The sequence below is a fragment of the Carassius gibelio genome, chromosome B21, assembly GCF_023724105.1.
Source record: "Carassius gibelio isolate Cgi1373 ecotype wild population from Czech Republic chromosome B21, carGib1.2-hapl.c, whole genome shotgun sequence".
Classification (NCBI taxonomy): domain Eukaryota; kingdom Metazoa; phylum Chordata; class Actinopteri; order Cypriniformes; family Cyprinidae; genus Carassius; species Carassius gibelio.
The window spans coordinates 9925400-9997488 of NC_068416.1; the positions used below are offsets into that span (position 1 = coordinate 9925400).

General features: G+C 37.0%; 4 protein-coding genes and 1 long non-coding RNA gene across 6 annotated transcripts in view; 2 read left to right on the plus strand and 3 right to left on the minus strand.

Annotated features, from left to right (window-relative positions):
- Window positions 1-7410: 7410 nt before the first annotated feature.
- On the plus strand, window positions 7411-11224 carry LOC127985435 (uncharacterized). Its single transcript, XR_008160650.1, has 4 exons — window positions 7411-7980; window positions 8712-8759; window positions 10914-11003; window positions 11093-11224. It is a non-coding gene; the product is annotated as an uncharacterized LOC127985435 (long non-coding RNA).
- Window positions 11225-24595: 13371 nt separating this feature from the next.
- LOC127985377 (TNF receptor-associated factor 4) lies at window positions 24596-35024 on the minus strand. Its single transcript, XM_052587376.1, has 7 exons — window positions 34670-35024; window positions 29926-29977; window positions 29046-29150; window positions 27537-27698; window positions 27257-27418; window positions 27012-27167; window positions 24596-25493 (listed from the first exon to the last, which is right to left on the minus strand). Exons 1-7 carry the CDS (start codon window positions 34810-34812, stop codon window positions 24834-24836), a joined length of 1440 nt encoding a protein of 479 aa, XP_052443336.1. The 5' UTR covers window positions 34813-35024; the 3' UTR covers window positions 24596-24833.
- A 1325-nt stretch (window positions 35025-36349) lies between these two features.
- LOC127985641 (aldehyde dehydrogenase family 3 member A2-like) lies at window positions 36350-44111 on the minus strand. Its single transcript, XM_052587672.1, has 11 exons — window positions 43962-44111; window positions 42516-42678; window positions 42197-42428; window positions 41219-41304; window positions 39423-39631; window positions 39227-39344; window positions 38990-39131; window positions 38694-38860; window positions 38509-38608; window positions 38133-38371; window positions 36350-37336 (listed from the first exon to the last, which is right to left on the minus strand). The coding sequence occupies exons 2-11, from the start codon at window positions 42675-42677 to the stop codon at window positions 37319-37321; spliced, it is 1473 nt and encodes a 490-aa protein (XP_052443632.1). The 5' UTR covers window position 42678; window positions 43962-44111; the 3' UTR covers window positions 36350-37318.
- A 3582-nt stretch (window positions 44112-47693) lies between these two features.
- LOC127985642 (vitronectin) lies at window positions 47694-55490 on the minus strand. The gene is made up of 9 exons (XM_052587673.1): window positions 55324-55490; window positions 55110-55229; window positions 52767-52991; window positions 52542-52681; window positions 52017-52173; window positions 51060-51209; window positions 50756-50987; window positions 50491-50648; window positions 47694-48350 (listed from the first exon to the last, which is right to left on the minus strand). The coding sequence occupies exons 1-9, from the start codon at window positions 55376-55378 to the stop codon at window positions 48229-48231; spliced, it is 1359 nt and encodes a 452-aa protein (XP_052443633.1). The 5' UTR covers window positions 55379-55490; the 3' UTR covers window positions 47694-48228.
- Window positions 55491-65233: 9743 nt separating this feature from the next.
- The window catches only part of LOC127985640 (solute carrier family 13 member 2-like), an 8288-nt gene continuing 1432 nt past the window's right edge, over window positions 65234-72089 (plus strand). For both annotated transcript variants that reach the window (XM_052587671.1, XM_052587670.1), the window contains exons 1-12: window positions 65234-65414; window positions 67049-67177; window positions 67910-68046; window positions 68133-68365; window positions 69235-69418; window positions 69512-69634; window positions 69716-69925; window positions 70014-70144; window positions 70244-70383; window positions 71514-71675; window positions 71789-71926; window positions 72053-72089. The exon at window positions 72053-72089 is cut by the window's right edge. In XM_052587671.1, coding sequence (XP_052443631.1) covers window positions 65313-65414; window positions 67049-67177; window positions 67910-68046; window positions 68133-68365; window positions 69235-69418; window positions 69512-69634; window positions 69716-69925; window positions 70014-70144; window positions 70244-70383; window positions 71514-71675; window positions 71789-71926; window positions 72053-72089 — 1726 coding nt within the window. In that variant the 5' untranslated portion in view covers window positions 65234-65312. The remainder of the gene's footprint in view (window positions 65415-67048; window positions 67178-67909; window positions 68047-68132; window positions 68366-69234; window positions 69419-69511; window positions 69635-69715; window positions 69926-70013; window positions 70145-70243; window positions 70384-71513; window positions 71676-71788; window positions 71927-72052) is intronic.

Here is a 72089-nt window from a genome sequence, read left to right on the forward strand (position 1 = left end):
GTGTGTCCCAGCCACAGTGTCCCAGCCACAGCCTGAGCTTGAATCCAATCAAATTTTTCTGGAGAAACCTGAAAATGTGTTTGCCCCATCCAACCTGACAGAGCTTGTGAGTTGAACAGGAGAGGTAAAGAATGGTAGATAATTGCCAAATGGGTCATTCCTTGTATGCTGTAACATTTTGGCTTCATAAGTGTTGGGAAAAAAGTTACATGATTTTTGTTTTTTGCATTCTACCAAAATAGTGACATGTTTAACTATTAGAAATGGATATTGGTCAGTTGCCTCGGGGACCCAAAAAAATAATAATTATGAAAAATAATTATGTTTTTAATAATTATGTTTTTATTATTATGATGATATTTATGAAGGAAAAAATGGACACTGTGTTTATTGTATCAAATATTTTAATATATCCACACTTAGCATAGTGGGTTTTAATGTTTGTTTGTTTTTTACCTCCAAGATCGAGTTCTGTACAAGTGACCTGGGAGCTAAAGGGGTTCTTGCACAGTATCTAATATATCTATATATATCTATCTATATCTATCTATCTATATATATATATATATATATATATATATATATATATATATATATATATATATCTATATCTATCTATCTATCTATCTATCTATATATACTGTGTGTGTGTGTATATACATATATATATATATATATATATATATATATATATATATATATATATATATATATATATATATATAAATGGATTTGCCATATACACTAAATACTATTTATTCTATTAGATTTACACCCTGTTAGTTGCACATTCCAATCTAACGGTGGAAAATTTTGATCTAAATTAGCAATAGCTCTTTGAGTGATCAACATTTAGCTTGCTAACCTTCAACAGATTAACTATTTGAGATTTGTTTTTACATTTTTTTGATAGGACAAACATTCTCCATGATATAGCCTAACTGGGTGGAACTTTAAGGGTGGGACAAGCAGTATAACATTTCAAAAACTACAAAAAAAAGTTAGGCTTGAGAGTTGAAGCTTACCTCAATTTTGACAGATGAATTCCAGTGGGAAAAATAAATGGTCACTTCTATAAAATGGTCTCAATGACATTGCAGTCGTTTTTTGGAAGACGAGAAAGTATGTACTAACAGAATGACTTCAGGGACACGGTAACTGAAGAAAATTGTAAAAAAAAAAAATAACAACTATATTTTCACATGATTTATATGTATGATTAGAGGAAGTTTAGCTTAGTCTATAACATAATATAAACATATTTTGAGTTTTCTGTCATTCATTGGTTTAGATTTCTTGTGGAAGTTGATTACTTTGCACTGAGGACACCATAAAATTGAATGCATATATCAATGGTGTGTAAAATACAAAATAGTATTTATCATGTCTATTATCTTTGTTTAAGTGATAAAGAAGACCTAAATATCTCATAAATATGTGACTCATTTTAGAAAAAAATATGATTAAATAAATCATTGAGACATAAAAGTCACTGTATAACAGGAATGATACCCAAAAATACTTGAGGCTGTAAAGGTGCTTCAGCTAAGTACTGAGTTAAGGGTTTGAATGTTCTCATTTCAGTTTAAATATATATATATATATATATATATATATATTTAGAAATTTGTGACAGTTCTGTTTTTGCTTTGCCATTATGGAGTATAGAATATATATTGATGTAAAAATAAAAATAAAAAGTCATTTAAAGCATGCTTAACAATGCTGCAACATAACAAAACGTGAAAAAGATGAAGAGGTTTGAATACTTCCGCAAGGCACTGTATATACAATACATTTATAGAGTTCTGGCATGAAACTCTAGATGGCGCAGTCCAATAGGTCTAACTCAATCTTATATAACCACAAACATCATTGTAACATGGCACAACCGATTGTTTCTCTCTTGTATCGGTAGGCAATGAGCTCACTTCTCAACATTTAAATATATGAGTAGTGCTTGCTGTAGCAGTGTGCAGCATGCTTAAAAAAACGGCAAAGTCAACATATAAGATATGTGAATGCTCTTTTCATCCATATTTCTTATGTATAGAGTTTAGAGCATATATAATCATTCTAAGGACACGCAGATAGCATTGAACATAAAACAAGTTAAATAAATTAAGCATTCTTGTGTATGTATTTTAACGGGGTTTGCCATATAAATAGCTGAAGAAACCTGCATAATGTATGGACGACAAGTCAATCTCCTAAATATCATGACATCAGAGATGATCTAAGTGTGTTCTAATGAAACAACAAAGACAGTGAAAACATGGTGAGACAGTATGAAATGTCCAAAATTCAGAAATAAGCAAACTAAGGAGCCAATGATAATACCAGACCTACCAGCATCACCCTGATAGAAGGTTGGAATGGATCTCGTCCATCTGAAAGCCAATAAATATCTAGTGGTTACTGATTATTGTCCTTACTCTCAAATGTGTCTACAAAGTGTTAAATAACACATACAAGATACATTTTTACAAGACATGGTATACCACAGAGTGTCATCAGTGACAATGGCCCATGTTTCAACAGTAAAGAGTGGCAAGAGTTTTCAGTGCAAAATGACATCAAGCATATAACTTCGAGACCAGAATATGCTCAGTCAAATGGCAAGGCTGAGAAAGGAGTTCACATTCTCAAGCAACTTCTGCAAAAGGCTGCAGACAGTAAGTCTGATCCCTATCTTGCTCTTCTCAGTAGGCGCCTTCACACCATATAGTTCTAGGAACTCTGTTCTAAGAACTAGCCAGCATGGTAGTGTCTAGGGAAACGTGCTATGGAGTTAAAATAATTCCATATAAGTAAAATAATGCCATATATATATATATATATATATATATATATATTAGTGGTGGGCCGTTATCGGCATTAACGTGCTGCTCTTTTTAGGCGATAAAAAAAATATCGCCGTTAATCTATTCCCATCTATTGGGAGCTGGGTCTATACTAATCAAGCTATGATGACTTTCACCTTGATGTATATAACCGACTGGCTGAGGCCAGCCTAAAAAGATGCTCAGGACAGTTGACGGGCCACTGCTGCGCATTGTCAATAAAGCTTATCTTTTTCACATGTTTTTAAGCCTTACCGCTTGTCGATTTAAACATTAAAGCATCCAAACACAAGACGTGGAAAAACTGAACAGAGTAAACTGAAACTGGTGTTAGGTGCGCACGAGAGAGAGAGAGAGCCGCGTATCACGGACAGCGACACTGAACCGAGCTCTCTTCTGCGAAGTTCACCTCGAAGTTCCTGCTGCACCTGAACTAACAAATAAAATCGCAGTTTGAACAAACAAAACTCGCGGTGTTCAGGTGTTCAGGGCTCAGGTAGAGAAAGGCATCTCAAAACACTTGAACATCGAATTTGCTTATTTTTGCTCTTGTGCTTGGAAATTCTGTACCTTGGAAATTATGCTCGAAAAAACTGTCAGTTATTTCTTAAGTGAAAGTAAACAAAAGGCAAAAGAGCTGTGTGTGTGCGCACATTTGAATAATGTCGGGCTGTAAACAGGTTCGGGCTTTTAAAAAACTGTCAGCCAAAATGTACTTTTCGGGATCTGGCCGAAACCTGTCGGGCTTGGGGCCTGTCGGGCCTAACTTTTATGGCTCGATTACACCTCTACCATACCGTGCTACATACGAACGTCAATAACCTGTGAATGAAGGATGCCATCGCCATTGTTTTTGTTCTGCAGGGCCGGAATGGGACTCATTTTCATCCATGGAGTTCCTGTTACGAACGTACACACAAATAGAGAGATCCAAATAATCGTAATCCAGTCAGGTAAGAGGTCAATATCCACAAAAGCAGTCCACAACAAGAAACATGACACAAACTAACGAACATGAAAAGCAGGACATAAACCAAGGACTCCATGAAACTGATAGAAACAAACAGGGTATATATGGACAGGTGAAAACGATGAAAGTGGGAACAGCTGAGTGCAATTAAAAGGGCTGCAATTAACAGTGATGAATCGGACAAAGGCTTGTTGGAAAAGTAGTACCTGCAGTGGGGTGTCTATTTGGTGAATTTAGACCACTAGTGGACACCAAGGGATACACATACCAGACACTGTGACATTACCCCCCCTCTAAGAAGCAGCTACCAGATGCTCCACAGAACACAAAACAAACCAAAGTACAAAGAGACCAGGAGGGAGGTAGACTAGTGGAGGATCAGGGGGAGGGATGGAGGGCCAGGTCCATAGAGGAGAACAGGGACAGGAAGTGGAAAAAACAACAAAACAAAACAAAGAGACCAGGGCAGGGTGGATCGGAAAGTTCAGGGGCCCAGGGCAGTGCCGACAGAGCAGGAATCCAGGGTGAAGCATGTGGAACTGGAGCCCACCGGGACGGCCCAGGCGGAACTGGATCCCACCTAGGCCAAGCAGATGGGAGGTTCCACAGCTGTAACAGTCTCCTTGACAGCAATAAAACTGGCTGAGAGAGCATTGCTGGGTACAACAGACAGGATGCGACGAGGCTCTGGAAGTTCAGATGCGACGTGACCAGGCTCTGGAAGAACAGTAGTGATTTGACTGGGCTCATAAAGACTAACCCGTGACCCTGTTCACAGAGATCAACGGTGCCTTGACCTTGTTCATGGAGATCAAGAGTGACTTGACTTGACTCATGAGGTCTAACTGTGGTTTTGCTTGACTCATGGGTGTTAATGGTGACTTGACCTGACTCAGGACGATCAATGGTGATCTGACTAGACTCTGGGAAATCAACGGTGACCTGATCAATGGGGACCTGACTCAACTCTGGAGCATCCACAGGGACCTGACTCGACTCTGGAGTGTCCACGGGAACCTGACTCGACTCTGGAGAGTCCACGGGGACCTGACTCGGCTCTGGAGTGTCCACGGGGACCTGACTCGGCTCTGGAAAGTCGACAAAACCTGACTTGACTCTGGAGCATCCACGGTGACCTGACTCAACGGGAACCTGACACGAGTCTGGAAAGTCAACGGCAATCTGACTCGACTCTGGAAAGTCAGTGCAGTGGCGCTGTGCTGGCGGCCCTCTTGTGCCGTGGCGCTGGGCTGGTGGCCATCTTTTCTGGAGACACCGGCATAGAATCGGCCATCGAGAGACAGGTGTGTCGACTGGAGAGACGGGTGCGGTCAGTGTATCCCATTGAGCATGATGGTGTAGGTAACTGGTGAACCCCCAAAAGTCCAGGACCTCCAGCCCCTTCATCTCCCACCGAGGCAAAGGGTAATCCAGACAAGCGTTAAACAGGTCCTTAAGTGCATCATCCTTATACCCCAGCCCTACTCCAATAGTCCAAAACTTCTGAGCCAAATCACCCACCTCACTCCCCTCGTGACGGAGGGTGGTTAGGTTCAGAAGTCTCCCCCTCTGCTCCTCCATGGTGGCTGGGGAATGGATTCTAAATCCCACACTGCCGGATCTGGGCATGATGGAGTCCTTCTGTCATGAATGTACACACATATAGAGAGATCCAATTGCAGTGTTTTATTAGGAGAATCCAAATTATCATAATCCAGTCAGATCAAATCAGACAAAGGCTTGTGGGAAATGTAGTACCTGCAGTGGGGTGACTATATGGGGAAGTGAGACCACAGTGGACACCCAGGGATACACAGACCAGACACTGTCACAGCTCCATTTTAGTTCACAATTGACTATATTAAAATAATGTCAGCAAAATCCCGGTATATAAGTCTAAAGTAGTGTACTGTTCTCTATAGTCTAGTAATTGATTTTACTTTTCTAGAGCTTTATTTATTTATTTTATTTTTAAACTGTCCTTTTCAGTGATGCCTTTGCACTTTCTACTATCCATTTTATGCTCGGATATCTCCAACAAATTGAGTTTTTTTTATGTGTTGCTGTTGGAAGAGTGAAAAGATAATTATGTCATTAACCTGCAGACTGGTAAGAGCTTTTGGGCTGTGGAAATAGAATTAAAAAAATGAGGACTACTGTCAAATAATAATAAAAAAAGAGTGAGGCTTCTTGCAGTGCAGGCAGGAGAACATCCATATTTCAAACCAGTGTCATGACAACACCGGCCCTTGGTTTTGCAAAGATTCATAAAATAACCTTATACTTCTGAAGGTGAGACTGGATCACAAATTATTGTCTTGAACATACATGCATTTAGGTAGCTTGGGGGTGCATTCAGCTCACGCAGGGTGGGTCTAAGGTAAAATGCAAGTGAATGAAGAATGGCTTGATTTGAGAAAAAGGAGAAATTATTTAATGAGATTAAAAAATAAATAAATAAAAAACTGGGTGGAACTTTATCATTATAGGGTGGTTGTGTACACACACTGCCAACACACATTTCAGTTCAAACAACTTGTAAAAGTGCATATCGCTTCCGATGACCCCTTTAATGACATTTAAATCTGGAAACCAAACAGGCCACTCAAGAAAATTCTATGATCGATCCCTGAATTAAGATTCAGTAGATTTTAATGTAGGCTTTGCTAAGACTGTCCTATTGGAAGGTCCAATAACTGAAATTAGCTTTAGTCTATTCATCAAAAACTTCACAATCTTTGTGAAAATAGACTGATACTTTAAAGAATCCATGATATATTTCATATAGTTAAGATTTCCACTTCCTGCAACAGCAAAGCATTCTCATAAAAAAAAAACTGACCTATGTGTTTGTCCATGAAGAAGGTGTTCTTCTGCTCAGGTCCCTGCTGTGTGTAGCAAGACAATATGCCAGTTCTGTGACATAATGCTGTTTCTAGTCTTAAAACCACATACTTTCTTGTTGCTTACTAGCCTTTACATTCAAATGTTACTGCTAAATGTATTATGTTAAAATTTAACATCACATTTAAACAAGTCTTGATTGTTTTTGATTGTTTAAATTATTGTTTTTTAACATGGTCAACCTCAAATAGTATAGTTTGGTTCAGCAAATCTGGAGTCTTGAGGTAGAACTAGGCCTTTGAAGTTTCAGTTCTCTGTTAAACTTCCAAACAGGCACAAAGTTTCAGGAAAGAAACACTCAAGCAATGCTTTACAAATATATTTAAAATACAAAATATGTATATTTTGCCCCTGAAGTCTTCTTAAAGTTACAAAAGCATTTTGACATGTTTAGATTACATGTTTCTCATGTAAGACAATACAGGAATGAAATATCATATTCATGAAAATTATAAAAAAATTAAATCATTTCTGTTTTAGCTTTGAAATTAACTTTTTATTAACACTATAGTTAATAATGCATTTGTTGTTATAAGGATCAAATTGAATGTTACTTTATGGGAACTAATCAGAAGTAACTGTTCATGTATAAATGCTTATTCATAGTGGGTTGTTTTTTGGGGTTTTGGTTTTGATCATCAGAACTGCATCCTGTGCATGACAGTTTCATTTGTAGCTAGAAAACCACCACATCACACATTATTATTTAGAACAATCAGACAAGTTCTTTTAACTATGTTCACATTTGTCATGTTCATTAAAAGACCAAAGCTCATGGAAGAACCATCAGAAGACCCTTGACGAACAACTAAAGAGCAACTACAGGATGTAAAGTCTACCCTTAATAAGTTAACATGAAGACATGAAGCAGAAAAATGTGGTTGTGACTGAAGGCGACACAGGGAAGTGACAAATAAGATTGTTTTAATTAAACAAATTGCTTGATCTGCTTTTATGGCTATTTATTTATTTATTTGTTCTTAAAGCCTGTAATAAGCATGTAATACATTTGCTGTTACAATATTAGACAATATTTATGTTAAAATAAAAGTTTGTGACTCCTACTGATTAGATCCAAAAATAATTATCATATATACATTTAATATATAGTTAAACAATATATGCTTCATTTGTAATTTTTTTTTTTTTGTTAGCCGTCTTTTTTTATTTATTCATATACATTTTTTACTTCTAGTCTTTGGAGGACCTCCGTTAGATGGCGCACCCTTTTGTAATCAGTTGTGGAAAAGCAGATGCGCAATGGTATGCTAAGTATAAATGTTGCTCATGTTAAGAATTTCTATCTAAACCTATATTAGTCTATCATTTTTAAAGTGATAATAAATTTAAATATGATAATACTGCGAAAACTAATAAAGCTATGTTACAATGTCAGCAGTGCTATGTTTCGGTTGCCACAAAAAAAGAAGAAAAGAAGCTGTTAGCTTATTAGCCTTGTGGCTTAGGTAAACCGCTCCAGCTTACATCGGTGTTTGGTCTACAGAGTCTATAAACTGCTAAAATCTTACATTTTCTACTATTATTATTAACTATTATTTATTTTTAGTTGCCATTTTTGTTGACTTCTTGTTTTGGGCACTTTTTCATTCATTAAGATGCTTAACCATTTAAATTGAAGCCTATAATGAAGCCTTTTGAATATTGTAGTAGTGAATATTACTCTGTAGCACAAACAGTTTTAAAAATGCTTTATGCACAACTTGTGGTGTAGGGGTTAAAGTTCTGGTTTAGAAAGCTACAAGACCCGATCCATGAGCTACCGACATGATTAACTGAATAAGTAATTTTTAGTTCACTTGAATTAGGTTTTAATTAACTTCAGGACAGTGTCATGATAAAACATGCAGTTTAAACATACAGTATAAGACTCCTTTGAGGAGTTAAAGTCTTCATTACGATGGTCAAACGTCCTTATGATTCACACTCTGGATTTAGGTTCTGCTAACTACTGTTTTATTTGCTTTTGTTTTCAGGGTACATTGCACTGTCTCCCTCGTCAACCCTCAGTGGGTCAAATTAAGGTATTTGTGTTTGTGGGATGGTCTGTACTTACGTTTGATGTCAAAAAAATATTTGACTCATTGTTTTTAATAATTATAACCATAAACAGCTTACAATAATGCTTATATCTGACAGTTCTAGCACTGTGTTAACACTTATCGAATGTACTTTTCAAAAGTAGCATTAAAGTGGATTTTGTAAAAGAAACTACAATCTTTATGTCAAAGTTTATATCATACTCTGATTAGTTTATCAAAATTTTCAATAGATTAATTACTGATTACCAATAGAATCAATAATGACATTAATATATATTTTTGTAAATTCTTAAAAGTACTCTGAACAAAATTATAAACGCAACACCTTTGTTTTTGCCCCCATTTATCATGAGCTGAACTCAAAGATCAAAGACTTTTTCTATGTACACAAAAGGCTTATTTCTCTCAAATATTGTTCACAAGTCTGTCTAAATCTGTGTAAGTGAGCACTTCCTTTTCCAAGATAATCCATCTTACTCGAAGGTTTGGCATATCAAGATGCTGATTTAGACAGCATGATTATTGCACTGGTGTGTCGTAGGCTGGCCAGCATAAAATGTGCAGTTTTACTGTATGGGGGTCCGGGGTTGGGTTGGGGGGGGGCATGGGGTTGGTTTGGATGGGGTCCAAATTACTTTTACAAATTACAAATTACATCATTCAGCTTAGTTCAGTTTAAATAGTATCTATGCAATCATTTGCAATCAAGTCAACTATAGCGCTGTAAATGAAGTGTCCCCAACTAAGCAAGACAGAGGCGACAGCAGCAAGGAATCCAAACTCCATCGGTGTCAGAATGGAGAAAACACCTTGGGAGAAACCAGGGTTTAGTCGGGGGGCCAGTTCTCCTCTGACCAGACGAAACCAGCAGTTCAAATCCAGGCTGCAGCAAAGTCAGATTGTGCAGAAGAATCATCTGTTTCCTGTGGTCTGTCCCAGTGGTCATTTGAAACGAGGTCTTTACAGTGGATCTGTATCCGGGGCTCATCTAATTGTCCTGGTTCGGTGAGTATTCTGACTATGCAAGAACTGGGATGTTTTTAGCTTCCAGGAATTGTGTACAGATACTTGCAACATGTGGCCGTGCATAATCATGCTGCAACATGAGGTGATGGTCGTGGATGAATGGCACAACAATGGGCCTCAGGATCTCGTCACAGTATCTCTGTGCATTCAAAATGCCATCAATACAATGCACTTGTGCTCGTTGTCCATAACATATGCCTACCCATACCATAACCCCACCACCACCATGGGCCACTCGATCCACAAATCAGATAACTGCTCACCCACACAATGCCATACATAGTGTCTGCCATCTGCCCTGTACCGTGAAAACCAGGATACATACGTGAAGAGAACACCTGTCCAAAGTGCCAGACACCATAGAATGTGAGCATTTGCCCACTCAAGTCGATTACAACGAAGAACTGCAGTCGAGACATGGATGAGGACGAAGAGTATGCAGAGCTTCCCCGAGATGGTTTCTGACAGTTTGGGCAGAAATTATTTAGTTATGCAAACTGATTGTTGCAGCAGCAGTCCAGGTGGCTGGTCTCAGACGATCTTGGAGGTGAAGATGCTGGATGTGGAGATCTTGGGCTGGTGTGGTTACACGTGGTCTACGGTTGTGAGGACAGTTGGATGTACTGCCAAATTCTCTGAAATTCCTTTGGAGATGGCTTATGGTAGAGAAATTAACATTCAAATCACGGGCAACAGCTCTGGTGGACATTCCTGCAGTCAGCATGCCAATTGCACACTACCTCAAAACTTGCGACATCTGTGTCACTGTGATGTGTGATAAAACTGGACATTTTAGAGTGGCCTTTTATTGTGGCCAGCCTAAGGCACACCTGTACAATAATCATGCTGTCTAATCAGCATCTTGATATGTCACACCTGTGAGGAAGATAGATTATCTCGGCAAAGGAGAAGTGCTCACTAACACAGATTTAGACAGATTTGTGAACAATATTTGCCAGAAATAGACCTTTTGTGTACATAGAAAAAGTCTTCGATCTTTGAGTTCAGCTCATGAAAAATGGGGGCAAAAACAAAACTGTTGCATTTATAATTTAGTTCAGTGTAATTCAGTGTAATTCATGACATTAACAAATGCAATGATATATTTAGACCCCTGTCCAGTGTGTGGAAAACCCTAAAGGTTCAGGTGGAGTTATAATATATGACCAGATGATGTTCGCCATGAACAAACAACACTTGGTAGGTTTACATACTTTACTACTTCCACACCAAAACTAAAAAATGACAAGAGTCTTAGTTTATTAAAAGTCTGGTTTTGTTTTCTGCAGGTGGCAGTTCTTCTCCCTAGAGGTGAAAAACTCTGTCAGACCAATTCTGTTGTAATAGAAAGTGAATACGAGGAAGATGAATACCTCCCAAGACCTTAACAACATCTCACCCTTTATACTTCAAATAAAGGCATTTTACCATAATCTGTGTCTTTGTGCCTTTCAAGAGATCTAGAGCGACTTAGAATATGTCAATGTAAATATGTCCTATCCTGAATAAAGGAGCAGAAAATCTGTAAAAATTAAACATCCAACACAAAACTAGACCTTCAAATCACAATAGTGGCCAATTCACGCATATAGTGAGTGCACTAAAAAATACACAACTAGAAGCAGAGAAATATTCACTTTCTAGATGCTAAAGCCATACAGACAGGCTAGTTCACTCATTTTTTAAAAAGTGACCCATAGAAAACCCATAATAAATAGGCCTACGAACTTTACATTTAGAGATTAGCAGTCCTCCCTATCATAAAAGAAGTAAACTTTAGGATAGTCCTAGAGTACTTAAAAAAAAAAAAAAAAAAAAAAAAGTAGAGATTACAGAAATAATATACATTTTTTCAAACATATAATGACATGTTAATTCTGATTAAAGGAAAATGCTTTGTAGTTTACATTTATATTAAATTGCAGTTAGTTGAACTTTAGGTCAAAGTAGAAAATAAGTGCAGCATCAAGCAGTTGGTTAATAAATAGTCAAGAATATGGACTTCTTCAGTACACTTAAGTGGCTTTTTATTTCAGTAATATCATGATATTTGCAATAATTTTATATACAAAATTTGAAGTAAACTATAAGTCCACATTCACAACAGTTAAGTACAGTTCCCTTTCAGTCGGTCACATTCTACGTTACGTCAGAAAGAGAATGTCAGGCCAAGCGGAATTCCTGAGATGGGCAACCAGGAGTTGGAGACGTCAGGAGATGGTAGCAGGACCACTCCTTCCCCCGGAGGAGTGGTACAAATGAATGCGCCCAGTGGTACACAAAAGAACCTTCACTAAAAGAGCGGTTTCCTCAGCTCTTTTAGTGACCGCCGGTCCCCAAGAGGGCACGAACGACAGTTGGCGATGTGCTTCCTTGCATCTCTTGCTACCCTCTCCCCTTGCCAGTTTCCATGAAAAGCTGGCTTGAGGACGCTTTGCCTTCTCATGCCCTCTTTGCTACTTGGACTCAGACGAGTGCCCACACACTCCACCTCCACTAAGGGACACTATACCTCTCATGCCGGGGCTGTCTGCTCCACCTGTAGTTCCCTTGACCCCGCTGGATCAGTTTCTGGGAGCCTGGCTAGAGCTTCCCAGGCCATCCTGCTGGCTCATCCGGATGATCAGGCTCGGCTACGCGATTCAGTTCACCCAGCATCCCCCCCAGGTTTCGGGGTGTTCGTGCGGCGATGGTGGGCAAAGATGCTCCTGTCATGCGCGTGGGGGTCGTGGCCCTGCTGGCAAAGGGCATGATAGAGCCAGTCCCTCAAGTCGACATGAAGACCGGCTTTTACAGACCCTACTTCATAGTACCCAAGAAAACAGGTGGGTTACAGGCAAACCTGGACTTGCATACCTTGAACCAAGCCCTTCACAGACTCCCGTTCAAGATGCTAACACCCAAGCGCATTTCTGAATGCATTCTTCTGTTGGATTGTTTTGCAGCAATCAACCTGAAGAACGCATACTTTCATGTCTCCATTCTTCCTTGACACAGACTGTTTCTTTGGTTTGCTTTCGTGTGGCAGGCATTTCAGTACAAGGTTCTCCCATTCGGGTTGGCCCTGTCTCCCCGCATCTTTACGAAGGTCGTGGAGGGAGCCCTGGCTCCTCTCAGGGAACGAGGTGTCCGTATCTTTAACTACCTCAACGACTGGCTAAATTTTAGCTCTCTCTCGAGCAAGGTTGTGTGAGCACAGGGATCTGGTGCTCAGACACCTCACCCGGCTGTGTCTTCAGGTCAACTGGGAAAAGAGAAAACTCTCCCCTGTGCAGAGGATCTCTTTTCTCGGTATGGAAATAGTCGCCATGTCTGTGCGGCTTACTCACTGCTGAATTGCCTGAGACAATTCGAGGTCAAGAGAGCGGTTCCACTGAAACTTTTTCAGAGGCTCCTGGGGCGTGGCAACTGGGCACACTCCGAGTGACCATCACTCCGGCCTGCTTCCGAACCTTCACCCCATGGTTGGACCCACAGGGCTCAATCGTGCAGCCAACGAGCTCTCAAAGCAGAAGTCTCTCCCCGGGGAATGGAGACTTCACCCCCAGTTGGTTCAGCTGATTTGGGAATGTTTCGGAGACGCTCAGGTAGACCTGTTTGGATTTTCGATTGATGAAGTGTGCCTGGAATTTGGGCCGGCCAACACTCACATTGTCTTGAGACCCCGGCCTGGGTACGTGCCCAAAGTTCCCACCACTCCTATTAGGGATCAGGTGGTGAACCTGCAAGCGCTGCCCCTGGAGGAGGCAGACCCAGCCTGGCAGTGCTCTAACCGGTATGTGCGCTCCACACTCACATAGACAGAACTCAGTGCCTTAGGACCTCAGACCAGCACTTTGTCTGTTACAGAGGCCAGCGGAAGGCAAAGGCTGTCTTCAAGCAGAGGTTATCCCACTGGCTAGTGGATGCTATTGTCCTGGCTTATCAGGCTCAAGACCTGCCATGCCCCATAGGGGTAAGAACTCACTCAACTAGGAAGTAACACAGTAAGTCTCTTTGTAGCATGTGTCATTCCCTTAACAAGCCCCTTACCAGCTCTGTCACTGAAACTTCCACCCTGCGGGCTGGGTACCTCAGATTTCATGTGTATAACCACCTTTGGTTGATACCTGCCTTTGTAAGCCCTCCTACGAGCAAGCAGCCTGCTAGCATACGTCCAGCTGGAATATGCTACCCAGTGTATTCCGTGTTAGCTATAGGCCCTCACTCGTGCTGGCCTCACTACAGGGTGCTATCACTCATACGGGTCACATTCTACGTAACGGAGACATTACGCCCCCTTGCCACATCGCTGTTATGCTGAACGGCCAGGTCACTGGCTCAGCTCCTCAGTGAAGACTTGAATGTGAGTTGCTCGCGCTGCTCCTTATATACCCGCTCTGCGGGGTGGAGCTCGCAATGCAAATTCCGCAGACCAAGGTACTCGGCGTACCATTGGCTCGTTTTGTAATCACACAAAGGTGACTTGGCTCTCGGGCGAGATCCCATTTGTCAGTCTTTCTGACATAGCGTCTCCGTTCCCTCCTTTAGGGAACGAGGATTACATACATAACCGAGACGTTCTTCTTCACAATAGTTAGACCTGTTCACTATATTTGCATACTTTTATATTGTTGTGTTTAGTTAGCATTTTGGTCTTTTGCAGGTTTGCCACATTCTTGTAAAACAGAGACTACTGGATTTTTGAGATTTTCATTCAACCAAGCGGGAAGAAAATTTAATCCAGATTAACTATTAAAGTAAAAACATTTCCCAAATATTCCATTGCCATAATAGAGTACTAATAAAATGGAAATGTAACTTTTAGTTTGTTTTTTGCTTAGGAAGTTGCGTTGTCTTGGAAATTGTGTAAGGAGGGAATTTGACAACAAAAATCTGTCTTAATGAAACTAGGACATTTGAACTGATGCTGTCCAATTTCTTGTTATAGCTTTCTAAAAGAAATGGTTGGCTTGTTGAAGCATGTACAGTATAAAGTTCATATTAATGAATTACTGAACATTTGGGAGGAGTCCTGTGCACTTCCAGATCATTGAGATATATCTGAAGCCTGTAAGTCATTTCCAGGCAGTGTCTGAGTAATTATCTTCACAAAATATTGTTCTGTTTTACTTTGTGTTTTTCTACCATAAAATATAATTGTATTGGATTTCTACATATATTTGGCAGTGGCATCACTTCAAATATTGCTGAGCATCGCAAATGAAGGTTCAGGTTGAGAATGTGCTTTAAACATGAAGCCGAGGTCTACAAGGTTAACCAGTCTACGAGTACATGAAAGGAAACACACGGATTTAAACTGGTATCATTGATAGTATTGTAGATAAAAATGATCCATGTTGCTATAACATTGAGAAGAAATTCTCCTCTGCATGTACAAAGATAAACATGAATGCTTCAGGCTCTCTGTTGACATCTGTAGTTTAAATGTAAAATTGCAAGTTAAATGTAACATGTTTGGACATTTTTCAGACAATAAATCAATTGGAATTGATTAGCTATACCAAGCAAGCCAAGACTTATATCATAATATCACCTGAAAAAGCAAGCAAGCAGAAGATGACGTAGAAGACATGACGTAAACACGCAAAGTCGTCGCATATAAAATTGCTGCCATCTCACACATGCAGTGACTAGACTTGTGCCGGTATTCGGTAATGCGATATATTGTGGAGATTAATATGCACGATATTGTTAGCATGCATTTCTAAATTCCGTGAATAAATATACATTACAAATAATTCAGAATTTGGAATGTATTTTAAGAATAGTATTCCCATCAGCTAAATGCAGCCCTTACCCTGTAAACACAGTAAACTACTGAAATATTTAGACTTAAAGGGGGGGTGAAATGCTATTTCATGCATACTGAGTTTTTTACACTGTTAAAGAGTTGTATTACCATGCTAAACATGGACAAAGTTTCAAAAATTAAGTAGTACGTTTGAAGGAGTATTTTTGTTCCAAAAAAACCTCTTCCGGTTTGTCACAAGTTTCGGAAAGTTTTTTTCGAGTATGGCTCTGTGTGACGTCAGATGGAGCGGAATTTCCTTATATGGGTCCTGAGGCACTTCTGCCGGAAGAGCGCGCGCTCCCGTATAGCAGAGCACTGAGAGGCTGAGCACAGCCTGATCAGAGCGAGAGCGTCGCGAAAAGTCACAAAAGAAGTGTGTTTTTTGTTGCCAGGGCGAGACAACCCTGCACAGATTACCAAAAGAGAAACAGCATTAAGGGACCAGTGGATGGAGTTTATTTTTACAGAGCATCAACGGAGTTGTGCAAGTGTTTTTGTTTGTTCCCTGCATTTCGGATTGCACATCGTTTATTTCTTAAGGATAATTCAGTCCCAACGGAAAAGGGTCACGATCGTGTGTTGGAACCACATGCGGTGAGTAAAACTGCTTCAAATATCTCTGTGTTGTTAACTTAGCTATCAGCGCGTAAGCACATCAAGTAAACAACATGCGATGTTGTCATCAAACTGCACTTTCCACATGTACAGCTTAAAAAAAAAAAAAAAGACGACATAAAGTGGAACTTAGTCATTTCCCAAAACCGCTAAGCAAATATATACAGTTTCAGTACATACCACATAGCATACCGCCTTTGCTGATGCTGCTCTTGTTAAATTTCAGCCTCTGGATCTGTGTCACAGCTTCCACATGCTCTCAACTCAAAAGCCTACTGGCGCTCGTGATTCTTTAGCTCCGCCCACACGTCACGCCTCTAGGCGCTCATGTTTTTACGGGAAAAATCGGTACAGACTATCTTTCTCTTATAAATATAATAAAAATAAAGACTTTTTGGAGTTATGAGGGATGCAGTACTACTCTATAGGTACTCAAGATTAACAGGATATTGAGTGAAAACAAGCATTTCACCCCCCCTTTAATAGGCTATTTATCTTTAAACAATATTTTTTTCTTCTTAATCTGGACTACACATGCCCTAGATATTGTTTGAAAAGTGTTTTGATCTTTTATTGTTCATTCACACTTTACATTATGGCTTCATTAGTTAACATAAACTGCCAATGAAAAAATTACTCTGAACATTCATTAATCTTAGGTATTCCAATATTTAATAACACATTGTTAAAATGTAAAGTTGCAACTGTTTTATTTAATGATCTAACATGAAATAAGACTTGTATTTTTTAACAAAGATTAATAACTTCTATAGTAAATGTAGCTATTGCTCATGTTTTTTTTTTTACTTTTTTTTTTAATTACCATTGTGTACGAAATGTGCTATAAATAAACTTGCTTTGACTTGAATGTTAATGCATTAACTAAGGTTAACTTATGAGGTCTTATTGTAAGACCTAAGTGATACCTAAGTGATACCTATTGGTTTTTATAGTTCTTTTGCACTTTAATGTGTAAGACATTTAACTTTTCTATATTTTTCTGTATTGATTTGTTTTGAATGTTTTGTTATTTTTGTTATAAGAAAAAAAGTTATTTAACCTGTTATACTGTATTATGACCACTTTTTTAAAACAAAATTTCAATACCGTGATAATACCGCATACCTTGATAAAAGCATTATCAATTAACCACAACAGGAAAATTTGATACCGGCATATCCCTAGCAGTGACACGGGCCAAGAGAGGCTTTTACAATTTCTAACGATTACAAACAGATATATATTGGTAAATGTCAAATAGATTTCCAAGGATAAGAGTCAGATACATTCTCTTTTGAGATCCAAACACACCATTAACTGATCAACAGATTTTTTAGTTGCTCTTCGAGGTATCCATGACTAAAGCCATGGTGTGTGAAGTAAGTGTTATTACAACACTTAGCATATGTACAGCGAGTTTTCACAGAGGATTTAGATTTAAAAGCATAGCATGCATGAACTTGCAAAGTTATCTTATGCATTTTATAATGTGTTTTAATCAATGTAGTTTCTTATCTTAGTAAAAGAAACCCTTTTAAAGTCATTGTTGTATGTGTTACAAAGTGTGACAGAAGCAGAAAACACTGCAGAAATTCGCACTGAAGCTAGTTTTAATAATACAAACAGATTTAGAGTAAGTAAATAATAACTGTGCTATTATATTATTAGTTTACCATGTTATTATTTGCTTTTTTATTCCTAGTTTTCAATTTCAGACTACTGATAGCTAGCTCAAATGTTAAATGAAAATTTGTATTTGGCCAGATTTTGTGAAATTTTGTAGAAGTGACAAAAACGTGCCAGGGTTCACGTATTGAACCCGTGTTTTAGCTCCACTCAGTGGACATTTTTCATTGAAACTGTGATGAAATGTGCAGTAAGGTACGTAAAAATTATGTTGCAGAAAAGTACCCAGAAATACATATTTTTATGAGACCAGGTTGGCTAATTGTCAGTCACCTTTGACAATAGTGGTCCTGATAGAAATCGATGTTCATTAGTTAGGGTTAGGGTTAGTTTTTAATAGAAAAAATATAATATAAAATATTTAACAAGCACTTTTCTCTGAAGTAAAAAAATTGAAATTAATGAATAAAAGGACATTATTAATGTCCACTAAATTACAAGTTATAAATGAAGTTTACTTAATTGAATGCTTTGCACAGTTAAACATGAAATATATCATTTTTGCACCACTAAATTCCCCAAACGGAATTGTAGAAATTATTAGGGTACAGGTTTCCCTCAAGGTATTATGCTGTTATAATGCTGGCTTTGTCTGATGCAGTAAATGTGAGTGTACTGCTAAAAAGTGGCTGAATAAATTATAACTGAATGGACGATGTACTCTTTTTAGAGCTGCATTCCAGCACAGTTGAATTTTCTTTGCATTTTTGACACACTATTTGTCTTATTAACACTGTAAAGGTGCTTTGACACAATCTATATTGTATAAAGAGCTATATAAATAAAAATGACTTAACATTGTTCTGCCCAATTCTCTTGAATGTCAATGTAATGCTATAGCATTAATATTTGTCTTCAAAAGAATTACCAAAACAACCAAATCCATACATTTGAGTATATATCCAGCCATATTCCACAGCAGCACCATCAACAATAACTTTTTTTAAACTTCAAAAAGCAATATAAAAGTACTGTAAAGTGGCATGCTTGACTCATTCAAAGTCTTGTGAAGTCATAAAATATCTAGATTTAATTCATTGTTCACTGTAAATCTTAACTTTCACTCCAGCCTTCCATGAGAGTATGATAAAATATGAGACCTAGATTAGATTGTTTGTAATAAAAGTAATGTAATAAATCATTTTATTAACCTTGATCATGGAAGAACTGAAAATTGATGAATGCCTAGTTTCTATTGGCAAGAGCACATTTTTTAAATTTCCAGTAACTTTGGTATTTTTCTATGAGTTTTGTCATGTATTTACATGATAACTGTCATATCTGCAGTTTTCTCTGCTTCTCTGCTCTCATGTTTTGAGAGTCTTTAATCTTTTAATGAATCAGCACCTGATAAGAAAGCACAGAGGACTCTGTTTTTGTATGTGTGGTTAACCAGTGCGCTGCATAACAGAAGCAATGCAGCACTGTTGTGTTTCCTCCTACAGTACTTTCAAATCACATCATCAAAATTCATTATCGTTCAGAGATTACTAGAATGAAGGAGGACTATAAAATAAGACTTGATGATTTGAAAATGAGAAGCTAAAAACTTTTGGATTTTTGGAGATGATTTGGACATGATTGAAAATAAATAAATTGACTACTATTTTGAATCAAGAAAAGACAACCAGAACACACAACCTAGGAATTTTGGAGGTAAGTTCAAGTAGACATAATGCATTTTCACTCCTGCTGTTTAAGAGCAAAATTAACAAAATACAAATGACTGAAAATTAAATATCAGATTTAATTAATCAGTTTTAGGCCTGTAGAAGGATATGGAAAAAATCGTTAAACTAATAGAATTAGAATTAGCATTAAATAGTGTATTAAATATATGTGATCTTACAGCAATTTAATGCGGTGAAAAAAAAACTTTTCTTTCGAGATTCTTTAGAAAAAACAAATATATATATATATATATATATAATTGTACATTATTTTTTAAATGTTCCATCAATTTATTTTATTTCTTTTTTATCTGAACAATGACTAATAATGTCTGGACAATTATATAGTACAGTACTCATAAGGATTATAAAAATTATAGCATATCTTATTAGCTAAGAGCAACAAGTAAAACCACTTGATGCTCTTAACTAATAAGATATACTATAATTTACCATTTATGCCATTTTATCATACATGTAGTTTGAAATAAACGTGCTGTGTGTAATACGGTCTGAATCTGATGGAACAGTAAGCCAAGCTTGGGACTTTTTATTATGTTTTCGTTTTTTTTTTTTTTAAGCATTTTGTTTGCATTGCTCTATAAGTAGAATCTGCTTGACAAGTTTTGCTGCTGTTGCTTTTAAGTGATTAGCTATACAGTAGCTGATGAAAAATATTGTTTTAGCATGTATATACTATGGTGTCAACTCGATGGACGAATCCATCATATAGTTCACAAAATAGATCACATGTGCCATTCAACCCGGAAGGTTAATATTTGTTTCCGGATTTGTTGGTGGCGACAACAGTTCATCCTTATATTTACTAATTAATTGTTCTTATACAACATTATTAAACAGCTTGGAACAGATTGTCAACACATGGTAAGGTAAAACTATCGTTGCGTGATGACCTCGAAGTGTTTAAAAGAAAATTTGCGTTACAACATTAAATATTATGCAAACTCTAATTTCTAAAGTTCTGTTAAGATAATAATAAAATAAAGTTTTCTCATTAAATAAGGGTCAAACTTGCTGCAAATTTTCTAAAGATGCAATGCAAGACGCTGCAGCTGATGAGCTGTCATCTAGTCAAGCTCAGGTATATCCCATACACAGAATTATTTTAGGAATATGAATAATGCAAAATCTCTATAAATGCCTGTATGAATATTTCAGATTTCCATCCAATGTGAGGAGAACTCTGAGGGTCAAGATGGAATAGTTCTCTTTGACACGGAAGACTTTCCTTTAGTCAACATCCACTGTCCGACCAGTGCAGGAGATCTTCCTGAAGATTAATATAAACAGCAGTAGAGCTATGCAGATCTCGTCATCAGTTATTCGTGGGTTTTAGCTTCAGAATGCTATTGTAACTTAAGACTTTATGCATATTGGTGTAGATTAACCATTCGAGAAACATAAAATGATCTAATAAATTTGTTGTGTCCCTAATGTCTTGTGTCTCTAATAAGATCGGTCACAAACATGATCCCTGAACAATCTAATCTGTTACGTCTAATTACATCACTGTCATACATTGTCTGTAACACATTTCTTCTCCATCTTCATCTTTCAGTCATTTTCTCCTAAAGAAACTTTTAAGCCTCTTGAACATGTCCAGAATTCTCTGCACAGCCATATGTAATCCAGCACTGAGAATGCACTAATTCATGCAACCCCAGTTGAAGCAACCATACAAATAGTTTCAATTATGTTTGATGTTTAACAAGTTGTCTATATGACGCAAGGAGTGACTCATTAAACATGTAAACAAAGTTGTTGTTATTGAATAAGTCACCTATTCTGTGTCCTAAACTCCTGAAACTTTGGTGTATCGTATTTTAAAGCAGTCAATGCAATTTGGGAAAGAAATCAATAAAATCTGTATGTGTGCGAAAATATTCAGATGTAACCCCATATGTAATCAGTAGCTTTTTTAAAAATAAGCAACTGTAATTTAATTACACACTTTTTCTCAGTAACTGTAACTGATTACATTTAAATTTATTTTGTAATTAAATCACATAATTCCATTAAATGTAACTAGTTACTCCCCAACACTGTGTTTTTAGGAGTCTGACGTACAAGCCCCAGACCACTGATTTGTCTAACCTGCTTTGTTGCTGTCTGTGTTCTTACAACTTTATTTTGTAGTGACTAACAAATATGCTTCTGGAAAATGTAAATGAGTAAAAGTATACATTTTAATTAGAAAATGTAGTGGAGTAAATGTGAAAGTTGACAGATATATAAAAACTCAAGTACAGATACTCCCCAAAAATAGGCCTATTTAAGTAGGCTACTGTAACGAAGTACAGGGTCATTGCAAGGGGGTGCATGGCCCTGTGCAAAGTTGACGTGCAAAACCCTCTACAATTTTGAATGGGTGTGGGTCTGGGGGGTGGTTGCTATAGTAACTATAGTTGTTGTGCCATGCTCACTGACATGCTTGCACACAAATCACATCACGCACTGGCTCATAAGGATCCACTGCTTAATAATAATATTATTATTTCCTTTCTGTACACATATCCTTAAATACAATTTTGCCTGTTTTATTGGTGTCCCCTTCAAAACTTGCTCATGAGAAATGTTATGTTTATTGTCCACCTCAACATTTAGATGAGATTTTCACCCCTGCCATAGTGATACCAATGGCTGGGATATTTTGAAGAAAGTCTGTAACCAAATGACTGATGGACCCCATTGACTTCCATAATAGGAAAAAAAAAATACTATGGAAGTCAATGGGGACCAGCAACTGTTTAATTGCCAACCTTCTTTAAAATATCTTGTTTTGTGTTTAGCAGATGAAAGGAAATCATACAGGTTTGAACCAACTTGAGGGAGAGTAAATGAGAGAATTTTCATTTTTGGGTGAACTACCCCTTTAAAGTTTAAATGTGTACAATAACAATGTACCCATTTTGCTTATTTCCTCTTAACACTTAATTACTAATTACTAAGTGTTAAAACAGGCAATTCCGCTGAAAGCTCACCTTGTCTCACTGTCACAGCTTTCACCTGGCCATGATGAGGGGCCTGATGCTGCAGGGTCTGAAACTGAAATATATGGCTTCAAATGGTTGCTAAAATATCCTTTATCGTCATAATACCTTTTTTTAAAGTGTAGGCTAAGTACAAGTTAATTGCAGATTATTTGTCTGTTTAAAATAAATGCAGACTATAGAATCACAGGGTACACTAACCGCCAAACTAGACATTCAGTCTTTGAATTAAGTTTTAAGTCATTTTCAATCATTAAAATGTGCATTAAACTGAGAACAATCCTGTACTTAATGTAAGAGCCTGCGCGAGCTAATTTACATAACAAAGCGGTAAAAAAAAAAAAAGGCGCTAACGATCTGAGTTTTCGCCGGTGTTAGATTTTGACAATGGAGGGAAATATACAGTGTTTTCATGTAAACTTCTGACTCTGGGGAGAACTCCTCCAAGAGTAGATATTTATGTTAAAACAATGTAAGTGATCGATGATGCATTTGGAGCTCACCTTTCTTTTCAAAAAACTGAGTGAGCAACTGTTTGCCCTCATTTGCCTTTCTCTCTTTAATCTTCGTTTCTCTTAGTTTTTGAGCCCCTGATTTTCCTTTCTTCTTAAGGAAAGACATGACTCTTGCCCTGTCTTCCTAGTTCATATCACGGCTAACTCCAGCTCTTGTCTCATTATCTGATTCACCGGCACCGCAAGTCCGCAGCAGAAGCACCCAAGCACCTGAACTGCGGGTCCGTACCATTTACATTGATTCGAGAGGGGTGGTGGGGCCCTGCACAGAATGAAAATGACTTTTTTTAACACCAAACCAGTGCCTAACTACAAGTTTAGTTTTGCACAGGAACTTCTTTATTTGTACATAAATGCTATACAAATGTTAGTGCATGTATATATGTATATATAGAAAACGGAAAACCGCTGAAATTATAGGCCATCTGTCTGCTTTGGCATTTAGGGTAGAAATACTTTGAATTCTGTTTTGTTTTGTCATTTTAATAAAATAACAATGTTACAATAAAATATACACACATTTAGGAAAGGTCAGGGTATTATAGTTCTATGGGTTTTATTTCAACAAAGTTATTACATTTTGAAATTCAGAAACAGTCAAAATTACTGCCTTGGTAGTTCTAGTTTTTAAACAGAGTGTTGATACTAGGGATCTGTTGAGAGAGTTCCTTCAGCTAGCTGATGCGAGAGCAAGCGGTAGTGACCGGCCAAGACTTAGTATGGTGCTAGGCTGTTTCGTCATGTCCCTTTAAAGTAATCTATTCTTGGTTCCAAGCCTTGAGTTCTACCCCAGACCCAGGAGTCTGGCCCAAACAATTAAGTTAGGGTATGTAGCCTAGGCCTTTGATCATAAGGGATAATGTCACGGACTGCCATCTAACATCCCAGGGACAACTCCCATGGAATTGGTAGAGTTGGTACTTAGTGCTCACCATGGTTCTGGCCTGCACTTCCCTCAGCATGGTGGCATGGGAATACTGTTCCCCATAGTGACCCCTAAAGAACACCGTTCGAAGTTCCCTTGAAAGGTAACGTCTCAGGTTACTTATTAAACCATGGTTCCCTGAGTAGGGAATGAGACACTGCGTCCTCTACCTTCCTGCCATGCTTCAGATTGCCATGTGGATTTCCTTCACCGATATTACAACCAACAGCAGAGATGCATCATATACAACTTCCCTACAGGTACTGTTTACTAACAAAGTGACAGCGCCAACTACTGGCCTGGCACATGTAATACAATGTTGCAAGGGAAAAACTTGTTGTGTAAACGTAGCCTCAGTGTGTTTCACTGCTAAAGATTAAATAATAGAAAAATAAGAATTTAAATACATTTACACAGCAAGATTAAAAAAAAGAGTTAAGAATTCAATAAATCATATAAATTAATTCTTCTAATAATTATAAATCTAATGTTAAAGCTAGTGTAGCTTTATATTTATGTGGGCAAGCACTATTCATCATGACAATTCACATAGTTTCATAAAAATGGAGCCATTAGTCGTTTTTTAATGTCATTTTTATTTGAAAAAAAACAAAACAACATATTGCAGAAAAGTACATGCAAATGACAATGAATTTGCATTTTTTTTTATCCTTCTCAGTATCTAAATATCCTTCATTTGTGTTAAAGCATTGATTATTTTATTTTTTTTAAATTTATAAATCTTTACTTTGAATGTAAGCAAAACGGCCCACAATTGATCATTTTTCACATTATTTAACATTTATTTCAGAACTCAAGAGTTCAGTATTTTCTGGACAACATCTATGGAGGCTTTAATGAAAATAGCGTTGTCTCTTATATAGTTCCTTTTCCTCATCTCCTCATGGGAGAGGAACTTTGGGTAGCCGAAGCCCAGCATGGTCTCATCCAGACAACCCCCACGGACACTTCCCAGAGCTCCAGGCCGTGGTCTCTGGAAGTTCTTCCAGGTGGGATCTGGGCTGAAGGTCTCTGTGATGTGCTGAGGTTTAGTGAGCGCCGGGTCGCTCTGATCCAAGAGCGAGAAGGAAACGCAGTAAGGGAAAGGCCACTCCAGCAGCCCATCGTACTCTCCTGGCAGAACGCGAATGTAGATTGACAAGTAAGAGCCCTCGCCACTACCATTCCCATTGGGAAAGGCAGAAACTTGTAGACGGTAACCATAGTTATGGGAATAGAAGGCAGGACTAAACAACTCCAAACACCCAGAAGTCCTGCTCTTAGCTTCCTGTAGCCGCTGACTGAAGTCTGTGAGCTTCCAGAGCAGAGTGCCATCTCGACTTCCAGAGAGCTCCTCCACTGCTCGCCGGAGTTCCCTGAGCTCCAGCCTCTGGCGATTCACCAGACCACCGAGAAGAGAGAGGTGGGTGTGTGTGGCTTCCTCAAGGTGTCGCCCCACTGCAGTCTTTGGGCACTATGAGTGGAACAGATGAAGAGATGTCATGACAGAAGAGGTTATGACACATGATACATTCTGATATTCATGTCCTACTTCACAAAAAAAAAAAAAAATATATATATATATATATATATATATATATATCCAGAAACTAATTTTCTCACTTGAATATTTTAAAAGGCTTTGTTAACATGCCATAAACCAAACAGACAAAAGGTAAAGGTACAAACTGTGTACTTGACAGCTTTAATGAGAGAAAGAACTGCAAGAATACAAGATATCCAAATGACAATGAAATTCAAAAGTTTCTCTATGGAAAAAAAAATAATGCAATTTTTATTTCTGGAACCCAGCTGTTGCACGATATAGTATTTTTCCTCTTTATTTTGTTCTACAAAAAAAAAAAAAAAAAAAAAAAAAAAATGTACTGCTTGCTAGTCATCAATTAACATTTTTCTTTCTTTCTTTTTCTTTCTTGCAAAAATTTTTTTGCAACTTGGAACATATGAGTCTGAAGTCTGATTAATAATATGTACACTAAATATGCAAATTATAACTGTATTTAACATAAAATTATGTGTATATGTGCATATTTGTAAATTTCATATGCAAGTTATTGTACCATACCTGTTTGTAAATTGAAACTGTTTAATAAAGTTTGAAAAATTGGCAAGCTGTACCAAACATGGCCACTGGGTGCCACTACCAGAAATCATGACATACAAGGCTTACAATGTGACAGAATATCAGTGTGATATGTTATCTGTTTATAGTTATTAATACAATTACAAAAATGTTTTTACAAAAAAAAAAAATAGCTTCAATTATTACTTTAAGAACTGTTATATATATATATATATATATATATATATATATATATATATATATATATATATATATATATATATATATATATATATATATATATATATATATATATGTATATAACAATACACTCGTGACATTATTTGGTTCGATACACTATACTGAACTCATGATACAATATTCTTGCGATACTTAAAAAAAAACCTTAATATAGTTCAAATAAGATTTTTTTTAAATGACTTCTAAGACATATGATAACCAGTTAGTAAAATGTGCTGTTCATTAACAAGCTAAATTGGGTAGTCCATCAAAGGTTAACTTTAATAGGCTTGGACTTGGTACTGGTCTTTAATGCACAGGGCAATGGTGATACCAGAACAGAATATTGTGCTGTTTAGTAAATATTGAAATGTATTAAATAATGTATTTTACTTTTAATCTATCAATAATAATAAATAAACATGGAAACTCAAATGTGCAACCATTATTACCATATTTGATGTTAAATTAAATTAGTCCAAATTTAATTTTGTTTGAACTACAGTATATACAGTATTATATATATTGTCACCATCCACAGTCTACAGTACGCATTGCTGAATTTTTGTATTGAGGTACATTTTGACACAGTATATTGTTACACCCCTACAAAATAGTATTGAATTTAAATGTATCGGTTATCGCATAGTTATCAGTGGAAGATCATACCCTATGTTTGCAGCCAGCCTCCTTAAACGGGCAAAGTACCGTCGCAGTGCTGCATCCTTCCTTTACATGTGCCATTAACATCTCTCGAGTGATTCCTGGTGTGCCACATCTGTTAGGGCACTGCATAGGGAAGCGTGGACACTGCTGCTGATGATTCTGTGAACATAAAACACCTATGAATACACTCCCTTTACCATAAAATGAATAAATACATAAATGTAGGATGGAAGCATAAAGTCACTGACCTGAATAGTGTCATAGAGGAACTCTTTTCGGCAGTATCTGCAGGGCAGTTTGCGTTTGGGACACTCAGACACAGAGTGCTGGGCCAAGAGTCTCCGCACCATACGAGCCCCACATTTATTCTCACAGTACACACTCTCTTCTGGACAAACATCCTGGTGATTCTGAATGAGGGCAGAGAGCAACAGAAAATATTAAACATGCTTGGATGTTTTGTGTGATAAAGTATCAGAAGAGTTGTGATAATAGCTAAACATCAACGAAGAACTGCATGTGTCCGACCTCATACGCCTCCCCAGTGAACTCGTCCCCGCAGTGGTCACAGTGTAGTTTTCTCTTCACGCAGTCGTGCTGCAGGTGCTCCGGCAGTTCACGTCGCAGAAGCTTCGCAGAGCAGCGGTTCGGACATGACACCACGTTAAACTCACACACGGACAGATGGGCCTGGAGGAGCAGCGAGAAACCCAGTGTGAGATTAGGGTGCTTAATGCTATTGAAAGAAGATGTTCATCAAGACAGCATTTACAGTACTTGATCTGGGCACATATTCACAAAACATCTTAAGGCTAAAAGTAGCGCATGACCCACCGATTTAGTAGAAAATCTTAAAAATAATGGCCATGTCAGTCCTAAATGTAGGACTCAAACCTAAATTTTTGCTCAAACAGTATTCCACAAAGTGTTTAAGTGCTAAAACTAAAACTTTTGCCTGCAATCTTCCTTGGAACGTAAACATTTTAGAAACCTTTGATGATACAGAGTTTTAATAAGGTATTGTATTTGGTTTTGGAGGTTATCTCAACTATTGGCCAAAAAGTCTTACTATCAGCCATGATTATTCTACTCTGTTAATAAAAAGGCTTTTCATATGCATATTCACTAATTGTTTATGAGAAGAATACATGTAAGAGACTGACAATTAGCTGAACGTATACTTGTTTAATTAGTGACATTTGTATTTTGAAACATTTATTTGAATGTGGCGACATTATTCTGGGTTCTATATTTCTATGAATAAATCTCTGCCAGAGACCCTTCCCCTATCAGCCAATCACAGTGTGCATAGCATGCTGACATCATCCATAGCAACGAGGTCAACCCCGCCCTTTCTCTCAGCTTAAGAATTCTCTCTATTCCTCAGTCAAATTTGTCTCCGTAGCTTTGTGAAGAGGTTTTAAGAGAAAACCTTTACTGCTCTTTAGGAAAATTCTTAGTGGTAAGATAAAGTGTTTCATGAATACGGGCCCAGAAATACAGTAACATAATATTGGTGAAATATTATTGCAATTCACCCCCATGTTGAATATAAAAACATTCCTGCGATTTTTTTTTAGCAGCCAATACTCTAGCCACATGTCATATGATTCTACAGAAATCATTCTAATATGCAGATTTGGTGTTTGGTGTATGCTGCAAACAGGTTTTTCCAAGATTCTTTAGTGAATAGAAAGTACAACAGAACAGCTAAAAATAAAATATTTTTTGTAACATTTGAAATAACTTTACCGTCACTTTTGATCAATTTAATGTCTCCTTGATGAATTAAATAAACATACTAATCATAAACATATTAACAGTAGTGTATTTATACATACTGTAGTGTACTCATTTTTATACATTTGAAAAGTACTGTAACATACAATAGCCTACTAACATATGGACAGCATCTAAAATGCAAACACTTTTAAGAGACTTGAGGAGCCGTAAACAAATGTTTTCAATCCTACAAAGATGTATGTAGAAATATGTAAAAATAAAACTGAGATTTGTGTTTGTGTGCCATTTGTTCACCTGCAGGAGCTTGTTCTGTGCGGTCCAGCGGCAGCCCTCCTCACTGTGGATGCAGCGGATGGGCAGGGAAAGAATCTGCTGTTCCAGCTCCACATCTGGAAAAATCTGCAGGCAGAATGACACATTTATGAGATTTAATAGAGTAGAACATATAGGAACATTTATGAAAAGCATGGAAGTTAAACAATAAATAAAACATGAGAAAGATTGCTGTTGTTCAGTAAAGCTGTGATTACTAGCAAAACTGGGCACGGGGCATTGCTTTTAAACAATTCAACAAACAAGATATTGAAAATCATTAACCTAGACAAAGAATTGTCAGTAAGGACTATTTTTGCTCTGCTGTAGAAAATATTTCCAAATGAAGTTGCGCACAGCAGTTAGGTTTCTGAATGAATTAGGGTTGTTCAACAAATGACTTGAATGAATGATTCAATGACTGTGCACTCTTATAATGCGATTATAATGAGATTTAGGCAATATGGTGATTAAACTTTACCTCATGTAAACACTGATGAAGCACACATCGTAGTAACCATAATATGTGGTGTACGCCAATATTAATCACAATAAACAGGCTTGTAGAACACCTTAATTGCATTATTTGTGCTCTGACTCTGACATACATGGATCACATGTTTTTCCCACAGCTTCATGAATGCATGACATTCAGAATTTTTTCCATCAATCGCTTGACTCTGTCAAGGAGTCTGTTTTGTGAGTTACTTGGGCAAACACTGCCTGCAAAATCATTGCCAGATATTATACAATTTCGTTAAATTATACAATTATACAATAAATTATGACATCAGGACAACGATCATCATTTGGATGAAATCAAAAGACATTTGAAATTGTTGTGGTATGAGGGTGCACTTACTTTTGCATAATCCAGCGGCAGATGGTCCTCTGGGCACTTGAACACACCTTCACTATTAAAATTTAGCAGAGAAAAAAAAATCAGATTCCTGAAAGTTAACGATTCACATATATTCTGAAAGCTATGTTGTATATTTTGGGAAAGAATCACCAATGGTGAACATGTTGTTTAATATGTGTTTAAATTACAATGTCAACAATTAAAAGCTGGTTGTCCATTACTAGAGCATTTTTTAAATGAAGAAAATACATATTTTTGCTCTCCTACATAACGGAAAGTGACACACATGAATGTGTTAGAATTTCATTTGCATTCGGTTAATTTTCATATTACACAGTATGTAGTGGGTTGAAGAGCAGTTCACAACTGCCACCGATGGATGCCTCCATGTTATAAAGCCTAAATGATTCACAGCTGAACTGATTTGACAGGAACTTCAGAATCACCTCCCACACCACAAATGGACGAAAGGCCTTCAGGAGAACATGAGTGAATCATCCATCTGGCACAGTGACGTCCCCCAGCATACATTATACGGGGAAGCAGTGCGACCAACACAACACATATTAATAGAGCTATGTTCTTTCCATTACGTGTAACACAGAAGCACATCGTCATTTCAAAATCCTACAGGGAGTTTTCCCAAAAGTCCCAGGAAGCTTCAGAAGAAGATGCAAACTGTGATTGCTGCATTTTTTTAGGCAGATCAGAAATTTCATGCAAGTGCCATCTCAAGCTTTTCAATCAAGTGGATTTTGAATGCATTTTTCTAACTAAAAATGTTTACATTTTTTCTTTTTTATTTATAATCTTTTTTCTTTCTTCAGTTGGTCATGTCTTATCTTGTCTAGATCAACGAATAAGTCAGAACTGCAAATGACGCCCCTGAAAAAGTAGTGCATCATGCCCTTCAGCCAAATACATGCTTTATCATGTATAAAAAAAAGCTGCTATAGAAAATCACAAATGTGTGAACTATTGTATGTTTCTAACAATATTACTTTAAGGTGAAAAGGAGAGCATGTGTATTGTATCATTCTTGCTCTTAATTCTTGCTAATGGTTACATTTTAGATCACTTTATATATTGCCATACAGCTAATGTAATGTGAAGTCTATTTGAAAAACATGTGTTAGTCTGATAGAATGTGAATGGAGAAGACTGTCGATCTTTATGATAACATCCACAGGATAACACAAGACAATGAATGTAATTGTTTAACTCATTACACCTGTGAGCAACACAGCTCTGTGTTATGATTATATGGGACTGAGAAGACGAGGCATGGAATGCAAAGTATGGGTCATAACCCAAAACTGTGCAGTTGAGCAATACTACCAAATAAACTGACTCATTGCATACTTTCTTTTCACATTAATTCCTTTAAAAAAATAATCATAAAAGAATTCTGTCGTATTTTGATTGTTATTATCTTTTCAAATGTAGAAGAGAAAAACATGTCATGTAAACATTACCATGTAAAAATCTATAGAGGCACAAAGCACTACTCTGTAGCCTGAGGCATTTTGTGTCACTCTGACATCTTGCTCGGCCTGTTTGGCATTTGTTTATTACTACTCTGTCACAGAAGCAATTATTTTAAAGTGATACTTTCCACATACAATGACCAAAGCTATTAAATTATAAAAAAAAAAAAAAAAAAATACAATGGTGAATTCGCCTCTTCTATGGTTCAAATGTTTTCGATTTATTATGATCTGATCTAAAGATTGAATTTTTAAAAATGAAACTCTGCACCTCTGTAAACCCTCCTCACCCCTATCCCCAATATTTAATACATGCATAATACATTTTTGTAATATATATATATATATATATATATATATATATATATATATATATATATATATATATATTAATTAGAAGATTTGTTAGATTTTAGATGGAATAACCTTGAGAAAACTTCATGATGTTCTTGATTCAATAATATACTAGATATATAATTTATACTAATGTTCAAATATTTTGAGTTATTAAAGGGGTAGTTCATCCAAAAATTAAAATTATGTCATTAATTACTCACCCTCATGTCGTTTAAAACCTTTAAGACCTCCGTTCATCTTCTGAACACAGTTTAAGATATTTTAGATTTAGTCTGAGAGCTCTCAGTTCCTCCATTGAAACTGTGTGTACGGTATACTGTCCATGTCCAGAATGGTAAGAAAAACATCATCAAAGTAGTCCATGTGACATCAGAGGGTCAGTTAGAATTTGTTGAAGCATCGAAATACATTTTGGTCCAAAAATAGCAAAAACTACGACTTTATTCAGCATTGTCTTCTCTTCCATGTCTGTTGTGAGAGAGTTCAAAACAAAGCAGTTTGTGATATCCAGTTCACGAACGAATCATTCGATGTAACCGGATCTTCTTGAACCAGTTCACAAAATCAAACTGAATCGTTTTAAACGGTTCGCGTCTCCAATACGCATTAATCCACAAATGACTTAAGCTGTTAACTTTTTTAACATGGCTGACACTCCCTCTGAGTTCAAACAAACCAATATCCCGGAGTAATTCATGTATTCAAACAGTACACTGACTGAACTGCTGTGAAGAGAGAACTGAAGATGAACACCGAGCCGAGCCAGGTAACGAACGAAAGGTTGACTTGTTCTCGAGTCAAGAACCATTTCTGTCAGACGCATCCGATTCGTGAACCGAGGAGCTGATGATACTGCGCATGTGTGATTCAGCGTGAAGCAGACTGACACACAGAGCGTCTGAACCGAACTGTTTTTTTCTGGTGATTGATTCTTAACTGATTCTGTGCTAATGTTATGAGCGCGGGTAAATCGAAGGCTTGAATGAAGGGTAATCATCACCAACGATGTCATTACATTGAGCGCAAAAGAACCGGTGAACCATTAACAAAAGTTAACAAAAAGTTAACAAAAAGTTAACAGCCTAAGTCATTTCTGGATTAATGTGTATTTGAGAAGGGAACCGTTTAAAATGATTCAGTTCGATTTGGTGAACTGGTTCAAAAAGATCCGGTTAGATCGAATGATTCGTTTGCGAACTGGATATCACTAACTGCTTTGTTTTGAACTCTCTCACAAAAGACATGGAAGAGAAGACAATGCTGAATAAAGTCGTAGTTTTTGCTATTTTTGGACCAAAATGTATTTTCGATGCTTCAAAGAATTCTAACTGACCCTCTGATGTGACATGGACTACTTTGATTATGTTTTTCTTACCTTTCTACTAGGGCTGCACGTTCTCAAGTTTTTCATTAACCGTTAACCGAGGCCCTTAGCGGTTAATACTCGGTTAACCATAGTGTGCCATAGTAACCATAACCATAGTAATTTCCGGACATTGGCCGAAAAAAAAAAAGGAATGTCCGACAAAATTGTATCTCTCCGGTCAAATTGTCCTATTAAAACTGCCTAATAATGCCGCCCATTAACACAATCTGAATTTGAGAATAAGCCTAAAATGTATAAGGCAAAAGGTAACAAGCAGACTCCGCGGCCGCCTCGCTAAGGCTATGACTATGTTTGACACGTACAATATTTGAAAATCGATAATTATTTATTTATTTATTTAAATTACATTTATATCTGAATTTATGTCAACCTATAGACTTTCAAATATCAAAAAAAAAATTTGTACAAAATGACATATAAACATATTTTCCTATTATACTTTGCCTGGAAACGCTTCCAACAAGGCGTCGGTTCTATTTCTAGCATGCACGCGTCGAGCCGCGCCTGAGCCGCGCGTCTCACGCAGGCAGTCGGCAAGCTCTAACCTGTTAACATGGGAACCGAATTAAAAACAGACACGCCACGCAGCTGAGATGCTTTCGCCACGCATCCAGTGTGTCCTGACCGGCCTAATGATGCCCGGGTGTTGGCTGTTGAGATTACAACAACGAGGTTGTACTTGAAGTATATCTAAGCACTGTATTGCAATACTTGCATTTTGCCCCGTCACTCGTATTAGCCCGCTTCATATTAGAAAAATGACTTCTTCTTGTGGACATTACAAATGTCTGGGAGCGCTCTGGCGGTCTCTGGTGGTGCAAAAATGTATTACAACTAAATTCAATGCACGCCATTGACGTCACTTAACCGAGCAAAATGTTTTACTCGGTTACACAATTTTTAACGGTTAATCGGTTAACCGGTTAACCATGGACACCCCTACTTTCTACCTTTCTACACACAGTTTCAATGGAGGGACTGAGAGCTCTCTGTCTAAATCTAAAATATCTTAAACTGTGTTCCAAAGATAAATGGAGGTCTCACGGGTTTGGAACGACATGAGGGTGAGTTATTAATAACATAATTATGATTTTTTTTATGAACTAACCCTTTAAATGTTTATTGATGTTTATGTCTCTTTAAATGTAGTATATACTTAGAAAAAATGTTTGAAAAATTCTTAGAATTATACTTCGTTTATTACTCACTTGAACAATGATTTGTTGTGTACACCTAACACTCAAGTATTAAATATGTAAAAAGTATATTTTTGCAGCATGCTATAGTTACACCTCTTGACATTATGAAATATTATTTTTAATATGAAATAATAAGAACAAATGTGAAATTTTGAACGTGTGTTTTAATGTTTCTTTTATCTCTTTTACTTTCCTAATTTGGTGTGCAAATTAAAAATTAACTTGGCAAATATGAAAATAAACCATTAAAATGCAAGCCGCCAGAGTTTGACGTTGCTTTGATCATTCAGAGACAGGTTTAGGAGCAGCTTTACCTGAGGTACTCTTGCAGGCATGTGTCACAGAATCTGTGTCCGCAGGTGGACACCTGCACAGGGTCCCGCATCGGCTTCTCACACAGAGGACAATAAAACCTCCTCCTCGGTCGCTCCAGAAACTTTAAATCTAACCCTGGCATAATACCTGTGTGTCTATCAACTTCAGACTGCAATCTGAAAAACTGCTGGAATTAAACTTTACAAAGAATCTTAATGCAATGAAGAAGAACCACTATTAGTAGGTTGATCGCTCGTTTATCGAATAAACACTAACCACCAATCGATCTCTCATGACATTTCCGTCTTTTCAAGGTACAGCTCAGGGAAATGTTTACTCGTTCCAACTGTCGGTCTGCACTCAAGGCCGCCCACAGCAGCGAGGGGAGGAGCCAGCAGCCTCCCGCTAATAATAGTGCTTATGGGCCGTGTTATTTTACATCTTGATCATCAAGATTTAAATAAGTTTTCATTAATATCTGGAATTAGTTTTTATTTTTAAGTTTTTTATTTTTATTAAAGAGTAAAATGTAAAATGTGTGTGTGTGTGTATATATATATATATATATATATATATATATATATATATATATATATATAAACCTCAAGATTAAAGTCGTTAAATAACGAGAAAAAAAGTCATTACATTATGAGAGAGAGAAAAAAAACTTGTTTAAGTTTCATTTCAGTTTTAATTATTTTAGTACATCAAATTATTATTATTTTAATTGACTGTCTGTATAGTTTTTATATATATATTTTTTCATGTGGTATTAGATATTTTAGTGCATCAAGTTACACTAACTGAAAATGAGAATATTGCCAGTTAGGTGATTTTTATTTATAGGCTATATTTATTTATATTTTATTTTAAATTACAAACATGTTTTTATGGACTACAACCCTGAATATCTAGTAAAAAAATTTAAGTAGAATCTAAACAATGATGAATAGAAGGTATTTAGTGTCTCTTTCCTCCTCCCCCATCCACCTGTTGTACAGTGATAGCACAGCACCCTCTGTGTTAATGGTGAAATTTGATACCGCTACACCTCCCAATGCTCTCGCATTGTCTGACTCTGAGGCGTATTAATTTACCACATTTGCTGTTGATTTGCTATAAACACGGTGGGTTTACATTACATCATAACTACTGATTCTTGTCTTACTAGCGTTTAAATGTAGACATTTCAGACAGTTTCATCGAAACAGGTTTCAAGCTGCAGAACCAGTTTTACTTCCTCGTTCCACAAAGGAATATTCAGGTTGACCTTAGACTCCTTGTATCAGCAGTAAAAAGCACCGCCCTTTTTCAGCACAGCTGTGTTAAACGCCATGCTTCTTACTGTTTGAAGCATGGGAAAGATACGTTAATGCTCAGCTATTGCCACTCAAAAAACCCTGCCGAAAAGGGCTTTTGTTTGCTTTTAAAAATGATTCATTTTAGTTAATGTGTCAGCGTGCCGAAGAAAAGCAGTGCATTTATTTGGTGTCCACCACGAGAAGGAGTACACGTGAGCTTTTGTGTATTTGTGTAGGAGGGCAACAAAATGCCAGATAAGGAAAAGAATAATAAAACTCAAAAAGAAACAATAACAAACATGACAAACATCCTTCCACCTGCTACAGTCAGTGAGATGCCAGAAGCTACACAATTACAACAGAAAAACCACATGCAGCTGTGTAAAAACAAGTTTATTGTTGCATTAAAAATTATTTCTTTATGTCATAAAAGTCTTTCTGTATCTATGGAATTATTATAAGACACATAGAGTATGTTTGGGCTAAAGGGAATGTGGAAACTGTGGATCCATCCACATGAAATGTTCTCATGTGTATTGTAGGAATATTTGCAGAATCATATTACATACATTGTAGTTGGTCTGCTTTTTAAATGAATAGTTCACCATAATTTTGTCACTTACACTGTTGTATGTCAGATCCATTGTATGAAAAAAGAGCAGCATAACTACCTTTCAAAATTTCTTCATCTTGTCTCATAGAAAAAAGAAATACAAACAGGTTTGAGAAATCATGATATAGTATAGTCATGATATAGTATTATAGTATAATATTCATTTTAATTCAAAATAACTACATATTTTGTATTTCTGACAATAGCACTTTCTTCAAATGAAACAATTCTTCATAAACCTCACTGAACCTTATTCTGTAACTGCAGTGTAAACTTGTTAATGATTCACAAAACTCACATTTAGATTCTGTTTGAAATGTGCATTTCTTCAAAATGCTGGACTTGTTATTCAAAATAGCAAAAGATTATAAGTTATTTTTTTATATTGCATAAAAAATCTAAATCATTTGATTCTGAGAAACCTTCATTTTCTTCTTTAAAAAACATCCCAGACACGAAGGACAGGATGGCAAGGCTCTTTGAGCTTGATTTAAAAAAGTGTATTCTAAAATAGACACTAATTAAAGTGCACTAGATATCAAAATAATTTGAATTAAAATTACATGTTGGTTTAAATGACAAAAATGCAGCATTGTCATAATGATTAAAATTAATCATTAAGTTATGATTATAAAACTAAGGCAAATGAGGGAAGCAGCACTTCAGCAGGGGTCAGCCGACCTTCTGTCCAAGGTTTCTCTGTGGCTGTGTTATTCTTCATATTATTCACAATCTTAGTCAGTAAAGTATCTCTGTTAAAGAAAAAATTATAATTAGTAATTGTGAATTAGTAATTTGTTTAAAAAAATAACTTTAAATTGTTTATATCTGATTGGATGAGCCGTGCACACTTTTCTGATATTGTATTTAATTGTATTTGAGTTGCACATGATTTTTAATATTACATAATAAAAAAAAAATAATATCATAAAATGTTTATAATACAAAAAATAAAATAATATTAAATATGAAACTATTTTAAATCATGTTTATACAGTATATTCATATATAATTTATATAGTATGTTAATAAAATATATTTATTGGTGGAAGAATTGACTATTTTGACTTTTAATATTAATACAGTTTGTTAACTAAACATTGGCATTTTCAATCATACTAGAATTTCTGTTTTTATATTTAAAAAATTTTTTTCTTATCAGTATATTTTATATGTATAATAATCTATTCTAATCTAATATGTTAACCATGTTTACATCTGAATCATGTTTATTATATAATAATATAATAATAAATAAAAACCATCTAGTAGTATTTTGATTTAAATTATTTTTAGTAATAATGTATTTAAATTTGTATACATTTATACATGTATAATAATATCATTTATATTAAATATAAATATAAAAGTAATATCCATTCTACATTTTAAAATATGTATATTATATATATAAATACTCTATAAACTTCTGTATTTATCACAAAACAAATGCATAAAATGCTCAATAATTTCATACGGTTAAAATGAATATACATCAGATGTTATGTTTCAGAAATCTTATTTCACATGGGTAGAATAATCTGTTACCTGTAAAATAACTGCAACAAAGATGGCCATCAGAGCCAGCAGCACCATGCGGCCCAGGCTGCCGAAGTCGACATGTTTGAGGATGAAAAAGCGTGCCCAGCCCAGCTTATCTTCTGTATGTGGTGGGTAACGCATCTTATTCATCCCCTCCATCTTCAACTTTTTGATTAGACAGCTGCGCAAGTGGCTCATGTTATCAAAGCCATACTTGCCATGATAGTGGCCCATCCCACTGTTACCTGCAGGGGGAGCCGAAGAGCTGAGATTCAGCACAGTCCACACAACACTTCTGCAGATTCTCTCACTGACATCTTTGACTGGTCAACATTACTGTTCTATTTATGTAAAAGAAAAAGGTTTCATTAAAAGAACTCACCAACTCCACCAAAAGGCAAAGAGCTTACTGAGAAGTGCATCAAACAGTCATTGGCCACCACTCCACCACTAGAGGTCTCCGCAATCATATGCTTGATCAGCTATGATGAAAGGATAGTTTTGTACAGTTGTCTAAAGTAAAATTTTTATCTTTTTATATATTACGAACAAATAATCAGTTTAAACCTTGTTGTCTGAAGAAAAGATGTACAAGGCAAGGGGTTTCTCTCTCTGGTTGATGAATTTGATGGCTTCATCTGCACTGCTAACTGTCAGGATGGGCAACAGAGGCCCGAAGATCTCCTCCTGCATCACCTTGGCATCCGGTTTCACGTCCCTTAAAATGGTTGGACCTGTCAGGAAATACATTTTGAATACAACAGAGAATTACAAATGTGATTACGCTGTTATTAAACAATAAATTGATTTCATTAGCATCTAAACTGGTGCTTTTAATGGCTTTTAGAATTAGTCATTTCTACCAATGTAGCACTCCGACTCGTCGTTTTCACCGCCCACAGCGATGGTGCTGCCCTCCAACAACGCCATCAGTCTCTTAAAGTGGCGCTGATTGATGATGCGTCCATAATCCAGACATTTTTTGGGATCGTCGGTATAGAAATCCTGATCATCACAAAAGAAAGTATGTATTAGCTAATATGACATTTTACATTCATAGGTTGATACCAGGCCCAAACTGTCATTCACAAATAACATACATTAATATTCTTCTTGATCTCTTCAATCACTCTGTCTTGCATACTGGGGTTACAGAGTATATAGTCCGGAGCAATGCAGGTCTGACCACAGTTTAAGTACTTCCCCCACGCAATACGCCTGTAAAGTCACAGAGAACATGTATTAAAAATCATTTTACAGCTTCACAAACGAATGATTTGTTCTCAATTGACTGACCGGCAGGCAATGGCGAGGTCACAGTTGGTGTCTATGTAGCACGGGCTCTTTCCGCCGAGCTCCAGAGTGGTAGGGGTTAAGTGTTTAGCAGCGGCCTCCATGATGATTTTAGCCACTGTGCCGTTTCCAGTGTAGAAGATGTGATCAAACCGCTGCTTGAGCAGCTCTTGGGTCTCTGTCACCCCACCGGTGACAACTGGATACAGCTCCTGAGATCAACCCAAACTGTTAGTGATATTACTTAAAGGCATCATAAACCGAGAAATAACATTTCTCTTGATCTTTAGACATGCAAAGAAAATGCCTTTTAAAAATGTCTTATTATTTCTTATTATAATTTCTTGTAAATTCAAAAACAACTTTTAATGAAAAAACAAACCAAGTGGCCAAAAAGACTCGTTTTGAAATTTGTCACATTATGATGTCACCAAAAGACCACCTCTGCAGTAGATCAATGCCTACTTCTACATCTTTAGCCCGCCCACTGACTGGCACATGTAGTAGGAGGAGAGGAAATACTAGAGAGATGCAATCACAGGATTACTCCATCAACAAAACCACTGAGATGCCTGCATTTCTCTTTCACGCTAGAAACATTGTGAACACTTGAAGTACGTCAGAAATATGGGAGAACGGGACATCTGTTTACTGTTGGGGTTTTGTTGTATCAATCTGTGCCACATCCAGTGAAGACAGAATCACTGACTATAATGGGCTCTCTTGTCTTTAGTCAGGTTGCACTGCTCGCATCCATTGTAAACACGGTGTAACATTAGGAAAAAGCTCCAGATCGCCTCAGTGAAACACTGTCTGTTTGCTTCAATTTACTGTGGATTCATTTTTAAACAAAACTGTATTTTCAAAGAGACTAAAAGAAATATGATGCAGAGCTAAGCCTGACTACATTGGATCCAAGTGTGAGTACATGTGTTTTTAACACTATTGCATTGTTTTTTCCAGATTGTTTGATATATACTGAGTATTTATGTTTTAACCGAGCGGCAACCTTCCGGTCTCTCTCGTGAAGCCAACACAGAAGTGACTAAAACTGCAAATGATTGATTGGCCGCTAGAGGCTGGCTCTGAAAGGGATTCAGTCCCATAGACTCCTCATGTTAAAATGCCCAACTTTACAGCAGTAAAAAACATGTTTACAGCCTGGTACAAAAAGTGGTCTCAGTCTATATACTGTGAGGGGGGGTGATTTTTTTTATAACTCCGTTTAAATTATATTAAGCCTTAAAGATCTGCATAATTAAGGGCGTGGCCACTTGAGTGACAGGTGAATTGCTGCTGCTGTCACCTCCGTCGAGCTAAGTGGGCGTGGTTTGAGGAACCAGCTCCCGCCATTTTTCAATTATCCGAAAGTGACGTGTGGGATGTGCTGCCAAGACGGCGAAATCTACAGTTGATGTAACGGACACTACATCCATGTTTTTATACAATCCATGGTTTTAACCTAAATGACCCATGTATTTTCAGAGTCTGTCACAGCAGTATCCTTCTATTATGTTAATATGCAGTTCATTATCCTTTACCCATTACCAATAACCCATTTAATATATAAGTCATATTAGGGCTTTTCATACTTGAAATAGTTAACCTGGGTCATTTTACAATGAATGGTTTAATAACCTTTAAAAGTGGTGCTAGCCCTGCTTCAAAATTACCACTCTAAAATGTACCTTTGATTGGGGTTAATCATTGGGTTTAGAATGAAAATAACCCAAAGTTAAGCACAGTGTGAAAATCCCTTTTGTGCTTATTCATAAAATTATGATTAAAGGAAATCTCACTTTGTCCAGGTAAAGCGGTAAGAGATCCTCCATTACTTTGGAAGTGTGAGAACTGACTTCAGATGGCTTGATTACAGCTGCATTGCCTGCCAACACAGCATTCCTTGTTATATGACAAATACTAAATAATTACAGTAATTCTTTATCACTAGTAAAACCCTAGCTCTTTAAAAATAGTGTAGATGTATAGCTCAAATAAAAAAATTATTTAACCATTAAACACTTTTTAATTGCTTTTGTCTCTGGTGTTGAATACTCTTATTAAATGCACTTGCAAATATACTGTATGGACAACTTGAATTTGAAAACATTCCTAAAGATAGATAACAGACAGATGGAAAAGCTAGTGATTTTGAGTGCGTTTAAATCAGTCGCTGCATTTTTAAATTCAGGATTTTCAAATAAAGTTCAAATAATAAATAACAAACAAATTAATTTAATTGTCTATGCCTTATGTCATATAAATGCCTTCCTGAACTTTACCACAAAATTCTACAATATCTCTGGTAATTCTTTATGCAAGTGTACTTTGGTCTGTTAGCACAGGGCAGTGTCGCATAGGTAGGACAAAGTTCAGCCCAGTGTTATTTTAGTATCATTAAGTATCAATAATTCAAACCTGAAAATAAACAGAATATTTTCAATTTAAAAAAACGTATGATTTAAATAAGTAAGAAACGTTTGAACTATTTGTGGGCGCTTATAAAATTGAATTAGTTGTGAATAAAATGATCAGTAGCTTTTGCAGAAGTTTATGGAGCTCATACAGCTTGACTGTTGCTATTATTAAAGTAAAATGGTCATTAAAATTATTAATGAAAAGCATTAAATTAAAATAATGCCATAGCTGTGGTTTAAGACCACATAGGGCTTCTACATATGCTTATTGTTTACATAAAGAATTCATAAGCTTTAGTTATAATATTTTGCACATTTCATGTAAATTGTTTCAGATGGTCTTCACTAGACCTCCATTACCTGCTGCTATAGCTCCTATGAGGGGCCCGATGGTGACTGCCCAAGGATAGTTCCAGGCCCCAATGACCAGCACTACTCCCAGAGGCTCAGGCTGGATGTAGACCTGGTCTGAGATGGTCATCATGCTCTTGCTCACGGGCCGAGGAGCTGCCCATTCTTTCAGATATTTCACAGCCAGGTTAATCTCACTTTCCAGACCTAGAGTCTCATACAAAGGAGTTCCACATTCACTCTGTCACCAGATAAATAAGACACAGATCAGTTACATAAGCAAACAATGTTTAGAAATGAACGATACACCAGCTGACGGGACACAAACCCTTCCAAGATCCTTTTTGAGACCCTCTGCGATTTCATTTTGCCGTTCCCTGACAAAACGCAACAGATTTTTTAGCTGGGTAATGCGATAGTCCAGTGATTTGCTCCGGCCGGTGAGGAAGGCCTTCCTGGCACGATCCACTGCTTTCTGCTCTCGAGACATACTGTGAAAGGGGAAGTCATTCATTTCACTCAATTTATACTTCTGTCACATTTAAGGAAACCTCACGCAATGATCTCATAAATTATAAGTGAGAGCAGAGTATAAGTCCTTGGTCTCAAACTCAATTCCTGCAGGGCCACAGCTCTGCACAGTTTTACTCCAACCCTAATCAAACACACATGATCCAACTAAGCAAGGTCTTCAGGATTACTAGAAACTACCAAGCAGGTGTGATTTGGAGCTGGTTGGAGCTAAACTCTGCAGAGCTGTGGCCCTCCAGGAATTGATTTTGAGACCACTTGTATAAGAGCTGTAATGGACTGACATTTGGCTCTTTAAAAAGTGGATGATGGCAAACAAATCTTTTCAAAACTGTTTCTCGGAAATCATATGACAGCTCATGACCTAAAACTTTGCATTACAACATCAACAATCAACATACAACAATGAGTCTGCACTTTAAAAATGTTTTTTAACATCATGTTATTTATAATCATGTTATTCTGAATGTCAGCTTTTTTTAATCATCATGAGCAATTCAATTCAATGTAATTTGAAAAGTGCAATGATCTTATTGCAGTAGGTTTTAAATTCAACACCCAACTTTTAACTGTTATTTTTAATTTAGAGGGTACATTTTGTAACAAATGATCAAAATAATTAATTTATATAATAGTAATAATAATTATTTTGTATTATTACATTTAATAAAAATAATATAATGTAATTATTGCTGAAGTAGTTCATACACTCTTGTACATAGCATACTAATTACTAGTATATAATAGCTAATAAATATCTAGTAACAAACAGTTACTAATTAAATGATTAAATAACTACTAATAAAATAAAAATAATAGTAAGGAAAAAATACAGTCACGTGACAGTTTTGATTTCAGTTTGGCAGTAGTTCACAGTAGTTTAGAAATTATGCAACGCACACTTAGCGGACTATGAGACTGTCATAGTCATACAGTCATATAGTCATACAGTGCATGCAGAAACACAATGAAAGTATACGTATTTGGCGTCCATACGGGTGATAGGTCGCATCTCTCTCCTGAACGCGATTATATAGCCTAATTAATATTCTTAGTGTCTCATAGCCTTGCGCAGTTGCAATTACACGTTTATAACAGGTTGGAATCTCAGAAGAAATGAGATGAAACGGGTTCAGCTCTTGCTTTTGTTGCACGACATCGCTGCTGTCGGAGGCTTGTTACTAAACAATCGATTAATACGCTTTAGAAAGTAACAACAAAAAGCCTTAGTTCCGTACATTACCTTTGGTTATTTCACAGTGTGTCCACGCCTTTCGTTGTATATATTGTGAGGCGTTCAGATGAAGCGTCCAGATCAGATAGCGCAGTCAAGCTGAAAGATCGTAAACATTAAACAATATTGTTCCGTTAACAGTAGATACGTAAGCGGAGGGGGCGGAGTCTCTCCAATGGGCGTGGCCACAAAGCTTCAAAGCCAGCCCTGAGGCAGTGTATTTAGGTACATAAACACACTGACAGAGGACTACAGCAGGCTACGTTGCATTTGGGTAAATGCAACAGATGTAATACTTTCAGAATCATACTTCTTTTAATGCTAAATTAGAGAGAACATGTCATGTATTTTACTTATATATATATAAATATATAGAGAGAGAGAGTTTAAAGTGTATTTAAAACATAGCTTATAAATACTCCATGCTATTTATTCTTGGCTCACTGCTAGCGATGGGAAAGTTAATATTTAACCCAACAGAGAATGGCAAACAATTAGGCAACTATAAGGTCATAGAAATTGTTTAAAGATTTTTTTAAATCAATATTTCAAATGTGTTAAAAAAAATGTATAGCACAGAGACAGGAAAGCGGTATTAAGAACTTTAAGTGAATGACTGTAGTCATACAGGATCAGGCAGACAAATATACAATGTGCACAAATGTACAGATAAGAAATGCAAATGAATTCAAATTACCTGGGAATGTATTTGTTTTTATTGTACACGTAGACTTTAACTTATTAAACTGCTCAGCTCTTCACCAGCCATTGAAAACAGTTCTTCAGCATCTGTGCACAATCAATCATAGCTCCTTCTCTTTCAGGTGGATCTCTGTGGCATCATTTTGGCTTTGTACCAGAAATTCTTCACAGTAGCACTATACCTCTAAAGTATGAAAACTGGCCGAACTCCTTGAAATATTACCCCAAACTGGCAGAATAAATGGTAGATGTTTCCACATCAAACAAAAAGACGGCCTCAGGTGTTTGCAGACTGTGAATGGAGAGGAACACAGCTGCGATGACACGTCATTAGCACCATTGTGACAGTACTGTGCCCCAGGAGTGAGAAAAAACAGAGGATCCATTGGAAAGAAAATGTATGAATGCAAACACACACATTCCCACATACCAGGCATACAGTATATGCACTCATTTAGAGTAGAGACACACACACATATTACTTTGTGGCTCATTACTTTTTTTTAAGCCTATGGAAGCATTAGAATTCCGAAATGAATTGCAGAACACAAAAGAAGATATTTCAAAGAATGGTAGCCTTTGACTTCCATTGTATTTTTTTTCCACAATAAGGATTTCAATGGCTACCTCAAACTGTTTGGTTAGCAGTATTCTTCCATATATCTTCCTTTATGTTCAGCAGTAGAAAGAAACCAGTGTGGGGGTGATAATGCAAATAATGTATGTAATCAGATTACTTTTAGTAGAGTAAGACATTACTTTTAAATTTACAACAAAATATCGGAGTTACTTTTTCAAACAAGTAACACAATTAATTTGTGTTTATTTATTAACTGACATCTCTTTTATCCCCGTGTTGAGAGAAATTTGGAGAGAGGTGCAGAGGCAGTTCTTCCAGTCTGAGTGAAAGGGTGTGAAAGGGCCCTTACATTTGCCAAAAATATAACTTTTGGGTATTTTGTTATTTAAAAAAAAAATTGAACAAGCCCAGTCCAGGTGACAAAAAGTAATGCGCCAAGTTACTTTCCATGAAAAGTGACAAAGTAACACAATTAGTTACTTTTTATGGAGTAATGCAATAGTCTAATGCATTACTTTTAAAAGTAACTTTCCCCAATACTGAAAGAAACTAATACAGGTTTGGATTAACATGAGTTATATGTAAATAAATTGTAAATGATTAACAAATGTATAATATATATATATTTTGGTGAACCATCCATTTAAGATAAATGCACATTTACTGTAACATATGTAGATATACGTTTAGCATGTGCAGGGTGATGATGCTTCAGTCAAATGTATTATTAAGGGAAATAAATTTTGTTCAATTTGTATTTTGACAATTTAGTTAATAATCGAATAACCGATGAAAGACATTAGAATCCCAGTAAAATTATAAGGTACATTTATTATATGACTTATGTATAGGCATATTAATATTTACATATTTAATTCCCCATATTTTAAGTGAAGATGTGCTATAACAGTAATAATATAAATGCAAATTAAATTAAAAGTTCTAATTCACTCAGTACATTTATAGGTGTTCATGAAAATATAGGTCTGAAAGGTAATCTGTTGAAAAAATTAATAATAACCCAACTTATTACAATAAGTATTACATTTTAAAATATGTCATACTGTATATGTAAAATATATATAATATATAAAATATCACTCTGTCCCAGTTCAGAAAAAAACCCTTTTGATATTAAACATAATACAGTCTCATAGATCACTATTTTCAATTTAATTTACATTATTTATCCTCAAAACTGTTTCAACTGACTAAATCTCACAAATGTTGATGAAAAAAAAAATAGCATCGTCATTCATCAAAAGTGCTGATATGAGATTTTGTGCCATTTATTATTGGAAGGAGAAACAAACTTAAGGTGAGGGGGTTCATCTTCACCCAGGGGGTTTCTTACCCCTCTTACTCCAGTTAAAGTTAGTGAATGTTAATGTGAAATTATGTTGAGCGTGATGTGACTTGCTGCTATCAGCATTCTTCAGAGGACCTCGTTATCACAGAGACTTTACCCATTCAGAACAGCCCTCTAATAAAAGTGAGCTCTTTTTTGTTAGATGATATCACTTGCTTGTACTTGCTTACATGTCAAAGCTCAAGAAAAGTGCTTCAGGGACAACAAGAGAAAATAATATTTATTCCAACATCTTCAACGTTTGAAGGAAAAGGGGTGTTTAAAATGCAGAGATGTTACACTTCCACATAACCAGTGTAAAAAAAAAAAACTCCTGCAAATCCAACACTTCACATGCTTTCATTACTGTATTGGGTTGTTGTGCAGCTTTTGTCTATGTATGACATGTACAGAACAGAAGTGTATGGCATTTAGCCGTTGGAGTGGTGTTCACTCATAACTCAATACTCTCACACACTAGTCACCTCTAGTGGTCATACCTCCATACTGCTGCTCTATGAGTGCTACACTCATGTGTGCCACTAGAGGATGCTATTGTCACCGGGATGTGAAATCAGATGAACTTCCTCATCCTTATTTTTATAACTAAGTTGGCATTTAACCTACCAGCTTTTTAAAAATGCTTTAAGATACAACTGCAGCACATTTACGTTCTTTGAGGCATGCATTATTCTTTGAATGTTTCTCAAATTCAGGTAACAAATACTTTTTAAAATTTTGTTTCTTAAAGTTGATCCCTCATTAAATTATACAATATTATATAATATAACCATCTTTCTGCTTGAATTCAGGTATGCAGTTTACATCTCTGTAAATGTGTTTCATACATTAAATGTTACATATCTGTTACATTTTCAAAGTAAATAAAAACATTAATTTACTGTAGAATAAACAGGTTGCATAATAGCATAAACTGAGATATTTGAAGATTAGAACATTTTTAAAAGCTTTTCTTTTTTTTTTCTTTTTCACCAAATATTGGTTATTACAAATTGCTGATCATTGTGTTTAACCAGATACTCATCTTACAATGTATTACAGTACTACTAATACAGTACAATACAGTGCAAGTTAAGAAAATAACACAATACTGATTGCATAGTTTATTATTCAGTATTTTCATACTTATAACAACAACAACAGTTCATAAGTTCAATTGAGATCATTATATCATACTGAATCACAGTAATAAGAAGTTTTATCCTAATGCATGCAAAACTATAGTCAGAGATTACTGTAATGTAACTGTTACAGCTGGCTGGAGCAAGGGAACAAGGAAACATGGACATTTCACAAAATGAGAGTCTTTAACGATCGGACAGGGAGACACTGAGCAAGTAAACATTCATTTAGCCTATATTAAACTTAACAAAGGCAGACAGGTGTGGGGAATTAACTAATAATGAGATGAGAATCACTAAACATCACTAAATAAGGGAACGCGGGAACAGAAACGGGCAAAATACATCGAAACGGGTCCATGATCCTGACATTAACACATCAGGAATACTTAGAGAACTATAATATTGATGGTAAAGACTGATCCTCATAAATGGCATGTAATTAAGCAAGAAAATTATCAATAACAAATCTTTATTATTAACTCAATATGGAAACCATGTTTCTTATCTTTTTTCTGACATGTCCTTTTCTTTACATCCCAGCCAATATTTGCCAATGGATCTTGGGTAAGGAGGGTTTACATGGTCAATCCGTTTAGTCTGTAGGTCCACCCTGTAATATTTATCTAGTGGAGGAATACCACAAAATTAACATGAATATTGAAAAAATACAAATACAATATATTAATATAAAACACACTAAACTTTGGTGTCAGTAAGAGTGTTGACCCAAGGCTGCATTTATTTGACTCTGCATTTAATTTCACTTAAACAGTAATATTGTGAAATGTTTTATTGTTAAAGTTTATTCAAGATAAATAAATTCAAAAAGACTTGACTTGATGCTCAGGAGACAATTCCTATTATTATCTATGTTTATTATTATCATTGTGTGCTGCTTAATAATTCTATAGAAACTGTGATACATTGTATTTTAGCTTCTTTCATGAATAGAACCATCAAAAGAACAGCATTAAAAAAAACATATTTTCTATTTTTTTTTTTTTTATAACAAGGTGTCAATCTTTAAAACAATTTTCAAACGGGAGCTCTACGCTTCGTCCCCTAGAGGGCGCTTTTTGTAAATATCTTTGGCATGACCTGTGTGTGAAGCACGAGTCTAAACACGACATAAGTGAACTTCACATTGGCAGTCGGCAGTGTAAAAAGGCACCTGTAAAATACGTTATACGTTTCTTGTCTTCAGGGAGAACGTTTTTGTGGGTGTATCTAATCAATGCAACTATGGCAAACACCAGCACTGCAAACTTTAAAATGTCTGTTCATCCACGTCAGCATTTCTTGACACCTGATGACAGGCATATTATGTGCTTTATGTGCATGCATGAAGAGCATGCACTCTCAGTCCTTGGGGGCTGTTTGCATGCATTGTGAGCACTTTTCTATGACACACATTTGCATTTTTTCTTGCCCTGAAGCTGGACCTTGATGAAGACATCTGTAAGTTGTAGGCTTGGTCATCTACAGCAAGTATCGTCAGGCCTCCGCTTACCAAAGCTTCACTAGGATGGGGTGTACTGTAGTTAGGCAGAATCTGTGAGATGTCCTGAGCGTGGGATATACTTAGGACTCCTCTCATTTTAGAGAGTCGTCATGCTAAGGCCTCTACTCCTAGAGCTCGACCATCTACTGAGAGTGTCTGTAAGCCTCCTCTCACTATAGAGAGTTATCTCATTGAGGCTTCCGCTTGCCAGAACTCTGCTAGGACAGCATCTGTAAGTGATAGGCTCTTTGTCAGCCTCCTTACAAGTCCTGTTCGTGGGGTGTAGTTACACCTCCTCTTATTTCAGAGAATCATCATGTAGAGGCCTCTGCTCCTAGAGCTTGGCCATCTCCTGCGAGTGTCATCTGGGCCTCCTATCGCTACAGAGAGTTAACTTCATTGAGGTATACATAACTTTGCAGGTTGTAGGCTCTCTGTGAGCCTCCTTCCAAGGTTTCCTATGCGTGGGTTGTAGTAGGTCTCCTCTCGTTTTAGAGAGTTGTCATGCTGAGGCCTCTTCTCCTAGAGAACTCGGCCAGGTATTGGCTAAGAGGAATGGAGTGTTACTAGACTGCCTCTGATTTGAAAGGTGTTGCTTTTAGGCCTAACTTTGTACAGCTTGACGTGCCAGCTGGCTCTGAGTGCTAGGCTCTCTGTGAGCCTTCTTGGTTGCTGGCCTCAATACGAGCGTAATTAGGCTTCGGTCTATGGCCTTGCTTGAACAGGAGTGAGGACTTGGTTCAGCAATTTAGGCACTCATCCGTTCAGCATGGTGGCATGGGTATTCTGTTTCCTAAAAGCACCCCCTCTAGGGTAAAGTTCCCATTCGAAAGGAAACGTCTCAGGTTACGCATGTAACCATGGTTTCCTGAGAAGGGGATAAGATTCTGTGTCCCCTTTCCATGTTTCAGGAATTCCTGCACGCCTTCTTCAGACAAGAAGTAGATGATTTATTTTGCAGGTGCCCTTTTATACTCATGCTTCAGACACTGGTCATCTTGAAGACATTCCCAAAAGGCACCCTCTCATGGATGCAGGATTTCATTCCCTTTTTCATGGAAGCATTGTTACATGTGTAATCTGAGACATTTTTCATGAATATGACATTTTTGCCAAATCTGGCCCAGCTTCTCAAAATATAAATTCATAATCCTAGACTTACCACAGTGAGTCAGGGTAAGACAAGAACACAGTTTAAAAAAACCTGTGATTGATTTACCTTAAAAAAGAGAATCAACAGAACATTATCTTTGTTGAAGTACCTTTCTTAAAGAAGTAGACATTCTGCACAGGTGTGGCCTTTTCTTGGACAATCTCCGTATCTATATAGTCATCCGGGTCATAGCTCATGTCAAACCAAAATGGACGTCTTCCACGCCCCTTTTTCTGTTTTTTACCACGCTTCTCAGCTCCATAATACCTATAACACATATTTATGCATACCGTATAATCTATAAATCTACTATACATTTACAAGGTATACATCTATGCAAAAGTTCTCTCAACAAACCTCAGTAATAAACAAACCTTTCCTCATAGTCCAAACCAAAGTCTTCCCAGAACAGTGAGCGGCTCACTCTGTCTCCGCGACCCCTGGTCTTCTTTCTCCGTCCGGTTCGGCCCCTGCTCAGGCTGGTGGCTGGAGATGGTGAGGGACCAGGGCTGACGTACAGTCGGCCAACCATTGCTGCATCTATGGGAGGTTTGATGCCAATCCAGTCTTTGGAAATGAAACGCGGCCCTTTGTGATGCCCTTGAACTGGATGGACAGGCAATAATTTATTACATTTATTGAAACCTAGGCTTGAACAACATATGGACACAAACTTACTGTCTTGAAATAGCAGAGCAAACAAATTATCCAAGTCACAGTACAGGTTTGTATAACGTGTGAAGGCAACAGAGGGTGAGGATTTGGTCATGCGAGCACATTCTTCATGGGAAGGCTGGTGTTTGAACTCATATTGGTAGTACTGGTCCCCTGTGTGAACAAAGAAAACATTTAATATTAAATAAATGTATTTCATAAGGTGCATAACCATATTTTTGACATATAGAGTGCTGCAGATGTATTTTTTAGTCCAACCCAAAAGTTAGTATCACTCCAATTCCCTCAAAAATCTCTGAAACCAACAACAGTTTAAAGGGTTAGTTCATCCAAAGATGAAAATGATGTCATTAATGAGTCACTCTCATGTCGTTCCAAAGCCGTGAGACCTGGGAACACAGTCAGTTAGAATTTGTTGAAGCATCGAAGATACATTTTGGTCCAAAATTGGTCCATTTTGATGCTTTAAAAATGTTTAACTGACCCTCTGATGTCACATGGACTACTTTGAAGATGTTTTTCTTACATTTCTGGACATGGACAGTATACCGTACACACAGTTTCAATGGAGGGACTGAGAGCTCTCGAGCTAAATCTAAAATATCTTAAACTGTTTTCCGAAGATGAACGGAGGTCTTACGGGTTTGGAACGACATGAGGGTGAATCATTAATGACATAATTTTCATTTTTGGATGAACTAACTCTTTAAGGCTATCTCTGTACTCCTATTTAACCACTTGTTAGTAAAATAGGGGTATTACTGATTTTAAAACAACTTGAAACTATCTCAAGCTTATGTTAACCACAAACCTTATTTCAGGAATTTGACTAAAAACCTGTTCATAAAAACTATTGATTTCAGGACAATTTTACCGGAAGTGCATAAATGCTAACTTCTTTTTGATTTTGGACCATAAAAATATATCATCCTTGCAGCAATCTATTTTGACCTTTATTACCTTTAAAAAAATACACTTTTTCTCTCCCATGGTGGCCTGGAGCCGGGATTGCAAATGCAGCATCAATATCATCTGGAATCTTCTCAAAGCCCACGGATATGTCTCTTGGATAATCTTCATCCAAGACATCTCCATCAAAACGCCAGTACTTGTTACCCTGTGATTCAGCATGCAGTAGTTTAAAATATTTTAGGTATGTATAGGTCAGTCATATGTGTGTCCATGATAAATAAATATAAATCTGTGACATCATTTCCTATTTGTTTAGTTTTTTTTTTCTGCATGTTGGTTTCATAAGTGGCTTTATACTCAAAAAAATCTCTAAATTATCTTTAATGATAGACACACTCATCATATATGAGGTGTATTTATTTATTTTTTAATAGATCCGGATTTAAAAATAATTGTTAGGTCAATCAACCCTTAAAGGCAAAGTTCACAAATAAAAATTCTGTCATTAATTATGACAGAATTAAAATTTTTGAATGAACTATAGCTTTAATATTTAACCTGATGTAAACAGACCTTGAATATATATGTTTTTCCCTGGCAGTTGATGCGTGTGAAAGCAGCATCAATGGGACCGGAGATGCCCCACACATCCTTGATGAGTTTGGGATACCCAGACATGACAGATTTGTCATCTAACTCAAAGAAATAGTCCCCTAGAACACAATTGAAGAAGATGTTGTTTAGTAAGCCTGAACTTGAGGAAAATGCACAGTGATTATATTCAGCCTGAAAACTCACCTCTGAACGCATAGATCGAACCATTATTCAGCTGCATGAAGGCGTCAAAGGTGCGTCCGCTACAGGTGACGGCTTCTGGATCAGGTGGAACTGTAGGAGATAAAGGAGGGGAACTTGTGGTGGTTCGGAGCGGAGCGGTGGCGGCTGTCACATTCGTTTCTTCCGTCGGTGTCACCGAAGAGGTCAGATCATCCTCAGGCACATCAAACATGTCACCACGGGCAACTGAGGAAGAAATTAAAACTTTCAAATAGTACAGCATTTTCACAATGTCTGTCTCTTTCCATTTATAAGACATTAAAAGGAATAGTTCACTCAGAAATAAAAATTTGCTGAAATTCACCGTTTGCTTACCATCAATGCTCTAGGAGTTTGTTCGTTCATCAAAGCCGATTTGGAGAAATTAAACATTACATCACTTGCTCACATATGAATACTCTGCAGTGAATGGGTGCCGTCAGAATGAGAGTCCAAAAAGCTGATAAAAACATCACAATAATCCACAAGTAATCCACACCACTCCAGTCCATCAGTTAATGTCGTGTGAAGTCAAAGGCAGTAGGTAAACTAATATTTAAGGCATTTTAACATTGACCAAAATGCATAATAAAAGCACTTCTTCGAGTGAAAATGTCCATCCCCTGATGTCCTCTCACATCAGAATACACTGACATATTTGTTTGTTTGTTTTGGCTTATACACAGTGCCAGATCTGAGTATATTTCTCTCCTGATCCTGATCTTTTTCACTACAAAGCAATATAATGGATGGAGGGATGGAGTTAAAATCATCGTAATGATGGATTTGTTTATTACAGACATGCAACGTTTTACTTTACAATATGTTAATTGATGGACTGGACTGGAGTTGTGTGAGTTACTTGTGGATTATTGTGATGCTTTATCAGCTGTTTGGACTCTCATTTTGACGGCACCCATTCACTGGTGAGGATCCACTGGGCAAGTGATGAAAGAAACAAACTCATCTACATCCTGCGTGGCCTGAGGGTGAGTACATTTTCAGCAAATTTTCATTTTGGGGTGAACTATTCCTTTAAAAGTGAAATGTGTACTTTTTGTCACCAAACTGAATTTCAAACAATTTGCCTTTCCTATTTGTTGATTTTAATGAGAAGCAAGTTCATTTATTTTTGTTACTTAAAACATTTGTATAGATATTATTGTTTTACTCTTGTCACTGACATTTTAGCGTAGTTGTCATTTTCCTCACAACAAAATTTTGTAATTTTGAGTAAATTTGATCAAAGGTTGTACTTTTTTGCCAAAGAGGGTAATTAGTGTCACTGAAGTTCAAGCATTAGATAAGAAACATGTGATGTGTGAACAAAACAAAGCAAAATCAAGGTAAATATCAACTGTGAAAAGGGTATTTTTATTGTGAAACATTTCCAGTTAAGTTGTAAATTTGGGAGGAACTTACATGAATAAATGCAGATGGAACATCAAGACTCTGCAGGCCAATATTTTTAATCAGAGATAGTTTAAGTCTCTGGATTAATCAGAAAATGTCTTTTCTTTTCTTTTTTTTCAGTGTGTTTCATTTAATTTTTGGCTTTCTTCTCTTTACCCAGGCTTTATGTATGTGTATATGTTTAATTGTGTTTGAAAAGTTTATTTCACTGTGAAATAATGTCAGGGTAAAGTCCAAAGGGCCTAGAGTGGCCAAAGTTGCCTAATTGTAAACAGGTTTCCCAAACCCTCCCCTTAACTGCCATTGGTCAGACAAGACAGAAAGCCCCTCCTCAAACATACACCATTGGATGAGCTAGTGTTGCAATGTAGGAATGTTCCAGCTGCCTAAACAAACAAAGCAATGTTTTGAGAGCACCACAGTGTTTACACTTGGAAATCATCCCATACCAGAGGTCTCTGTTTAATAAGCTAGAATATTAGAAAGTACTATAGTGAAAATCTAAATCAATACATACATACATAATAAACACTTTAGCTAATATATTCAAATATACACTGCCATTCAAATATTTGAGCTCAGCAGATTTTTTCTGTGTTTTTTTTATGACATTAAATTGATCTAAAGTGACAGTATATAATTGTACAGTTTTCTTTTTTATTTCAAATAAATGAAGTTATTTTGAACTTTCTTTTCATCAAAATCTTAAGAGATCATTTCTTTTCAGAATTGATCATAATAAGGAATGTTTCTTGAGTAACAAATCAGCATATTAGAATTCACCTTAGCCATCACAGGAATAAATTATTTTTATATTAATATATTATCAACGTGTATATTAAAATGCATTAATAAAATACATTTTTTACTATTTGAATATAATATACATTCTTACTTAATATAATTTCTTACTTTTTGTTCGACAAGTACTGTCGAAATCCACGCAGCAGCTTCCATAGTACTTGCACATTTTATCACACTGACATTTCTTTGTAGGATCAAAGCCACTCTGACAGCGTCCCTTGCATGTTTCTGTGGAAAATGCAGAAAATGGAAACAATTTTGAAAGCTCAATCAAAACAAACCAGAATTTTAATAATAACGAAGCAGATTGTGGGTCACTTACCTTCTGCAGCGAAACAAGTCGCCAAAACAAGGCACAGTAACGTAAAAAATTTCATTTTTAATGGCACATCTGTCAACAGCGAGTGCCTAAAATGCTCTAGACCAGTGTGAAAGAACGACAGAGGACAGCTGAGACATCTGTGCCGATCAATGGCTCCAAAAGTCAACTGTCCCCTGTTTGTTCAGTCTGGAAAAAAAAAATCAATGATTACTACAAAGTTGTCCTGTTTTCATTAATCTTACATGTTATGATTAAGGCCTTTTAACTCATTTAAAGTTAAGAAAGTTTTACAAGGATGTAGCCAAATATATCTGAAAATGTGGATTTGAAACTATAATATTATATAATATGCATTTAACTATAATAAGTGGGACTGTGTCAGTGGCTTATATAAACTATTGAACTACTATTGAGCTGGCTACTATTGAGTTCACTGTTTGATCAGCTCAACTGTGTTTGTAATGCTGTTCAGTCTATAACATTGGAATGAGACAAATAAGAGATTATTATTTAAAAACATTTATATATAAAAGCCTTGAGCTATAATCTCTGTTCAAAGAAAGCCTTCAACCCCACTGCAGAGGTATTTGCATCATGTGAAAAAGGCTGTTCAGAGTCATATGACAGGTGTGCTGCTGACCAAGGTGCTGAAATAATTTTGAGGTAATAGCAGAGATTGTTTTACTATTGGGAGGTGAAATGGTCTGTATTACTTACTAATGGAGAAAGCATAACTAATTACATTACAGTGCTGACGTCATTGAATTTCAGTCAAATTTGTACGATGGACAGTCAATCTTTGTTCACTGATAGCATAGGAATGAATGAGAAATGCTGTAAACTGAATCCCACCTGTCTCAAAAAGTCAGTGACCTCTTTTATCTGTCACACCATTTTTTTCATGGTAAACTCTAAAAATAGTTATATCCAAAAGTATTGCTTAGTGCAAAATTTTTTGAAGATTAGCAAATAGGCTGTCGATTCATTAAATGATAAGTCATTTCCTATAAAAAACAGTTTTTTAGCATAGTGAAACCTGTCCTTCACTGACAAACATTCAAAACGGCCTCTGGTCTCCTTTCTCACATACTTGCCTTCTAGTGGCTTTACTACAACTCTATTAGCTGATCTAAACTATCTACTTATTAGTATCACAATCATTTCTGTTTTTAATTCTTCTCTTTTTTTTATACGCTGCTTTACTGTATTGATACTCTACCGATACTGATAACAGTCTAGTTTGTGTTTGTTCTAAAACTTTAACTTTTTGATTTAGCAATTAAAGCATACATTTAACCCCTGTCACTTAACAGAAAATCCATTTGAACTTTCTTTTATGGATGTCAGTCTTGGGTGTTATGTATTTTTCAACACTTTTTATCTGTTTCTATTGCTTGCTATGTTAAATTTTTTAGAATAAAGTGTTAGATTTGTTTGAAAATCAATCAAATTTTGAGATTTTGGGCTATTTTGCTTTTTATAGATTTTATAGATTTTATAGATTTTTTTTTGCCTGTAGATTTTAGTTCAAATACATATCTTTGAGTTGAATTTTCCTCAAAATTATTATTAATTTGTTTTTTTTCTCAAGCACTAAGCCAGAAATCTTCACTTTACCATACACCAGTTTTATTCCAATTAACTGCAGGACTATATTGTTTTACATATATGCAATATGCTTTTTACATATCATTCGCCTGATTTATCTAACATTTAATTTATAAAAAACATGGTGTTTGTTTTATTTTTTGTTTTTGTTTTTCTGGCTGCTGACAGTATTTTCTTATTTTGTATTAAAAATTTACTCTGCAAAAAACTCAGAAATTAGTGCAGATTTAATTAAATAATGCCTCATTTGCATTTTTTTTACGTAACATTACAGAAATGTTGTAATACAAAACAATGGTCTAAATGTACTGTGACTTATCAGTCTATTAGTTAATAGAGCATTTCAAGATATAACTGTCCATGCAAACTTTCTTAAATTTAAACTAAAAAATAATGCATCAGGACAAACAAAAATGGCTGGGAGAAAACAATTTCATGCATCTAGGAACTAAAGATTATTTTGCTGAACTTCTATTGTAAATATTTTTGTTTTTTTATACTATTTCATCAAAAGAAAGAGCAGACAGAATATGTCAAGCTGTCTGGTCTCTGTTTCCCTGGGTGTCCACTAGTGGTCTCACTTCCCCATAGGCACCTCACCGTAGGCACTACAATTCCCACTAGCCTTTGTAATTAAAAACAGGAGTAAAAATAAAACAGGAGTAATTGCACTCCTGTTAATTGCACTCAGGTGTCTTCACTTGTTAGTCATTATCCTGCCTATTTAAACCCTTCTGTTTCTGTTTTTGTCATGGAGTCCGTCACCTAGTTTATTCACGTTTCCTTGTCCTTGAGTTCCTGTTCTTGTTCCTGTTGTGTGTTTGTTTGGTTCTGTTTGGAATGATGTTGGTTAGATTAGATTAGATTAGATTCAACTTTATTGTCACTGCACATGTAGGTACAAGGCAACGAAATGCAGTTAACCAGAAGTGCAATAAGCAGTAAGTACAGAATATACAAGGTCTATAATATGTACCATAACTATACAGATAAGTATCATGGACATAATTTACAGATTTTAAATACTATTAGCATGATATACAGATAGGTATATTATGAACATACTATACAGATGGATTATGTAAAGTGTATGTACACTATAGGCAGAACTATGAACATATGAACATAATTACACTATTGCAATGGACAGTAAAGTACATAGAAAATATTTCAGTGTGCAAATGGATTATTCAGTGTTCCTGGATGAACAGACAATAGTGCAAGTAATAACAAGTTACTGTTTTTTGCTTGTTGTGAATAAGTAAATAAATCAGTCAGAGTGTTGAAGAGGGGGAGGAGTCTGTGTGTGTGGTGTGGGGGGTGTTGAGGGGTGTCAGAGGGCAGAGTTCAGTAAGGAGACAGCTTTAGGGAAAAAGCTGTTCCTGAATCTTGTGGTCCTTGTCCGGAGGCTCCTGAAGCGCCTCCCGGAGGGCAGGAGGTTAAACAGTCCATGGTCAGGGTGAGAGGAGTCCTTGAGAATGCTGCGAGCTCGACGTAGACAGCGTTTCCTCTGGATGTCCTCAAGAGCAGGAAGTGGTGTTCCTGTGATGCGTTGGGCAGTTTTCACCACCCTCTGAAGTGCTTTGTGGTCAGTCACTGAGCAGTTCCCATACCAGACTGTGATGCAACTGGTCAGGATGCTCTCAATCGCGCACCGGTAGAAGTTCACCAGGATGGATGAAGACAGCTGGTTCTTCTTCAGTGTCCTGAGGAAGAAAAGGCGCTGGTGAGACTTCTTGACCAGGCTGGAGGTGTTTGTGGCCCAGGATAGTTCCTCCTAGATGGTGGTTCCCAGGAACTTGAAGCTGGAGACACACGTTCAACAACCATCCCGTTAATGGGGATGGGGTCATGCGTCCTTCCTTTCTTCTTTCTGAAGTCCACAATGAGCTCCTTGGTCTTATTGATGTTAAGGAGCAGGTTATTGTCAGTGCACCATGTGGCCAGGTGCTGTACCTCTTCCCTGTAGGCAGTCTCATCGTTGTCTGTGATGAGGCCAATCACCATGGTGTCGTTTGCAAACTTAATGATGGAGTTGGATCCATGCATAGGCTTGCACTCGTGTGTGTAAAGGGAGTAGAGGAATGGACTCAGCACAAAGCCCTGTGGTATGCCAGTGTTAAGTGTGATGTGGTGGAGTGGGTGTGGCCTGACCGAACATGCTGAGGCCTGTTGGTCAGAAAGTCCATAATCCAGTAGCAGAGGGAGGTGTTAATGTCCAGGTCTCCAAGTTTTGTGGTCAGCTTGGAGGGAATGACGGTGTTAAATGCTGAACTGAAGTCAACAAACAACATCCTAACATACGTGTTGTTATGGTCCAGGTGTGTGAGTGCAGAGTGCAGCACTGTGCATACTGCATCCTCTGTGCTCCTATTTCTGCGGTAGGCAAATTGGTGTGGGTCCAGTGTGGGTGGGAGGCAGTCTTTGAGGTGTGCTAGGACCAGTTGCTCGAAGCACTTCATAATGATGGGGACTTAAAACATGTTGGCACAGTTGCTTGGGTGGGGGACAGGTTGAAAATGTCTGTGAAGACCCCTGCAAGCTGCTCTGCACATGCTCTTAGTACACGTCCAGGAATGCCATCCGGGCCAGCAGCCTTGCGTGCGTTGATCCTGCTCAGTGCAGTGTGGACATCTGTGGAGTTGAGTTTGAGAGGTTGGTGGTCTGCTGAGTGTGTAATTTTGTTGGCCGTCTCCTTGCTGTCGCTGTTGAAGCGAACATAAAAGTCATTTAGCTCGTTAAGGAAGGAGACGTCCATGACCTTTGAAGTGGAGTTGCTTGACTTGTAGTCACTGATGATCTGGATGCCCTGCCACATGCGTCGGAGGTCAGAGTTGGAAAAGTGTTCCTCTACCTTCAGCTTGTAGCAGTACTTGGCCTTTTTGATGACCCTTTTCAGGTGAGCCCTGGATTTACTGCAGGCCTGAGTGTCATCTGACCTGAAGGCAGTGATGCGGGCTTTCAGCAGAAGTTGCACCTCCTTGTTTAACCATGGCTTCTGATTAGGGTATGTTGTTATCTGTTTTTCTGTTGTAACAATGTCAATGGTGGAGTTGATGTGATCCAGTACAGAGGTGTAGATATCAATGTCCATGGGAGAGCCACAGGCAGCCTGAGAAGCAAACATACTCCAGTCAGTGTGTTGAAACCTGTCTTGAAGTGAAGAGTCTGCTCCAGTTGGCCACACTTTGATGGTCCTCACTGATGGCTTCACACGGTTGATGAGGGGTGAATACTTAGGGATGAGAAACAAAGAAAGGTGGTTACGACCCCGGCTTGTTTTTGACTCTGATTTGGATTACCCTTATTTAACCACACTGCACTTGGATCTTCCATCTCCTGTGTTCCCGTACGTGACAGAAGGACTCCATCATGCTAAGATCCAGGGGTTGGGATTTCGTATACGTTCCCCAGCCACCATAGAGGAGTGGATGGGGAGACTTTCTAACCTAACCACTCTCTGTCAAAAGGGGAGTGAGGTGGGGCGCTTGGCGCAAATGTTCTGGACAATAGGACAATAGGTTCCTGTTGACCCACCAGAGTCGAGACAGGTTCCCGTTGACCCTCCAGAGTCGAGTCAGGTTCCCATTGACCCTCCACAGTCAGGTCAAGTCACTGTTGACCCCCCAGAGTCTGGTCAAGTCACCGTTGACCCCCCAGAGTCAGGTCAAGTCACCGTTGACCCCCCAGAGTCAGGTCAAGTCCCCGTTGACCCCCCAGAGTCAGGTCAAGTCCCCGTTGACCCCCCAGAGTCAGGTCAAGTCACCGTTGACACTCCAGAGTCAGGTCAAGTCACCGTTGACACTCATGAGTTAAGCACTATCCCAGTTAGACCTCAGGAGTCAAGTCAAGTCACTGGTGATGCTCAAGGACAGAGTCAAGTCACCATTGATCTTCATGAGCAAATGCAAGACACCATTGATCTTCATGAGCAGAGTCAGGTCACCATTGATCTTCCTGAATCCAGTCTAAACTCTGCGAAACTACCAGAGCTTCTCCACGTCTCTGCTGAACTACCAAAGCCTCTCCACGTCTCTGCTGAACTACCAGAGCCTCTCCACATCTCAGCCAAACTCTCTGAGCGCTCTACTGATCCTGTCGTGGCCACGGAGGCCACCCTTCACTTGTTCATGTTCTCTGTTTCAGACTTGCCTATCCAGACTTGCTCTCAAGTATCATCTATCCCACTGTGGTGGTCCTCGGTGCCGCCCTAGTGGGCTCCTGTCTCGGCCGTACGGCTGTGGTGGTCTTCTGCGCCGCCCTGGTGGGCTTCTGTCTCGACCGCACTGTGGTGGTCTTCTGCGGTGCCCTGGTGGGCTCCTGTCTCGACCGCACGGCTGTGGTGGTCTTCTGCGGTGCCCTGGTGGGCTTCTGTCTCGACCGCATGGCTGTGATGGTCTCCTCCGCCGCCCTGGTGGGCTTCTGTCTTGACGGCACGGATGTGGTGGTCTTCTGCGCCGCCCTGGTGGGCTCCTGTCTCGACCGCACGGCTGTGGTGGTCTTCTGCGCCACCCTGGTGGGTTTCTGTTTCGACCGCACGGATGTGGTGGTTTTCTGCGCCGCCTGTTTGGTTTCTGTTTCGACCGCACGGATGTGGTGGTTTTCTGCGCCGCCTGTTGGGTTTCTGTTTCGACCGCACGGATGTGGTGGTCTTCTGCGCCGCCCTGGTGGGTTTCTGACTCAACTGCATGGCTCCAATTCCACCTTGCTCCACCCTGGATTCCTGCCCTGTTGGTTCGGCCCTGGGCCACTGAACTTTCTGTTCTCCCCTGGATTTGTTTTGTTGTTGGTGTTTTTGTTTTTTGGCACTTCCTGTCTCTGTTACCCTCTATCACATGGCCCTCCGTCCCTCCCCCTGGTCCTCTGCCGGTCCACCTCCCTCCTGGTCTCCTTGTTTTTTTTTTTGTACTTCTTATCTCTGTTTCCCTATATTATCTGGCCCTTTGTCCCTCCCCCTGGTCCTCTGCCGGTCCACCTCCCTCCTGGTCTCTGTGTTCCTTGGTCTCTTCTTGGGTTGGGTGGAGCATCTGGTAGCTGCTCCATGGAGGAGGGGGTAATGTCACGCTGTCTGGTCTCTGTTTCCCTGGGTGTCCACTAGTGGTCTCACTTCCCCTTAGGCACCTCACCGTAGGCACTACGATTCCCACTAGCCTTGTCCCTTCATCACAGTAATTGCACTCTTGTTAATTGCACTCGGGTGTCTTCACTTGTTAATCATTATCCTGCCTATTTAAACCGTTCTGTTTCTGTTTTTGTCATGGAGTCCTTGCTTTCCGTCACCTAGTTTCCTAGTCCTTGAGTTCCTGTTCTTGTTCCTGTTATTTGTTTGTTTGTTTCTGTTTTGACTGATGTTGGTTACGACCCCGGCTTGTTTTTGACTCTAATTTGGATTACCCTTAATAAACCACACAGCACTTGGATCTTCCATCTCCTGTGTTCCCGTACGTGACAGAATATATACAAATCTGAACTTTTTTCATTAAATGTTGTATTTCTGTGTTGTCCTTTTTGTAGACCAGATTCTAGAAAAGACAGACTGACAGATCGGTCTATAAATAAACTAGGATAAAATCAACATTATTCCTATTAACCATTTATAATTATTTGATTTTAGTGGCTATTAACTGAAATGTTACCATAATGCGACTTTAACTGTTTCTTAAAGTAGCTTAAAACAACAAAGTTGTTCATTTTTATTATTCTGATTAAGTTGTTTGAAATTTCAGTAAATAACTATTCATTTGTACTGGAGTAAACTGGAATCTCAGATAACTCTTATCATTCTTCTTTCTTCATATTTCCTTTTAGACCACAACTTGATGTCTTGCCAGACATTATTATTCAGAAATAGCACAAATTGTGAAGTGTAAATAGGATGATAATGTAAGATGAAAGGACTTCATCCTTTATTGAGGTCAAAATCCATAAAGAGATAAAAGTCCAAATTCAGGAACAAAGAAGTTCCTCATTTAAAGTATTATCTTGACTTAATCCATACAGCCACTGACCCAACATGGACTGACCCAACATTGCGTAAAATTTTTACATTACATTTTTAACCCAAAAGTAGGGTTAGTCCATATTTGACCAACCCAAGTTGGTTTGAAACAACCCAGCATTTTTTAAAGTGTAAAATCCAATTGTGTAACTGATATGTCATGTAATATTGGTAATACCTTGGGGAGCCAAGACCAGCTGTCTCTGATATGAATTGCTACCCAGAGCGAATGTAGAAATATTAAATTCCTAAAAAAACAAAAACAAAAAAAAACCCCAACTGGTTAGTTTTTAGGTTAGGGAGGTGCATGCACTCAGAAACAATAGTTCACAACCTTGAGATTATTTTGCAATCAACTGAGTCAGGAAGACTTGGTGTCTGCTAGACAGCCATAAAGAAGCTCAGTCTACTAAAGAATATCATCTACAATCATGCAAAACAACTCCATAAAGCTACTGTTATAATGTAAAGTGAGAGCAGTATCTATATATTCTCAGTGCCTAGACAAGGAAAACTATAGACAAGGGAGAAGAATTACATGTAATACCATACTTGAGCTTTGGAACTATTATTAAATATTTAGGTATTAGGGTTTCATTGAAAGCTGTCCTTATATACCACAGTACATACACTTCAAAGGTTGTTTAAGTGAGATTATGTAACATGTAAGGGGCTTTATCTCTAAGGAAAGAACTCTATAGATGGTAAAAAAAAAAAAAAAAGAACAAAGCTTTGGAGAAATATATATGTTGGACCTTTAGCACACTTTTCATGGTACTGGCCAATGGTCTTCAAAGAACTGGTACAATACTTGATCTAATTTCCAAAGTATTTCCTTAATTACTACAAGTGGAAAGTTCAAAACATGTAAAGGTTACTAATTAATGTTGTTAAAGCTGTAAGGTCTCAGTTTGTACTGAACCGAAGAATATCAGGTGTATCACATGCTTGATGTATCTTTTCCTCACTAATCTGAATTTATTACAGTAATCCTGCTCAGCACATCAATCCTGTGCATTAATTTGGGTTTTATGAAAAGACTGTGTTTTGTATGAAGCATTCATTAACCCTTATCTTTTTTTTTCTTTTTTCTTTTTTTGTCAAAAGTAAAATAAAATCCATATTGCTCTTGCACAAGGCTATATAAAACTATGACATTTTCAAAGTGAAGTTATAGAACTGTAAAAGTCAAACGGTAAAGGCACAAAACATTTTCTATGCAATGGAAGAAAACAAAAAACAAAAACGAAAGGAACAAAACAAAGAAAGAAAGAAAGAAAGAAAGTATAGTTAGTGGCTAATATTAGCTAGTTAACCAGAAACACACATTATGTTTAGATTAGCTGTTTTTGATATTCCACTTTTAGAAACATCCAGCCATCTGTTCCATACATTAAATCGTTGTCATTTATTAACAAAAATATAAAAACTGTTCAAAAGGTCTGTGGTCAGTAAGATTTTTAATGTTTTTGAAATAAGTCTCTTATAAGTCTCAGCAAGTACATTTATATGATCAAAAATACATCCTTCAAAATTCATTAAAAATACATCCTTCAAAAATCAGTCAATTTTGTCAATTTTGTGCTCAAAAAAACTTTCTTCTTCTTCTTATACCTATTTAAAACCATTTTATAGAAACATTGTGTACCCCTTTTATATATATATATATATATATATATATATATATATATATATATATATATATATATATATATATATATTTATATATAGATATAGATATATATGTGTGTGTGTTTGTGTATCATGTGTATATATATATATATATACACACACATCATGATACCTACCTAATTTAATAAATTAACCTGTAAAGTGTTACTATTAAATCTTTTTGTTACTTTTTTGGTAAAAAATAAAAAATAAAAAAATAAAAAAATAAAACATTTTAACAACTCATAGGGCAGTGACTTTACAAGTCAGCTTAATAACAGTTATATTCACCCATTCCCACACTTTTCCCACATTTTTCCAGAAGTGGGCAGTAAGAACCATTCTTTATATATTGCGTTGTAAAAGAGACACTTATCTGGGTGACACCTGCTCTTCCATGATGACACTGGCAGTGTGAAAAGTTCATTTATGCTTTTAATAAATCCATCAGTTAGTGCTCCAACAATTCAATGAATTGTGGTCTTAGAAAAAACGATAACAAAAGGGTTAATCTTTTTTGTTTGCCGTCTCGTTTACCCTCCCCTCCTTCATACCCCCATTCACCCTCTCCTTGTTCACACAGTTAATGTTTAATTTTCCTTATATGAGGATAGCTATAAACACATTGATCAGGCACGACCTCCTTTACTGATCCTTTGCTGTCCTCTCCATCCAGCACACACCTGACATCTGCAGCTGAGGGAGGGAAGACATGGCATCGATTTTACGCTGGCTGTGGGTTAACAGGAACTACTTCATCATCTTCATCACCCCTTTTCTTATATTGCCCCTACCACTGGTCGTCCCAGCTCCGGTAAGTGCTTTTCATGAAAATCTTCTGCAAAGCCTTTGACATTTTTTACTTCTAACTTCTTTAGCAAATGTTTTTGTGTGCGTTTGGGAATTTATATTAACTAAAGGACTGAAATTTGAAAGTGACATCTGCATATTTTGTTTAACTTTATTTTGATGGTCCCTATAACACATTCTGTTGACTCTAAGTAATGCTGCACCTATCTACTTACTCTCATTAGAGTGTTAGTAGAGTATTAGTAGAATGGTAGTGTTGGGTTAGAAAAAGCTGACATGTTCTTGTAAAGTTACTTATATACAGTAGAATGTCTGCATCACAATAAAGAGTTGGCAGGTATAAAGCAGACAGTTTACTAACACTCTAATGAGAGTTAGTTGATATGTAGCTGCAACATTACTTATTGTCAACAGAATGTTTAAAAGGGACCATTCAAAAAAATATGACTGCATTTTTTTTATTTTTTTTATTGCCTCGTGAGCAGCTGAATGATGGTTGCAAAAAAATGCACTGTTCTTATTTATGAACTGCGGGACGCTCTATTTACACAGCTTGAAGAGGTCATCCTCAAGTCACAAACAGAGAAAATAAAGTTACTCAAGACCTGGAGACCAGGTTACTCTGACCTAAAGAACTTCAGCTAAAATAATATTGAACAAAACTGGATATAGCTCAAATATTAACATTGCATTTCTAATAAAAAGGAACTACAATATATTTAGGAACCCCAAGTGGCTAAACTATTGAATGCACTTCTATATTTTTAAAATGTATCTTTACAGTTTAATTACATAACATAAGAATAGCATTGGCATTTTTGGTAATATTTCAAAATGGACACTTACCTGATTGAAGCAACTTAGGTTTAGTTGATTATCCAAACATCATATTTAAAGGTAAAAAATGTTAAAATTGTATCTTATCAAATATGATTCAAATATGAAACATTGAAAAACATTCTAGTAGTTTGCCCACTACTAGAAACAAGACATTTACTGTAAATATCTTACAAAGTTATAAAATTGATAGATATACAGTGATAACTGACATTTATATGCGGAAACTGCAAGGCCTTCAATAAAATTAAGTATAAGCATTTTAATAAAACTGCATGAGCTCCATATTCTCATTACATCATTACATCAAATTACATGTACCGTAAATGCTTGATGTATCAAATGTGATACACATGCAATGTTTTTCAATATTTAAAAAGAAAATTAATATAGACTGTTATATGTAAAAAAAACATATTTTTTTACAGGGTTAAACAGATTATCCTGCCTTTTCTGTACTTATAAAATTCCTCCATAAAATAAACTCACATATAAAAGAAAATGCATTAAAAATTGTTTATAGTCGTTTATGGTCAAGGGTTACTTTTATCAGCATTCTGAGAGCAATAGATGAGTCTAAATACATCTTCAAGAGATACAGTAGTGACCCTTGGTACCTTCACTAGATGTAATAGATAGAATCGAAACTCACCTAAAATGAAAAGATTGCCATAGATATGAGATTGCCTCATTGATGTGTTGTTATGCATCCCATTCCCATTCAATAATTCCCTTCTATAGAAATGTGTGCCACTGAGGTATTGTCAAGATCACTGACCTTGTGACACTTCTGCTCTTCAGGAGGCGAGATGTGGTTTCGCCATCATCCTGATGGCACTGTACTGGTGTACAGAGTGCATGCCACTGGCCGTCACTGCCCTGCTGCCTGTCATCCTCTTCCCAATGATGGGCATCATGGAATCTGGAAAGGTATCTTACAGAAAAATTCCATAATTCACATTTTGCATCATTTTATATCTAAAAATAAGGTACAAGCAAACTACACATATAGCAATCATATGTAAAAGAAAAATCAATTACTATCATCATCACAAGCACTAAAGACACACAAAGAGAGAGATTTACCTTCATCAGCATGACTTTTCTATAAGTGTTATCTCTAATGATTCATGAACTTTATGGACCATAAAAGCAGTTTTTATGAACACCTTGGAATATGTCGTCAAACAGATTGTAATCTGTCATTTATATTCCTTATCTTTCTATCTTTAAAGAGAACTGCTTGATTTTAGATTTAGATTGATTTGACCATATCCCACAATGCAATGCTCTAAACTTTAAAGATCGTGACTGTTTTTCTCGCTTGCCAACCCATTTTTAAACAAAACTGGATTAAAAATGCAAAATGGCCAATGTTGATTTGGAGAGGTTAACTTTATATACTGAAATGTTAACCATTGCACAATGCATTTTCGTTTACAATTCGGAAAAATGCAGTATACGACAAAGCCCCGGATGGAAAGAAGAAATGCTTTTGGATTCACTTGCAAAACTTTTGCTTTCTATCGAAAAAGTGTTGTGTTCCCCCAAGTAACTTTGCATTCGCTCTGAAACCTTCCATGTTTCCAGGTCTAGTATTGCATTGTAGACTAAAACCATACTGAGCAGAGAAAAATATGAAAATGCTACTTTATCTTTCAGGTGTGTGTTGAGTACCTAAAGGACACCAACATGCTGTTTATTGGGGGTCTGCTGGTGGCTATAGCTGTTGAACACTGGAATCTCCATAAGCGCATCGCTCTGAGTGTCCTTCTAATAGTTGGAGTTCGGCCAGCTTTGTAAGACCACACACACTGAAAACTTATAGCCTTTTTTATTTCTGTTTCACACTCACCTGTATTTTTCCGTCTGTTAACTTCTGCAGGCTGATGCTGGGGTTCATGATCGTAACAGCGTTCCTCTCCATGTGGATCAGCAACACGGCCACCACAGCCATGATGCTGCCCATCTCTCAAGCTGTTCTTGAACAGCTCAGCGCCACAGAGGCAGACGCTGATGAGAGAGAGCTGAGGGAAGGCCAAGATAACCATGCATTTGAGTTGGCCGAGGTCAACATCAAACAAGATGTAGACAATATCACTGGAGACAAACCCAACAGTAAGTCTGACATAGTTTATTATTATTATTATGCTGCTCAGCAAATAAATGCATTTGTGGACACTGAATTTAAATGATTTTATTGTTGTATAATGTTAATCTACAGTATATAGAACTAAGTCAGTGTAGCACCATATTTTAGGCTACTGATGTTTTACAACATAAACTATTGTCCAACTGATTAAACATCTTTATGAAAAAAAAAAATCACTTTAAAACAATTTGAAAAGTTAAAAAAATTACATGATCTAGGACCTTTATACAGTGCATTTCATTGTAAAGACTTTAAGTATATCCTTCACAGCCTCGTTTTTATCCACATTCTATTCAATATGCCATCCAAACTGATTTAGGTCTATACTATCTTAAATATCTCATAAAGCTTCAAATTTGGGTGATTTCAGCAAATGATGTTCCATTATGTCATACTATTTGGGTTTCGAGGTATTTCTAAATCCCAATTGTATGCCAGAGGGGGTTGATATGGTAAACCAATGAACCAGTGTCTAATATACTGGTTTTACTGATCTCGGGCTTGTTTTATAACGTAGGTTCAGTTTTTATTTAAGTATTAATATATTGCTTAGACATTGTTTTGATAATCAGCCGTCAGCGTTCATGTTTCAAATGCTTCCAAAGAATGAATCATTTTGTGAAGCAATCATTTCATTTGATCTGAAGTTTCAAAAAGCTAATTTTGACTTCAGTCGATAACTGAGATGCAAAGTGGCGCCATGCTTTTAAATTAAATTGTGAGCGTGTCACTGAAAGGAGTGGACTGATATACAATACTGACCAATCAGAATCAGTTGTAATAGCCTAAAGCTAAGTCTTAAAACTTACATCCCACCTGCTTTATATCTTGACAGACAACCCAGACACGGAGGCAGGAATCAATGCACTCTCAGAATGCAGGAGAAAAGAACGGGAAGCAAAGTACCTTCGTCTCTTTAAAGGAATGAGTCTCTCTGTGTGTTACTCTGCCAGCATTGGAGGAACAGCCACCTTAACAGGCACCACACCAAACCTTATTCTTAAGGGCCAGATGGATGAGTACGTGTCCTGTTATATAGATATATGTATGAGTGTGTGTGTGTGTGTGCTGGTCAGGTCTCTCCTCACACATATTTTTGCACATTTTTGCAGCATTTTTCCAGATAACAATGATGTGATCAACTTTGCCAGCTGGTTCGGTTTTGCCTTTCCTAACATGGTTCTGATGCTTGCGCTCTCTTGGCTTTGGCTGCAGTTTATGTACTTGGGCTTTAAGTAAGTAACTCGCATGCTTTACATTCAGTTAGAGTGTGTGTCTAGGACATATAGTGTTACTAATTTGATTATTTCAATCAGCTTTAAAAAGACTTTTGGCTGCGGTTCAAAAAATGAGGGAGACAAAGACGCTTACAGAGTGATGAAGAATGAATACAAGAAGCTGGGAACGGTGTCTTTTGCTGAGGGTGCTGTGCTTGTCATCTTTGTGATCCTGGTGATCCTATGGTTCACACGAGAGCCAGGGTTCATGCCAGGCTGGGCCACTGAGCTCTTTAACAAAAATGGACAGTGAGTAAACTTCACCCAAATACTTTAAGCAATAGTTCACATTAAATATATATAAATTTATTTATACTTTCTGTTTTTCTTTGCAAAGATACGTCACCGATGGCACTGTGGCTATTTTAATGTCAACCCTGTTCTTCGTCATTCCATCTCGACTAGACTGTTCATGTTTAGCCAGTGCTAATGATGAACATGAGGAAGAAGCTGAAGAAATAGAGGAAGGTAAGATGCCTCTGCATTCAGAGTATTCGAACAGAACATTGTGCCATACGTTTAAACCAGGTCTTAAACCAGATCTACTGGACTGTCTGTTTTATAAAGGAGGAGAAAAACCGAATGACAAGAAGAAGAAACTGAAGGGCACTCCTACTCTTCTAAACTGGAAGGTGGTACATGAACGTATGCCCTGGAACATAGTGCTGCTCCTGGGCGGAGGATTTGCTTTGGCAAAAGGAAGTGAGGTGAGATGACTTAATGGTGACATATCATGAAAATCAGACTTTTTCTAAGTGTAAGTGCTATAATCGAGTCCCGGGTGCATCTACTAAGCCAGAAAACATGAAAAAGGACAACCCAGCTTTTGTAACTCGTGTGTTTTTAACATAAACTTGTGTGTATTTGACAGTTTAAGTGCAATAAGACATGAAAGAGAAGAAGAGTTTAATAATCACATGCCACGTGACAGCCGCTTTCTGTGCACTCAGAAAATCCTTAAACAGAAGTTTAAACTAATATGCTTTAAAACGCATGATTTCAGCACCATAGACATGCTAATCAATACCAACCAGATGTTTTTAACCGAGTATCTGAGAAACGAGAGACTTATTTTACATTGTGTAAAATGGGGTATATTAGGTCTCCTGTAATTTTAAATACATTATATTAAAATAATCTAACGTACTTCAGATGCAAAAAACAACAACACATATAATACACTCTCAGAAATAAAGGTACAAAAGCTGTCACTGGGGTGGTACACTTTTGTTCTTATTAGGTTCTAACATGTACACTTTAAGTACTAATATGTACCTTTAAGGTACCAAAATGGACCCTTTAGATACAAACATGTGACAGCCCCAGTGACAGCTTTTGTACCTTTATTTCTGAGAGTGTATAATATAATATAATATAATATAATATAATATAATATAATAAGTTATGTCAAATGATTGTGATTAATAGCATACAAAATAAATATTTTTGCATAATATGTGTTTTGTGTATATTTATTATGTACACTACATTCACTATATTTAGAAAATATTTACGTTTATGTCTATTTATATTCATATAATTTAAATTATAAATATACTTAGTATATTAACATAACCTTTTTTTCTGAAATATATTCATGCATGTGTATTTATATGTATGTATGTATGTGTATATATATATATATATATATATATATATATATATATATATATATATATACACACACAGCACACATACATACTGTATATTATGTAGACAAAATATTTGATTTTGGAAGCGATTAATCGCTACTGATCATTTGACAGCACTTTAATATATAATATTATATGATATAATAATGTTATTATGTTTCTGTCTGTTTGTTTGCTTTGTGTAGGTGTCTGGACTGTCAAAATGGCTGGGTCAAAGTCTAGCCCCACTGAAGAGCATCCCACCCTTCGCTATCTCTCTGATACTGTGTTTCCTGGTGGGAACATTCACAGAGTGCTCCAGCAACACAGCCACCACCACACTGTTCTTGCCCATTCTGGCCTCTATGGTGAGTACCTGAAGTAGCTTAACAATACCTACCATATTATTCTATGTTGCTGCGCCTTTCAAAAATGTAACCTGAGTACAGAAGTGTCAATAATACGTCACCTCTATCTGCAGGCCACAACCATCGGGCTCCATCCTCTCTACGTGATGCTGCCCTGCACCATCAGTGCATCGCTGGCTTTCATGCTTCCTGTAGCCACTCCACCCAACGCCATCGCTTTCTCCTACGGCAACCTCAAAGTCTTGGATATGGTACGGATGAACACATTTTACATGAGTCTTTGATGTTCAAGAGACAGTTGACTGAGAGTTCAATTTGTGAGACATTGTTTATGGAAAAACGGGTGGATAATTGTATTTTCTTTTTTTTTTTTGAAGGCAAAGGCAGGCTTCATTCTCAACATCATTGGCATTC

Bases quoted from the DNA above. Each gene is read 5' to 3' on its own strand.
- LOC127985377 (XM_052587376.1), bottom strand. From the start codon at position 34,812: ATGCCAGGGTTAGATTTAAAGTTTCTGGAGCGACCGAGGAGGAGGTTT. The intron at 27,168-27,256 runs GTCAGTGACTTT...TTATGTTCACAG, and splicing joins TCCTCTATGACACTATTCAG to AATCATCAGCAGCAGTGTCC. The intron at 25,494-27,011 runs GTATGATCTTCC...TTCCACTCATAG, and splicing joins AGGCTGGCTGCAAACATAGG to TGCCCAAAGACTGCAGTGGG.
- LOC127985641 (XM_052587672.1), bottom strand. From the start codon at position 42,677: ATGTCTCGAGAGCAGAAAGCAGTGGATCGTGCCAGGAAGGCCTTCCTC. The intron at 42,429-42,515 runs GTTTGTGTCCCG...ATCTGGTGACAG, and splicing joins TCAAAAAGGATCTTGGAAGG to AGTGAATGTGGAACTCCTTT. The intron at 39,345-39,422 runs GTCAGTCAATTG...GTGACTTTACAG, and splicing joins GACCTCGCCATTGCCTGCCG to GCGTATTGCGTGGGGGAAGT.
- LOC127985642 (XM_052587673.1), bottom strand. From the start codon at position 55,378: ATGAAATTTTTTACGTTACTGTGCCTTGTTTTGGCGACTTGTTTCGCT. The intron at 55,230-55,323 runs GTAAGTGACCCA...CATTTTCCACAG, and splicing joins GACTTGTTTCGCTGCAGAAG to AAACATGCAAGGGACGCTGT. The intron at 48,351-50,490 runs GTACTTCAACAA...TTCCTCCACTAG, and splicing joins TGTCTACTTCTTTAAGAAAG to ATAAATATTACAGGGTGGAC.